Consider the following 60,948-nt stretch of genomic DNA (forward strand, 5'->3'; position numbering starts at 1 on the left):
GCTAGTAGACTGAGTGGGTGGGGAGCTAGTAGACTGAGTGGACAGGGAGCTAGTAGACTGAGTGGACAGGGAGCTAGTAGACTGAGTGGACAGGGAGCTAGTAGACTGGGTGGACAGGGAGCTAGTAGACGGATTGGACAGGGCGCTAGTAGACAGGGAGCTAGTAGACTGGGTGGACAGGGAGCTAGTAGACTGGGTGGACAGGGAGCTAGTAGACGGATTGGACAGGGCGCTAGTAGACAGGGAGCTAGTAGACTGGGTGGACAGGGAGCTAGTAGACTGGGTGGACAGGGAGCTAGTAGACTGAGTGGACAGGGAGCTAGTAGACTGAGTGGACAGGGAGCTAGTAGACTGAGTGGACAGGGAGCTAGTAGACTGAGTGGACAGGGAGCTAGTAGACTGAGTGGGCGAGGAGCTAGTAGACTGAGTGGGCGAAGAGCTAGTAGACTGAGTGGGCGAGGAGCTAGTAGACTGAGTGGGCGGGGAGCTGGTAGACTGAGTGGACAGGGAGCTAGTAGACTGAGTGGGCAGGGATCTTACCTTGATGGACAGTTCTTTGAAAACGCCTGTCGAGCAACATGGACTCAGTGAACATTGTTGCAGTCAGATTATCTCAATCAAATGTGCTGATACACAAAGCAACTCAAACAACATTGACATTGCACGCAACATCCAAACCTGTCACACATCATCACATCATGGTTTCACAAATAATTTGTTTATCCAACTGTTTGGTTACTGTCACAGTATCCATATAGACAACATGTTGGCTATATAATTTAGCTAGCTAGCCCCAATGGAATTGTCAGCACTGTTTATCAAGCTACCTATATAGTTCATCTGGGGAAAAATGTGTTGTAAAGTTCCAGGTTCTGCGAACATGCCCTCTATTTAAATTAGGTAAGAGTTTAAGACATTACCATTGGTGTCTTAAAATTTGCCTTTTTGTGATGTCACAAAAGGCCCTTAATAATCCCGCCTCCGAATCCAAGTGTTTGACATGAGGGAGGGGACCAGTCATTTTATGATTAAACTTTATCAATGTAGAAGCAACAGTCATTTTTCATACTTTGATTTGGTTTCATCCAAATATAATTTTGACTGTTCGGGACCTTTAAGTTTTAGTAAAGTGATTTTAATAACCTGCTTTTAATATCCTGCAGAGAGCAGATAATGGATGGGTAGATCTTTGTTCAGTTATATGCAGATAATGGATGGGTAGATCTTTGTTCAGTTATATGCAGATAATGAATGGGTAGATCTTTGTTCAGTTATATGCAGATAAAGGATGGGTAGATCTTTGTTCAGTTACATGCAGTTAAAGGATGGGTAGATCTTTGTTCAGTTACATGCAGTTAAAGGATGGGTAGATCTTTGTTCAGTTACATGCAGTTAAAGGATGGGTAGATCTTTTTTCAGTTACATGCAGTTAAAGGATGGGTAGATCTTTGTTCAGTTACATGCAGTTAAAGGATGGGTAGATCTTTTTTCAGTTACATGCAGTTAAAGGATGGGTAGATCTTTGTTCAGTTACATGCAGTTAAAGGATGGGTAGATCTTTGTTCAGTTACATGCAGTTAAAGGATGGGTAGATCTTTGTTCAGTTACATGCAGTTAAAGGATGGGTAGATCTTTGTTCAGTTATATGACAAATTATCTGAGAACCCAAAAACAAATTATAAGGTGTTCCTCAGGGTTCGGTACTTGGACCCCTGCAGTTCTTGTTATACATGTTGGCACTTTAATTCCTATACATGGTAGGGATGTCATGGCCATAATAATGACGTATATCTATGGTTATCAATTAACCAAGAGGAGGCTGCTGTAAAACATTTCACTGTACCTATCTGTTGTATGTGACAATACAACATGTATTTTTATTTATTTTTGGCATATAAATATTGGATGACAGCCAGTCAACTTCCTCTTCCCCTCTTCACTCAGACTAGACAGCCAGTCAACTTCCTCTTCCCCTCTTCACTCAGACTAGACAGCCAGTCAACTTCCTCTTCCCCTCTTCACTCAGACTAGACAGCCAGTCAACTTCCTCTTCCCCTCTTCACTCAGACTAGACAGCCAGTCAACTTCCTCTTCCCCTCTTCACTCAGACTAGACAGCCAGTCAACTTCCTCTTCCCCTCTTCACTCAGACTAGACAGCCAGTCAACTTCCTCTTCCCCTCTTCACTCAGACTAGACAGCCAGTCAACTTCCTCTTCCCCTCTTCACTCAGACTAGACAGCCAGTCAACTTCCTCTTCCCCTCTTCACTCAGACTAGACAGATGATGTTATCTAGCTGTGTGTTTCTGAGTTTCTGAGCTTCTGAGCTGTGTGTGTGTGTGTGTTTCAGAGCCAGCGGTGGCCAGCTGTGCCCAGCGCCCTGTGGACCTTGTGTTCATGCTGGACGGGTCAGAGAGGATGGGAGTGGAGAACCACCGCCGAGCCAAGGAGTTCATTGAGAACGTGGCGCGCCGCCTCACGCTGGCCAACGGCCAATCAGACGACAGGAACGCCCGCATCGCCCTGCTGCAGTACGGCAGCAAATCAGAACAGAAGGTTGAGTTTTCGCTCACGCACAATCTGACGGTGATCGCTGATTCGCTGGCTGGGATGAGCTACATGGACTCCGCCTCCTCTCTGGGCAGCGCCATCATACACGCTGTCAACAACCTGGTGATGTCACAGGTACACGTTACGCACACACGCTGTCAACAACCTGGACAGTTCTACCTACAGTGTACACTGAATAACTATACTGTCTCTGTTCTACAGGGCAGCCGTCTGGCTCGTTGTAATACTGTATAACTACACTGTCTCTGTTCTACAGTCGTAATACTGTATAACTACACTGTCTCTGTTCTACAGTCGTAATACTGTATAACTATACTGTCTCTGTTCTACAGTCGTAATACTGTATAACTACACTGTCTCTGTTCTACAGTCGTAATACTGTATAACTATACTGTCTCTGTTCTACAGTCGTAATACTGTATAACTATACTGTCTCTGTTCTACAGTCGTAATACTGTATAACTACACTGTCTCTGTTCTACAGTTGTAATACTGTATAACTATACTGTCTCTGTTCTACAGTCGTAATACTCTATAACTACACTGTCTCTGTTCTACAGTCGTAATACTGTATAACTACACTGTCTCTGTTCTACAGTCGTAATACTGTATAACTACACTGTCTCTGTTCTACAGTCGTAATACTGTATAACTATACTGTCTCTGTTCTACAGTCGTAATACTGTATAACTGCACTGTCTCTGTTCTACAGTCGTAATACTCTATAACTACACTGTCTCTGTTCTACCGTCGTAATACTCTATAACTATACTGTCTCTGTTCTACAGGGCAGCCGTCTGGCGCGTCGTAACGCAGAACTGTCTTTTGTCTTCATTACCGACGGAATCACTGCCAGCGAAAGCCTGGAGGAGGGCGTGTCGGCCATGCGGCGGGCTGAGGGTGTTCCCACGGTGATCGCCATGGGGACCGACACGGACCAGGACGTGCTGAGGAAGGTTGCCCTGGGAGACACGTCAGCCATCTTTAGAGGAGAGGACTACGCCACGCTGGGGAAACCCACATTCCTAGAACGCTTCATCCGCTGGGTCTGCTAACCAGCTCATTAGAGCTAACCAGCTAACCAGCTAACGAGCTCGTTAGAGCTAACCAGCTGTGTTTTAACTAACAGTTAAAGGTGCAATCCGTAAGAATCTTTTTAGTAACGAAATAAACAAACAAATCAATGTGTTCTCAGATGTGAAGGTGCTCTGTGCTTTGCAAAGTTTAAGCAAAAAGTGACAGAACTTGGAAGCTCAACTTCTAGCTCGTCCAAGAGACACAAGGCACTCCAGATTTTTTTATCTTTTAAATTAATTAAATGACAGATTTCACCTTTAACTAGCTAAGCCCAAACAACCAAAGCCTTTCTCATCAGAGAGTTACTGATACTGAAGTGTGAAAGAGGTTTGTAAGTCTTGTTTCTGTTAGTTTTTTTGTATTGTGTTTCTAGAAGAGATCCCTCACTGTGAGGTCTGTATCAGTACGTTTGTATTTTACACTAAAGGTGCTATTCTAGTGGAAGGAGTTACACACAGTCTCGTGTTGCACAAACAGTCAACTCTGTTTATCAAACAGTCTTAATTTTTAAACAGTTCAGTTTTTCAAACTTTGTAATTTCAATAGAAGTGCCGCTTTATACTTTATTATTCTAGTTCAGGGGACCATCCACTCATTTAGACACATCTCTCACACACATCTCTCACACACATCTCTCACATACACACATCTCTCACATACACACATCTCTCACACACAAACACACCAATTAGTTCAGGGTTTCAAACTCGGTCCTGTCCTCCTGCTGAGCTAGCTACTCTGAGCTAGCTACTAAACCCAACACCCCTACATCTATACCCAACACACCCACACTTTTACCCAACACACACACACACACACACACACACACACACACACACACTGAAAATGCATTTGTTGTAAACTGAGCAGTATGTAATAAAGCTAGCTGTGGTGAAACCAGACCTGTGTGTGTTTGTACACATCTGTATTGTACCTGTATTTAAAATCTTCTAGATGTGAACCATAAGTATCCTGTCTGTCCTCTGGAGTGTCTGGAAGCCACAACCTGCTGTTTGAAGGGGAATGGAAACACTTGGCCTTGACACCCCCCCTATACACATGGAATTATAGATACAGTGGGGAGAACAACTATTTGATACACTGCTGATTCTGCAGGTTTTCCTACTTACAAAGCATGTAGAGGTCTGTCATTTTTATCATAGGTACACTTCAACTGTGAGAGACGGAATCTAAAACAAAAATCCAGGAAATCACATTGTATGATTTTTAAGTAATTCATTTGCATTTTATTGCATGACATAAGTATTTGATCACCTACCAACCAGTAAGAATTCCGGCTCTCACAGACCTGTTAGTTTTTCTTTAAGAAGCCCTCCTGTTCTCCACTGTATTAACTGCACCTGTTTGAACTCGTTACCTGTATAAAAGACACCTGTCCACACACTCAATCAAACAGACTCCAACCTCTCCACAATGGCCAAGACCAGAGAGGGTGTAAGGACATCAGGGATACAATTGTAGACCTGTACAAGGCTGGGATGGGCTACAGGACAATAGGCGAGCAGCTTGGTGAGAAGGCAACAACTGTTGGCTCAATTATTAGAAAATGGAAGAAGTTCAAGATGACGGTCAATCACCCTCGGTCTGGGGCTCCATGCAAGATCTCACCGCGTGGGGCATCAATGATCATGAGGAAGGTGAGGGCCAGAACTACACGGTAGGACCTGGTCAATGACCTGAAGAGAGCTGGGACCACAGTCTCAAAGAAAACCATTAGTAACACACTACGCCGTCATGGATTAAAATCCTGCATCGTACGCAAGGTCCCCCTGCTCAAGCCAGCGCATGTCCAGGCCCGTCTGAAGTTTGCCAATGACCATCTGGATGATCCAGAGGAGGAATGGGAGAAGGTCATGTGGTCTGATGAGACAAAAATAGAGCTTTTTGGTCTAAACTCCACTCACCGTGTTTGGAGGAAGAAGAAGGATGAGTACAACCCCAAGAACACCATCCCAACCGTGAAGCATGGAGGTGGAAACACCATTCTTTGGGGTTGCTTTTCTACATAGGGGACAGGACGACTGCACTGTATTGAGGGAAGGATGGATGGGGCCATGTATCGCGAGATCTTGGCCAACAACCTCCTTCCCTCAGTAAGAGCATTGAAGATGGGTCGAGCCTGGGTCTTCCAGCATGACAAATACCCGAAACACACAGCCAGAGCAACTAAGGAGTGGCTCCGTAAGAAGCATCTCAAGGTCCTGGAGTGACCTAGCCAGTTTCCAGACCTGAACCCAATAGATAATCTTTGGAGGGAGCTGAAAGTCCGTATTGCCCAGCGACAGCCCCGAAACCTGAAGGATCTGGAGAAGGTCTGTATGGAGTAGTGGGCCAAAATCCCTGCTGCAGAGTGTGCAAACCTGGTCAAGAACTACAGGAAACGTATGATCTCTGTAATTGCTTTTCTGATGTATCAAATACTTATGTCATGCAATAAAATGCAAATGAATTACTTAAAAATCATACAATGTGATTTTCTGGATTTTTGTTTTAGATTCCGTCTCTCACAGTTGAAGTGTACCTATGATAAAAATTACAGACATGCTTTGTAAGTAGGAAAACCTGCAAAATAAGCAGTGTATCAAATACTTGTTCTCCCCACTGTATACCTCTCCTTAATGCAACCACTGGGTCAGATTTCAAATAACCTTTACGGAAAAAGCAAACCATGCAATAATCTGAGACGGCGCTCAGAACAATAGTCAAATTAGCTGCCATGTTGGAGTCAACATAAACCATAAATTACATGCTAAATATTCCCTTACCTTTGATGATCTTCATCAGAATGCACTCCCAGGAATCCCAGGTCCACAATAAATGCTTGATTTGTTCGATAATGTCCGTCATTTATGTCCAATTAGCTCCTTTTGTTAGCGCGTTTGGTACACCTATCCAAACGCTAGTGCTGGTCGACCATTTTTTCGGACAAAAACTTCAAAAAGTTATATTACAGGTCGAAGATAACATTTCAAACTAAGTACAGAATCAATCATTAGGATGTTTTTATCATAAATCTTCAAGAAAGTTCCAACCGGAGAATACCTTTGAGGAGGAACAGAACGCAGACGGTTGACATCTAGTGGAAGCGCTAGGAAGTGAATCTTCATTCATATCGCAATGGGATTTCAATAGGGAATGGTTTGAAAATATACCAACCTCAGATTTCTCACTTCCTGTTTGGATTTCTTCTCAGGTTCTTGCCTGCCATATGAGTTCTGTTATACTCACAGACATCATTCAAACAGTTTCAGAAACATCAGTGTTTTATATCCAATACTAATAATAATATGCATATATTAGCAACTGAGACTGAGGAGCAGGCCGTTTATTCTGGGCACCTTTCATCCAAGCTACTCAATAGTGCCCCTGCAGCCTTAAGACAATACCTTTAAGACAGCACTTTTAAGACAGCACCTTTAAGACAGCATCTTTAAGACAGCACCTTTAAGACAGTATCTTTAAGACAGCATCTTTAAGACAGCACCTTTAAGACAGCATCTTTAAGACAGCACCTTTAAGACAGCATCTTTAAGAGAGCATCTTTAAGACAGCATCTTTAAGAGAGCACCTTTAAGAGAGCGTCTTTAAGACAGCGCCTTTAAGACAGCATCTTTAAGACTGTTTCCAATCTGGCCCTCAAACCATCACAGTCACCTAATAATCCCCAGTTTACAATTGGCTCTTTCATCCCCCTCCTCTTCCCTGTAACTATTCCCCAGGTCGTTGCTGTAAATGAGAGCGCGTTCTCAGTCAATTTACCTGGTAAAATAATGGATAAATAAAAATACATTTTTAAAAAGACAGCGTCTTGGTTACTGTCTGCAGAACTTTGTATAAGGGATATAAAACTTTCAGTCATCTTCGTGGGTCTGAAACATAATAGGCCTAGGTCTTCTTTTGGTCTGGTCATACAAGCACCAAAACACACAATTTACTCAAGCCTGCCAATGGAACATTGGTGTCAATCTTTACTCTGGCAATTCAAGACGGCGCTACCCGTAGAGCTAATAAACTTGATTCAATATCAAAATCCTAAAAATAGAGATGTTTCTATGTTAAATGCACATGTTTAGTAGTAGTGGATTGAATACATCTATTTGCTTAACTTTAGTGTTTTCATTCCCCTTTAAAACACCTCTTACACGATAAATACTGTAATGACCTGACTAGATCATACAGGAACAATTGCCCAGACAGAGGATTGAGTTAATGAATTGACGGTTTATTAACCCAACTTTACACAGGCTACTGTTTGGCCGTAGCCCACGCCAAATAAATGGATACCCTATTTAAAAACCGTGAGCTTCTCTTGTGAAGGCCAGACGTAAGAGAAAGAACAATGGCTAAACCTGGTCTTAACCTCCAATGCTCCCTGCCCAACCCCCCTCCACCAACCACCAGGAAGCCCGGCATCAGAACATTCCAGGCATCCCCGTGATTGGCAGATAGCAGGTTGATTGGCATGTCGGGACCCCGCGAACACTTGTAAGTACAACACAACCCTATTACCAGCCTGTTCAACCTCTCTTTCATATCGTCTGAGATCCCCAAGGATTGGAAAGCTGCCGCAGTCATCCCCCTCTTCAAAGTGGGCGACACCCTGGACCCAAACTGTTACAGACCTATATCCATCCTGCCCTGCCTATCTAAGGTCTTCGAAAGCCAAGTCAACAAACAGGTCACTGACCATCTCGAATCCCCCCGTACCTTCTCCGCTGTGCAATCTGGTTTCCGAGCCGGTCACGGGTGTACCTCAGCCACGCTCAAGGTACTAAACGATATCATAACCGCCATCGATAAAAGACAGTACTGTGCAGCCGTCTTCATAGACCTTGCCAAGGCTTTCGACTCTGTCAATCACCGTATTCTTATCGGCAGACTCAGTAGCCTCGGTTTTTCGGATGACTGCCTTGCCTGGTTCACCAATTACTTTGCAGACAGAGTTCAGTGTGTCAAATCGGAGGGCATGCTGTCCGGTCCTCTGGCAGTCTCTATGGGGGTGCCACAGGGTTCAATTCTCGGGCCGACTCTTTTCTCTGTATATATCAATGATGTTGCTCATGCTGCGGGCGATTCCCTGATCCACCTCTACGCAGACGACACCATTCTATATACTTCCGGCCCGTCCTTGGACACTGTGCTATCTAACCTCCAAACGAGCTTCAATGCCATACAACACTCCTTCCGTGGCCTCCAACTGCTCTTAAACGCTAGTAAAACCAAATGCATGCTTTTCAACCGTTCGCTGCCTGCACCCGCACGCTTGACCAGCATCACCACCCTGGATGGTTCCGACCTTGAATATGTGGACATCTATAAGTACCTAGGTGTCTGGCTAGACTGTAAACTCTCCTTCCAGACCCATATCAAACATCTCCAATCGAAAATCAAATCAAGAGTCGGCTTTCTATTCCGCAACAAAGCCTCCTTCACTCACGCCGCCAAACTTACCCTAGTAAAACTGACTATCCTACCGATCCTCGACTTCGGCGATGTCATCTACAAAATTGCTTCCAACACTCTACTCAGCAAACTGGATGCAGTTTATCACAGTGCCATCCGTTTTGTCACTAAAGCACCTTATACCACCCACCACTGCGACTTGTATGCTCTAGTCGGCTGGCCCTCGCTACATATTCGTCGCCAGACCCACTGGCTCCAGGTCATCTACAAGTCCATGCTAGGTAAAGCTCCGCCTTATCTCAGTTCACTGGTCACGATGGCAACACCCATCCGTAGCACGCGCTCCAGCAGGTGTATCTCACTGATCATCCCTAAAGCCAACACCTCATTTGGACGCCTTTCGTTCCAGTTCTCTGCTGCCTGTGACTGGAACGAATTGCAAAAATTCGCTGAAGTTGGAGACTTTTATCTCCCTCACCAACTTCAAACATCTGCTATCTGAGCAGCTAACCGATCGCTGCAGCTGTACATAGTCTATTGGTAAATAGCCCACCCATTTTCACCTACCTCATCCCCATACTGTTTTTATTTATTTATTTTTCTGCTCTTTTGCACACCAATATCTCTACCTGTACATAACCATCTGATCATTTATCACTCCAGTGTTAATCTGCATAATTGTAATTATTCGCCTACCTTCTCATGCCTTTTGCACACAATGTATATAGACTCCCCTTTTTTCTACTGTGTTATTGACTTGTTAATTGTTTACTCCATGTGTAACTCTGTGTTGTCTGTTCACACTGCTATGCTTTATCTTGGCCAGGTCGCAGTTGCAAATGAGAACTTGTTCTCAACTAGCCTACCTGGTTAAATAAAAGTGAAATAAAATAAAAATTAAAATCAATAACCGAACACATAACACAGTAATAACTTGGTAAAAAATATATAGAACCTTGTAGGCAGTAAGATAACCTGACCAAGGCTCTGTTATAGAGACATGAATGTGAAGGAAAAAGTCGCGGGGCTGCCTTTTGGCAAACTACAGATTGCACCATCGTCAGAATGAGCGGATTTGTCAAAGAGGACGCGCTCTCCCTCAGCTATGTTTGGTCACACAGGGACACCATAGGATGGACCTTGACCACAGCTGATTAGGTGCTGACTAGTTCGAGTGAGTTAGTTAGTTTACATCTGGAATAAAGGTTTGTGTCTGTGCAATTCATCTCAGCCGCGCTGGACAAGAGACTGATACATCACTTTTGTGAGTATGTTTACAAAGTAATAAAACACATTGTCCGCATTTTACCCTCTTTTCACGTTCTTTCTACTTAGTAGATTGTATAGTCAACGCGTTCATTTTGAACTGTGCTCCAAGTCGTTTTGAAATCGGAGCATCTACGCCTGCAATTTAACATCACGAGCGGAACCTGTATCATTGTCCAGTCTTGCCACTGCACCGTCATTGTAAATACGAACGTGTTCTTAACTGACATGCCTAGTTAAATAAAGGTCAATTAACGTAACCGTGAACCGTGGCACTTTGAAGCATATGATTGGTCTAGTTATGTAAGGGATCAAGGGGATTGGATGCATGTTTTAAAGAAACGCCCCTCAAGATTAGACTGTGTAGAGTACGAGGATCTTCAACTAGTAGATATAGACCACCTGAATATTGATATTCAATAGCTTTTTCTTGACGGTTGGGTGATTTAGAGAAATTAGCCCTATTTTTTTTTTAAAGAGAGAGTTAAATCCAAATACAAAATCTTTGTGACCTTATCTTGAAATAAGTCTATGGACAAGGACACTGCAATCAATCTATGATTTGTTTACCCACTGCCATCAATATGACCATTTCCTGTGCAGATCCTTAGTGTATTGGTGACAATTCCTGCCGCGTATCACATACAACTTTCCACCTGAGAACAGGGATCCCTGCTTCCAACCTTCCCACTGTTTCTAGGGAACAGGGATCCCTGCTTCCAACCTTCCCACTGTTTCTAGGGAACAGGGATCCTGCTTCCAACCTTCCCACTGTTTCTAGGGAACAGGGATCCCTGCTTCCAACCTTCCCACTGTTTCTAGAGAACAGGGATCCTGCTTCCAACCTTCCCACTGTTTCTAGAGAACAGGGATCCTGCTTCCAACCTTCCCACTGTTTCTAGAGAACAGGGATCCTGCTTCCAACCTTCCCACTGTTTCTAGAGAACAGGGATCCTGCTTCCAACCTTCCCACTGTTTCTAGAGAACAGGGATCCTGCTTCCAACCGTTCTGTTTCTAGAGAACAGGGATCCTGCTTCCAACCGTTCCACTGTTTCTAGAGAACAGGGATCCTGCTTCCAACCATTCCACTGTTTCTAGAGAACAGGGATCCTGCTTCCAACCTTCCCACTGTTTATAGAGAACAGGGATCCTGCTTCCAACCTTCCCACTGTTTCTAGAGAACAGGGATCCCTGCTTCCAACCTTGACCACTGTTTGTAGAGAACAGGGATCCCTGCTTCCAACCTTCAAATCAAATCAAATTTATTTATATAGCCCTTCGTACATCAGCTGATATCTCAAAGTGCTGTACAGAAACCCAGCCTAAAACCCCAAACAGCAAGCAATGCAGGTGTAGAAGCACGGTGGCTAGGAAAAACTCCCTAGAAAGGCCAAAACCTAGGAAGAAACCTAGAGAGGAACCAGGCTATGTGGGGTGGCCAGTCCTCTTCTGGCTGTGCTGGGTGGAGATTATAACAGAACATGGCCAAGATGTTCAAATGTTCATAAATGACCAGCATGGTCAAATAATAATAATAATAAGGCAGAACAGTTGAAACTGGAGCAGCAGCACGGTCAGGTGGACTGGGGACAGCAAGGAGTCATCATGTCAGGTATTCCTGGGGCATGGTCCTAGGGCTCAGGTCCTCCGAGAGAGAGAAAGAAAGAGAGAATTAGAGAGAGCATATGTGGGATGTCCACTGTTTCTAGAGAACAGGGATCCCTGCTTCCAACCTTCCCACTGTTTCTAGAGAACAGGGATCCTGCCACCAACCGTTCCACTGTTTCTAGAGAACAGGGATCCCTGCTTCCAACCTTCCCACTGTTTCTAGAGAACAGGGATTCCTGCTTCCAACCTTCCCACTGTTTCTAGAGAACAGGGATCCTGCTTCCAACCGTTCCACTGTTTCTAGAGAACAGGGATCCTGCTTCCAACCTTCCCACTGTTTCTAGAGAACAGGGATCCTGCTTCCAACCTTCCACTGTTTCTAGAGAACAGGGATCCTGCTTCCAACCGTTCCACTGTTTCTAGAGAACAGGGATCCTGCTTCCAACCTTCCCGCTGTTTCTAGAGAACAGGGATCCTGCTTCCAACCTTCCCGCTGTTTCTAGAGAACAGGGATCCTGCTTCCAACCGTTCCACTGTTTCTAGAGAACAGGGACCCTGCTCCCAACCTTCCCACTGTTTCTAGAGAACAGGGATCCTGCTTCCAACCTTCCCACTGTTTCTAGAGAACAGGGATCCTGCTTCCAACCTTCCCACTGTTTCTAGAGAACAGGGATCCTGCTTCCAACCTTCCACTGTTTCTAGAGAACAGGGATCCTGCTTCCAACCGTTCCACTGTTTCTAGAGAACAGGGATCCTGCTCCCAACCGTTCCACTGTTTCTAGAGAACAGGGATCCTGCTTCCAACCGTTCCACTGTTTCTAGAGAACAGGGATCCTGCTCCCAACCGTTCCACTGTTTCTAGAGAACAGGGATCCTGCCACCAACCGTTCCACTGTTTCTAGAGAACAGGGATCCTGCTTCCAACCGTTCCACTGTTTCTAGAGAACAGGGATCCTGCTTTCAACCTTCCACTGTTTATAGCATTAGCCTGTCTCCCTCTCATTTCATTACTGTCTGAACAAAGTGACAACCAACTAAAAAATATATTTACAAAATATTAGCATACTTTAAATGCCCCCCCCCAAAAAAAAAAAATCTCAGTCATCAAATGGTGTGTCCATGTAATGTTTAAACCTGAACCTAAACCTGAACCTAAATCACCTGACCTGTGGGTTTTATTGTCCACCCTGGATCACCTGACCTGTGGGTTTTATTGCCCACCCTAGTCACAGGCCTAAGCCATGTCAAGATACGTAGAATGCAGGAAATGATCTATAAAAGAGTAATATGTTCCTGATGGAGCACCCCCAGTTCCCCGTCTAGGGGGTGCACCAGGGGGGCAATGAAATCCAAATGGCAAATCTCACTCTAAGCTTTCTTCAACAGTTGGCAGCCCTGCGACAGCGCAGATCTAGCAGATCTAGAGGCAGATCTAGCAGATCTAGCGGCAGATCTAGCAGATCTAGCGGCAGATCTAGCGGCGGATCTAGCGGCGGATCTAGCAGATCTAGCAGATCTAGCAGCAGATCTAGCAGCAGATCTAGCAGATCTAGCAGCAGATCTAGCAGCAGATCTAGCAGATCTAGCAGCAGATCTAGCAGCAGATCTAGCGGCGGATCTAGCGGCAGATCTAGCGGATCTAGCAGCAGATCTAGCAGCAGATCTAGCGGCGGATCTAGCAGATCTAGCAGATCTAGCAGCAGATCTAGCAGCAGATCTAGCGGCGGATCTAGCGGCGGATCTAGCAGATCTAGCAGCAGATCTAGCAGCGGATCTAGCGGATTTAGCAGCAGATCTAGCAGCAGATCTAGCAGCAGATCTAGCGGATCTAGCAGCAGATCTAGCAGCAGATCTAGCAGCAGATCTAGCAGATCTAGCAGCAGATCTAGCAGATCTAGCAGCAGATCTAGCAGCAGATCTAGCGGATCTAGCAGCAGATCTAGCAGCAGATCTAGCGGATCTAGCAGCAGATCTAGCGGATCTAGCAGCAGATCTAGCAGCAGATCTAGCAGATCTAGCAGCAGATCTAGCGGATTTAGCAGCAGATCTAGCAGCAGATCTAGCAGATCTAGCAGCAGATCTAGCAGATCTAGCAGCAGATCTAGCGGATCTAGCAGCAGATCTAGCGGATTTAGCAGCAGATCTAGCAGCAGATCTAGCAGATCTAGCAGCAGATCTAGCAGCAGATCTAGCGGATCTAGCAGCAGATCTAGCAGATCTAGCAGCAGATCTAGCGGATCTAGCAGCAGATCTAGCAGCAGATCTAGCGGATCTAGCAGCAGATCTAGCGGATTTAGCAGCAGATCTAGCAGCAGATTTAGCAGCAGATCTAGCAGCAGATCTAGCAGCAGATCTAGCGGATCTAGCAGCAGATCTAGCGGATTTAGCAGCAGATCTAGCGGATTTAGCAGCAGATCTAGCGGATTTAGCAGCAGATCTAGCGGATTTAGCAGCAGATCTAGCGGATTTAGCAGCAGATCTAGCGGATCTAGCAGCAGATCTAGCAGCAGATCTAGCGGATCTAGCAGCGGATCTAGCAGCAGATCTAGCGGATCTAGCAGCAGATCTAGCAGCAGATCTAGCAGCAGATCTAGCGGCTGCCTGGGCAACAGCGTGTTATTATGCAGTAATATGTGAATAAGTCCTCCAACAGTAAAGGGGCCCAGTAACTTAGTTAGGTTGCCTTTTATCATTGTATCTGTTAATTCCAGTGTCGTTCAGGTTGTCAAAATGTTGTCTGTATTTTTAAAGTTGCAGGTTAAGTTTAGGCTACAGGTTATATCTTTGACACTGCCCCAGGTTAGAGATAGATTTGACACGTGTGTGTGTGTGTGTGTGTGTGTGTGTGTGTGTGTGTGTGTGTAGTGTGATGGAGGGGGACCATATAACTACCCTGTCTACTCCTGTAATGGTTGTGGATGTTGATATAGTGAAGAGGAATGCTGAGAAAATGAGAGAACACTGGACCAAGCTGGGAGTCACTCTTCGACCCCACATGAAGACACACAAGACCCTGTAAGACACACACACATTTACACACACACACACATACAAACCCAATAAGAGACCTGAACTGTGTGTGTGTGTGTGTTGTGAGTGTGGTGATATAATGACAGGTGGGTCTAGGAGTTGTATCGTCGTGTCAACACTGGCAGAAGCCGGTTTCTATGCCGACCACGGATATGACGACATCCTGTATGCCTACTCTGTGCCCTTTGACAAGGTACACACCCTAACCCCTCCACACTACACCCTAAACCCTCCACACTACACCCTAACCCCTGCACACTACACCCTAACTTCCATAGTGGAGGGTAAATGCTGTTTACACATCCTAACCTCTCCACACTACACCCTAAACCCTCCACACTACACCCTAACCCCTCCACACTACACCCTAACCCCTCCACACTACACCCTAACCCCTCCACACTACACTCTAACCCCTCCACACTACACCCTAACCCCTCCACACTACACCCTAACCCCTCCACACTACACCCTAACCCCACCGCACTACACCCTAACCCCTCCACACTACACCCTAACCCCTCCACACTACACCCTAACCCCACCACACTACACCCTAACTTCCATAGTGGAGGTTAAATGTTGTTTAAACACCCTAACCCCTCCACACTACACCCTAACCCCTCCGCACTACACCCTAACCCCTCCGCACTACACCCTAACCCCTCCGCACTACACCCTAACCCCTCCGCACTACACCCTAACCCCTCCGCACTACACCCTAACCCCTCCACACTACACCCTAACTTCCATAGTGGAGGTTAAATGTTGTTTAAACACCCTAACCCCTCCGCACTACACCCTAACCCCTCCGCACTACACCCTAACCCCTCCGCACTACACCCTAACCCCTCCGCACTACACCCTAACCCCTCTGCACTACACCCTAACCCCTCCGCACTACACCCTAACCCCTCCGCACTACACCCTAACCCCTCCGCACTACACCCTAACCCCTCCGCACTACACCCTAACCCCTCCGCACTACACCCTAACCCCTCCACACTGCACCCTAACTTCCATAGTGGAGGGTAAATGCTGTTTACACATATAAACCTACCCTTTGCTGAGAAATGCATTAAAAGTTGTTACGTTACTTACTGCCAACGGCGACCAGCGTTTTGCTTCTACCTCACTAACTAACTGTACAGCTAGATGCCTCTACCTCACTGCCTGCACACTAACTGTACAGCTAGATGCCTCTACCTCACTGCCTGCACACTAACTGTACAGCTAGATGCCTCTACCTCACTGCCTGCACACTAACTGTACAGCTAGATGCCTCTACCTCACTGCCTGCACACTAACTGTACAGCTAGATGCCTCTACCTCACTGCCTGCACACTAACTGTACAGCTAGATGCCACTTGCCTACTCTGTGCCCTTCGACTATGTATCCTACACCAGACCCTTAAACTGTGTGTGTGTGTGTCTGTGTGTGTGTGTGTGTGTGTCTGTGAGCATGCGTGTTCGAGCTAGAAACACAAGCATTCCGTTGCCCCCGCAATAACATCTGCTAAACACGTGTATGACAAATAAAATGAGATGTGTCTATGTGTGGTGTGTGTGTCTGTGTGGTGTGTGTGTCTATGTGTGGTGTGTGTCTATGTGTGGTGTGTGTCTATGTGTGGTGTGTGTCTATGTGTGGTGTGTGTCTATGTGTGGTGTGTGTCTATGTGGTGTGTGTGTCTGTGTGGTGTGTGTGTCTGTGTGGTGTGTGTGTCTGTGTGGTGTGTGTGTCGGTGTGGTGTGTGTCGGTGTGGTGTGTGTGTCTGTGTGGTGTGTAAGGTTGAGCGCTGTGCGGTGCTGGCAGAGCGTCTGTCTCTGTTCCAGGTGTTGTTGGACCACAGAGATGCTCTGGAGCAGCTGAGGAAGAGACCACTGACAGACAGGCGGGTGTGGCACGTCTGGCTCAAACTGGACTGTGACAACGGAAGAGGTGAGAGGGGGTTCTAGAATGTTCTAGAATGCTATTATGGTGTTCTAGAATGCTTCGCTGTTCTGTTCCTTCAGACCTGGGCCAAAAGTATGTCAAATATGTTAATGTTTGAAATATACTATATAAATAAAGTTTGATTTGATTTTGAAAGTCAGATACTTGAAGTATTTGAGGTGCACTTGGCTTGGTGTTTACTATTCCATTGGTTTGAAATCAAGTGCACCTCAAAGTATTGGGAGAATTTGACTCTTGTACTTGACCCAGGGGCGCGTTCAGTAGGATGCAGCGTTTTGAAACGTTCAGATGCCTCTCTGACATGGTGAATAAGCAATCAGCTCCATTCATGGAATTTCTATACGCAACGTTCGACAACTTTTGGCCACTGAACGTGGCTCTGGTTTGTGTTCAGTGCAACAAAACGGGACCTTACTGAACCACCAGTTCAATAACGTTGTGATTATGATATAAAAATATATATATTTTATACCTGTTTTCTCCCCAATTTCACGGTATCCAATTTTGTCGTAGTCTTGTCTCATCTCTGCAACTCCTGTACGAACTCAGGAGAGGCGAAGGTCGAGAGCTGTGCGTCCTCCTTAACACCAACCAAGCCACACTGCATCTTGACACAATGCCCGCTTAACCCGGAGGCCAGCCGCACTAATGTGTTGGAGGAAACGCCGTACACCTGGTGACCGTGTCAGCGTGCACTGCACCCGGCCCACCACAGAAGTCGCTAGTTTTGCACTGTTGGTTAAGGGCCTGTAAGTAAGCTTTTCACCTGTTGTATTCGGCGCACGTGACAAATAAACTTGCATTTGAATTAGTGTGCGACATCCCTGCCGGCCAAACCCTCCCCTAACCCGGACAATGCTGGGCCAATTGTGCGCCGCCCCATGGGTCTCCCGGTCGCAGCCGGTTGCAACAGAGCCTGGACTCGAACCCAGAATCTCTAGTGGCATAGTGGCACAGCTAACACTGTGATGCAGTGTCTTAGACACTCTTATGGTGGGATTATAGTGGCCCAGAGGACAGTTTCCATATGGTTGGATTATAGTGGCCCAGAGGACAGTTACCATATGGTTGGATTATAGTAGCCCAGAGGACAGTTACCATATGGTGGGATTATAGTAGCCCAGAGGACAGTTACCATATGGTGGGATTATAGTAGCCCAGAGGACAGTTACCATATGGTGGGATTATAGTGGCCCAGAGGACAGTTACCATATGGTGGGATTATAGTGGCCCAGAGGACAGTTACCATATAGTGGGATTATAGTGGCCCAGAGGACAGTTACCATATAGTGGGATTATAGTGGCCCAGAGGACAGTTACCATATGGTGGGATTATAGTGGCCCAGAGTACAGTTACCATATGGTGGGATTATAGTGGCCCAGAGGACAGTTACCATATGGTGGGATTATAGTGGCCCAGAGGACAGTTACCATATGGTGGGATTATAGTGGCCCAGAGGACAGTTACCATATGGTGGGATTATAGTAGCCCAGAGGACAGTTACCATATGGTGGGATTATAGTGGCTCAGAGGACAGTTACCATATGGTTGGATTATAGTGGCCCAGAGGACAGTTACCATATGGTGGGATTATAGTGGCCCAGAGGACAGTTACCATATAGTGGGATTATAGTAGCCCAGAGGACAGTTACCATATGGTTGGATTATAGTAGCCCAGAGGACAGTTACCATATGGTGGGATTATAGTGGCCCAGAGGACAGTTACCATATGGTGGGATTATAGTGGCCCAGAGGACAGTTACCATATGGTGGGATTATAGTGGCCCAGAGGACAGTTACCATATAGTGGGATTATAGTGGCCCAGAGGACAGTTACCATATAGTGGGATTATAGTGGCCCAGAGGACAGTTACCATATGGTGGGATTATAGTGGCCCAGAGTACAGTTACCATATGGTGGGATTATAGTGGCCCAGAGGACAGTTACCATATGGTGGGATTATAGTGGCCCAGAGGACAGTTACCATATGGTGGGATTATAGTGGCCCAGAGGACAGTTACCATATGGTGGGATTATAGTACCCCAGAGGACAGTTACCATATGGTGGGATTATAGTAGCCCAGAGGACAGTTACCATATGGTGGGATTATAGTGGCCCAGAGGACAGTTACCATATAGTGGGATTATAGTAGCCCAGAGGACAGTTACCATATGGTGGGATTATAGTAGCCCAGAGGACAGTTACCATATGGTGGGATTATAGTAGCCCAGAGGACAGTTACCATATGGTGGGATTATAGTAGCCCAGAGGACAGTTACCATATGGTGGGATTATAGTAGCCCAGAGGACAGTTACCATATGGTGGGATTATAGTGGCCCAGAGGACAGTTACCATATGGTGGGATTATAGTGGCCCAGAGGACAGTTACCATATAGTGGGATTATAGTAGCCCAGAGGACAGTTACCATATGGTGGGATTATAGTGGCCCAGAGGACAGTTACCATATGGTGGGATTATAGTGGCCCAGAGGACAGTTACCATATGGTTGGATTATAGTGGCTCAGAGGACAGTTACCATATGGTTGGATTATAGTGGCCCAGAGGACAGTTACCATATGGTGGGATTATAGTGGCCCAGAGGACAGTTACCATATGGTGGGATTATAGTGGCCCAGAGGACAGTTACCATATGGTGGGATTATAGTGGCTCAGAGGACAGTTACCATATGGTTGGATTATAGTGGCTCAGAGGACAGTTACCATATGGTGGGATTATAGTGGCCCAGAGGACAGTTACCATATAGTGGGATTATAGTGGCCCAGAGGACAGTTACCATATGGTGGGATTATAGTGGCTCAGAGGACAGTTACCATATGGTTGGATTATAGTAGCCCAGAGGACAGTTACCATATGGTTGAGTGTTGTTATTTCAGATGAACACACATATCGATCAGGTCACACCCACCAATGGGGAGCAAATGTACATTTTAATGGGGGTTGAAGAACGAAGCGCACCGTTTTGGGGAAACGCATCGTTCAGTACAAACTGTAACACGACGTAGCAAACGTTGAACTGAACACACCGGGGTTCTGTTTTGTAGCGGGTGTTCTGCACTCGGAGCCAGAGGCACTGAGATTGGCCCAGGCCATCTCTGAGTCAGAGGGGGTGGAGCTGACGGGGGTGTACGCCCACTGTGGGAACACCTATGGCTGCAGAGGGGCGGAGCAAATACATGCTGTTGCCCATGAAACAACCACCCTCGTACTGCAGTTCATGGAGAAGTAAGAACACGCACACACACACACACACACACACACACGGCAGCATAGCCTAGTGGTTAGAGCGTTGGACTAGTAACCGGAAGGTTCAAACCCCCGAGCTGACAAGGTACAAATCTGTCGTTCTGCCCCTGAACAGGCAGTTAACCCACTGTTCCTAGGCCGTCATTGAAAATAAGAATTTGTTCTTAACTGACTTGCCTAGTAAAAAAAGGTAAAATCCCCCCCAAAAAAACACACACACACATACACAAAGACACACAAGTCTCTCTCTCTCTCTCCAGACTGAAGGCTGTGGGAATCAGCTGTAAGTCCAGTATAGGCTCCACCCCCTCCTGCAGCCAGCCAATCAGTGACATGGCCAAGCTCAGCGAGGTGCATCCTGGGAACTACGTCTTCTTTGGTCAGTGTGGTGTGTGTGTGTGACCTCAACAGATCTATTGTAGTAGAAAGCAGTGTTGTTTTCTGATTGGCTGCTGTGCTTTCTGTAGACGTGCAGCAGTCTGTGATTGGTTCGTGCGGTCTGGAGGACGTGGCTGTCAGGGTTCTGAGCAGGGTTATAGGTCACTCTCCTCACAGAAACCAGCTGCTCCTCGACTGTGGCTGGTCTGCTCTCAGGTACAGAAGCTGTATTAAATGCTGTCGTTATTACTATTATACTACTGTCATAGTACTGTTATTATTATTATTATTATTATTATTATTATTATACTACTGTCATAGTACTGCTATTATTATACTACTGTCATAGTACTGTTATTATTATTATTATTATTATTATTATTATTATTATACTACTGTCATAGTACTGCTATTATTATACTACTGCCATAGTACTGTTACTATTATACTACTGCCATAGTACTGTTATTACTATTATACTACTGCCATAGTACTGTTATTACTATTATACTACTGTCATAGTACTGTATTATTATACTACTGTCATAGTACTGTTGTTATTATTATTATACTACTGCCATAGTACTGTTATTACTATTATACTACTGCCATAGTACTGTTATTACTATTATACTACCGTCATAGTACTGTTATAGTACTTATTATTATACTACTGTCATAGTACTGTATTATTATACCACTGTCATAGTACTGTTACTATTACTATACTACTGTCATAGTACTGTTATTATTATTATTATTATTATTATTATACTACTGTCATAGTACTGTTATTATTATTATACTACTGTCATAGTACTGTTATTATTATTATACTACTGTCATAGTACTGTTATTATTATTATACTACTGTCATAGTACTGTTATTATTATTATACTACTGTCATAGTACTGTTATTATTATTATACTACTGTCATAGTACTGTTATTATTATTATACTACTGTCATAGTACTGTTACTATTATTATACTACTGTCATAGTACTGTTATTATTAGTATACTACTGTCATAGTACTGTTATTATTATTATTATACTACTGTCATAGTACTGTTATTATTATTATACTACTGTCATAGTACTGTTATTATTATTATACTACTGTCATAGTACTGTTACTATTATTATACTACTGTCATAGTACTGTTATTATTATACTACTGTCATAGTACTGTTATTATTATACTACTGTCATAGTACTGTTATTATTATTATTATACTACTGTCATAGTACTGTTATTATTATTATACTACTGTCATAGTACTGTTATTATTATACTACTGTCATAGTACTGTTATTATTATTATTATTATTATTATACTATTGTCATAGTACTGTTATTATTATTATACTACTGTCATAGTACTGGTATTATTATTATACTACTGTCATAGTACTGTTATTATTATACTACTGTCATAGTACTGTTATTATTATACTACTGTCATAGTACTGTTATTATTATTATTATACTACTGTCATAGTACTGTTATTATTATTATTATACTACTGTCATAGTACTGTTATTATTATACTACTGTCATAGTACTGTTATTATTATTATACTACTGTCATAGTACTGTTATTATTATTATACTACTGTCATAGTACTGTTATTATTATTATACTACTGTCATAGTACTGTTATTATTATTATACTACTGTCATAGTACTGTTATTATTATTATACTACTGTCATAGTACTGTTATTATTATTATACTACTGTCATAGTACTGTTATTATTATTATACTACTGTCATAGTACTGTTATTATTATTATTATTATTATACTACTGTCATAGTACTGTTATTATTATACTACTGTCATAGTACTGTTATTATTATTATACTACTGTCATAGTACTGTTATTATTATTATACTACTGTCATAGTACTGTTATTATTATTATACTACTGTCATAGTACTGTTATTATTATTATTATTATACTACTGTCATAGTACTGTTATTATTATTATACTACTGTCATAGTACTGTTATTATTATTATACTACTGTCATAGTACTGTTATTATTATTATACTACTGTCATAGTACTGTTATTATTATTATACTACTGTCATAGTACTGTTATTATTATACTACTGTCATAGTACTGTTATTATTATACTACTGTCATAGTACTGTTATTATTATACTACTGTCATAGTACTGTATTATTATTATTATACTACTGTCATAGTACTGTTATTATTATTATTATTATACTACTGTCATAGTACTGTTATTATTATTATACTACTGTCATAGTACTGTTATTATTATACTACTGTCATAGTACTGTTATTATTATACTACTGTCATAGTACTGTATTATTATACTACTGTCATAGTACTGTTATTATTATTATTATACTACTGTCATAGTACTGTTATTATTATTATACTACTGTCATAGTACTGTTATTATTATACTACTGTCATAGTACTGTATTATTATTATTATACTACTGTCATAGTACTGTATTATTATACTACTGTCATAGTACTGTTATTATTATTATTATACTACTGTCATAGTACTGTATTATTATTATACTACTGTCATAGTACTGTTATTATTATACTACTGTCATAGTACTGTTATTATTATTATTATTATTATTATACTACTGTCATAGTACTGTTATTATTATTATTATACCACAGTCATAGTACTGTATTATTATTATTATACTACTGTCATAGTACTGTATTATTATTATACTACTGTCATAGTACTGTTATTACTATTATACTACTGTCATAGTACTGTTATTACTATTATACTACTGTCATAGTACTGTTTTTATTATTATACTACTGTCATAGTACTGTTATTATTATTATACTACTGTCATAGTACTGTTATTATTATTATACCACAGTCATAGTACTGTATTATTATTATTATACTACTGTCATAGTACTGTATTATTATTATACTACTGTCATAGTACTGTATTATTATTATACTACTGTCATAGTACTGTTATTACTATACTACTGTCATAGTACTGTTATTATTATACTACTGTCATAGTACTGTTATTACTATTATACTACTGTCATAGTACTGTTATTACTATTATACTACTGTCATAGTACTGTTATTACTATTATACTACTGTCATAGTACTGTTATTACTATTATACTACTGTCATAGTACTGTTTTTATTATTATACTACTGTCATAGTACTGTTATTATTATTATACTACTGTCATAGTACTGTTATTATTATTATACCACAGTCATAGTACTGTATTATTATTATTATACTACTGTCATAGTACTGTATTATTATTATACTACTGTCATAGTACTGTATTATTATTATACTACTGTCATAGTACTGGTATTACTATACTACTGTCATAGTACTGTTATTATTATACTACTGTCATAGTACTGTTATTACTATTATACTACTGTCATAGTACTGTTATTACTATTATACTACTGTCATAGTACTGTTATTACTATTATACTACTGTCATAGTACTGTTTTTATTATTATACTACTGTCATAGTACTGTTATTATTATTATACTACTGTCATAGTACTGTTATTATTATTATACTACTGTCATAGTACTGTTATTATTATTATACTACTGTCATAGTACTGTTATTATTATTATACTACTGTCATAGTATTGTTATTATTATTATACTACTGTCAGTACTGTTATAGTAGTTATTATTATTATTATACTACTGTCATAGTGCTGTTATTATTATTATACTACTGTCAGTACTGTTATAGTACTGTTATTATTATTATACTACTGTCATAGTACTGTTATTATTATTATACTACTGTCATAGTACTGTTATAGTACTGTTATTATTATTATACTACTGTCATGGTACTGTTATTACTATTATACTGTCATAGTACTGTTATTATTATTATTATACTACTGTCATAGTACTGTTATTATTATTATACTATTGTCATAGTACTGTTGTTATTATTAAACTCAGCAAAAAAAGAACCGTCCTCTCATTACCAACTGTTTATTTTCACCAAACTTATCATGTGTGAATATTTGTATGAACATAACAAGATTCAACAATACACTGAACAAGTTCCACAGACATGTGACTAACAGAAATGGAAAAATGTGTCCCTGAACAAAGGGGGTGAATATCAAAAGTAACAGTCAGTATCTGGTGTGGCCACCAGCTGCATTAAGTACTGCAGTGCATCTGCTCCTCATGGACTGCACCAGATTTGCCCGTTCTTGCTGTGAGATGTTACCCCACTCTTCTACCAAGGCACCTGCAAGTTCCCGGACATTTCAGGGGGATATGGCCCCAGTCCTCACTCTCCGATCCAGCATGCTCAATGGGATTGAGATCCGGGCTCTTCGCTGGCCATGGCAGAACACTGACATTCCTGTCTAGCAGGAAATCACACACAGAACGTGCAGTATGGTGGCATTGTCATGCTGGAGGGTCATGTCAGGATGAGCCTGCAGGAAGGGTACCACATGAGGGAGGAGGATGTCTTCCCTGTAATGCACAGCGTTGAGATTGCCTTCAATGACAACAAGCTCAGTCCGATGATGCTGTGACACACCGTCCCAGACCATGACGGACCCTCCACCTCCAAATCAATCCCGCTCCAGAGTACAGGCCTCGCTGTAACACTCATTCCTTCAACGATGAATGGAAATCTGACCATCATCCCTGGTGAGACAAAACCGCGACTTGTCAGTGAAGAGCACTTTTTGCCAGTCCTGTCTGGTCCACGGACATTGCAATTTATTGTCCTGGCCACATCTGCAGTCCTCATGCCTCCTTGCAGCATGCCTAAGGCACATTCACGCAGATGAGCAGGGACCCTGGGCATCTTTCTTTTGGTGTTTTTCAGAGTCAGTAGAAAGGCCTCTTAGTGTCCTAAGTTTTCATAACTGTGACCTTAATTGCCTACCGTCTGTAAGCTGTTAGTGTCTTAACGACCGTTCCACAGGTGCATGTTCATTAATTGTTTATGGTTCATTGAACAAGCATGGAAAACAGTGTTTAAACCCTTTACAACGTGTGAAGTAATTTGGGATTTTTACAAATTATCTTTGAAAGACAGGGTCCTGAAAAAGGGACATTTATTTTCTGCTGAGTTTATATTACTACTGTCATACTATTATTATTTCTACTGTAATAATTATTACGACTGTCATAGTACTGTTATTACGACTGTCATAGTACTGTTATTACGACTGTCATAGTACTGTTATTACGACTGTCATAGTACTGTTATTACGACTGTCATAGTACTGTTATTACGACTGTCCTGTCATAGTACTGTTATTACTACTGTCATAGTACTGTTATTACTACTGTCATAGCACTTATTACTACTGTCATAGTACTGTTATTACTACTGTCATAGTACTGTTATTACTGTCATAGTACTGTTATTACTACTGCCATAGTACTGTTATTTCTGTTACTGTCAGTATTGTTATTACTACTGCCATAGTACTGTTATTACTACTGTCATAGTACTATTACTACTGTCATAGTACTGTTATTACTACTGCCATAGTACTGTTATTACTACTGCCATAGTACTGTTATTACTACTGCCATAGTACTGTTATTACTACTGTCAGTACTGTTACTGTCATAGTACTGTTATTACTACTGTCAGTACTGTTATTACTACTGTCATAGTACTGTTATTATTACTGGCAGTACTGTTATTGTTACTGTCATAGTACTGTTATTACTACTGTCTGTACTGTTATTACTGTCATAGTACTGTTATTACTACTGCCATAGTACTGTTATTACTACTGTCAGTACTGTTATTACTACTGTCAGTACTGTTATTATTACTGTCATAGTACTGTTATTACTGTCAGTACTGTTACTACTGCCCTAGTACTGTTATTACTACTGTCATAGTACTGTTATTACTACTGTCATAGTACTGTATTATTATCACATTTCAGTCTCGATGGAGCTGGGAAACTGCCCACTGGATACGCTGTTATAGAGGGACATCCTGACCTCAGGTACTACTACAGTACTACTATGGTAATACTAGGACTGATATTACTGTTAGAGGGACATCCTGACCTCAGGTAGTACTACTATGGTAATATTACGACTGTTATAGAGGGACATCCTGACCTCAGGTACTACTACAGTACTACTATGGTAATACTACGACTGATATTACTGTTATAGAGGGACATCCTGACCTACTACAATGTCACTACTGTACTGCTACTACTCCTATACTTCTGCAGTACCACTAGTCTGACCCCTGTCCTCCCTGTGTCTGTCCGTCCCCCTCCAGGTTGTTGTCTATGACCCAGGAGCATGGCAGAGTGGAGCCTCTCTCAGGACAACTGGACTACAGCAGATACCCCCTGGGAACACTACTGACTATTATACCTTACCATGTGAGTACTCATCCCTGACTCCTCCCCTATTCAGTCACCCCCTACTGCATTAGTACTCATCCCTTACCCACTCTCATCCCCTACCACGTTAGTATCTTTAAGTTGTCATTGTACACTACTGACTATTATACCTTACCATGTGAGTACTCATCCCTGACTCATCCCCTATTCAGTCATCCCCTACTGCATTAGTACTCATCGCTTACTCCTCCCCTATTCAGTCACCCCCTACTGCATTAGTACTCATCCCTTACCCACTCTCATCCCCTACCACGTTAGTATCTTTAAGTTGTCATTGTACACTACTTGTACTGCATGTCAGAGGTCTAATATAGGTGTGTTCATCCAGGCTTGTGCAACAGCCATGATGCATTCTGTGTACTACGTCCACTCTGGAGGTCGGCTGGTGGGAAAGTGGACACCCACACGTGGCTGGTGATCAAAGGAGCATCATGGGAAATGTAGTAATGTGTGGGTGTGTAGTCCTGGAGGGAATCAGCCTGAGCAAAGCTGGACAGAATCACTAATCACCTTGAAGCTCAAATGACTTATTATGTGATGTTGGGAAATGTCCTTCCTGATGTCATCGTTTCTATTGTTGTCCGTCCTGCATTGGGGCGGTACTATACAGCCGTCACTGACACTAAACCATGTTTTACACTAATAAATGAACCACTTTCCTTAAACCTTTTTTATTCTCCCAAACTGGATGGTCATTGTTAGTAATAGCAAATATACACTGTACAAAACATTAGGAACACCTACTCCTTCCATGACAGACTAACCAGGTGAAAGATATGATCCCTTATTGATGTCACTTGTTAAATCCACTTCAATCAGTGTAGATGAAGGGGAGGAGACGGGTTAAATAAGGATTTAAGTCTTGAGATGATTGTATGTGTGCCATTGAGGGAGAAGTGCCTTTGAACCACAGGAGGCTGGTGATTGGAGGACGCCTCATAATGGCTGGAACGGCATGGAAACCATGTGTTTGATACCTTTCCCCTCTAGCCATTACCACGAGCCTCCCAGTTCTAGGCGCACCAGTTTGAGTCAAGAACTGCAATGCTGCTGGGTTAACGCTCAACAGTTTCCGGTGTGTATCAAGAATGGTCCTCCACCCAAAGGACATCCAGCCAACTGGACACTACTGTGGGGAAGCATTGGAGTCGACATGGACCAGCATCCCTGTGGAAGCATTGGAGTCGACATGGACCAGCATCCCTGTGGAAGCAATGGAGTCGACATGGACCAGCATCCCTGTGGAAGCATTGGAGTCGACATGGACCAGCATCCCTGTGGAAGCATTGGAGTCGACATGGACCAGCATCCCTGTGGAAGCGTTGGAGTCGACATGGACCAGCATCCCTATGGAAGCATTGGAGTCGACATGGACCAGCATCCTTGTGGAGTCCATGTCCTGATGAATGGAGGTGTCATGAGGACAAAAGTTAGTGCAACTCAATATTAGGAAGGTGTTCTTAATGTTTTGTACCCTCCGTGTAGGTTTTCCCCTAATTTGTTATGTTAGTTTTGGGCTCCCAAGTGGCACAGCAGTCTAAGGCACTGTAATTTCAGTGCTAGAGGCATCACTACAGACACCCTGGTTCGATTCCAGGCTGTATCACAACCGGCTGTGATTGGGAGTCCCATAAGGCGGCGCACAATTGGCCCAGCATCGTAAATATGAATTTGTTCTTAATGGACTTGCCTAGTTAAATTTAAATAGTTGATTAATTTGTTTGGTATTCAGTCTGCATGTTCTTGGTTGGTCCGCCATGATTGACAGTCGAAAGCCTTGGCCAGATCGATGAAGACGGCTGCACAGAACTGTCTTTTATCGATGGTGGTTATGATATCGTTTAGGACCTTGAACGTGGCTGAGGTGCACCCATGACCAGCTCTGAAACCAGATTGCATAGCGGAGAAGGTACGGTGGGATTCTAAATGGTCAGTGATATGTTTATTAACTTGGCTTTCGAAGACTTTAGAAAGGCAGGGCAGGATAGATATAAGTCTGTAACAGTTTGGGTCTAGAGGCAGGGTAGAATGGATATAGGTCTGTAACAGTTTGGGTCTAGAGGCAGGGCAGGATGGATATAGGTCTGTAACAGTTTGGGTCTAGAGTGTCTCCCCCTTTGAAGAGGGATGACCGCGGCAGCTTCCCAATCTTTAGGGATCTCAGACGATACGAAAGAGATGTTGAACAGACTAGCGGCGGATCATTTTAGAAAGTGTCCAGACAAGAGTGCATTAAAGCCTCAAGATTATTATACCTTTATTTAACGAGGCAAGTCAGTGAAGAACAAATTCTTATTTTCAATGACGGCCTAGGAACAGTGGGTTAACTGCCTGTTCAGGGGCAGAACGACAGATTTGTACCTTGTCAGCTCGGGGATTTGAACTTGCAACCTTCCGGTTACTAGTCCAACGCTCTAACCACTAGGCTACGCTGCCGCCCCAAGATGGTCAAATATTAATCACAGAGGACGCAACAGGTCAGCACCAACTGTCAGTTGGCTTTTCATAGCCGAGTATTCAGATGCAGGAAGGAGATGGTCGAAAACAGCAGGTCCAGGACAAGGCAGCACATCTGGTGAACAGGTCAGGGAAACAGCAGGTCCAGGAAAAGGCAGCACATCTGGTGAACAGGTCAGGGAAACAGCAGGTCCAGGACAAGGCAGCACATCTGGTGAACAGGTCAGGGTTCAAGAGCCAGAAACTGGATCAGCAAATTAAAACGTGTCATGGAGGTTGGAGCAACAACGTTCAGCTACTTCAGACATTGGCTCCCATCTAGATTGTGCCTTTTCGATGTCGAGAAAAGTTAACTAAGGACATTTTTTTTCACTAATCTCATTGACTTCTGAAACCCCAAACCTGGTCTGTTGGGTCCGTTTCACAGAGAGATCCTGGAAGTCTCACGCTGTTGATCCTCTGGGTTGAGAAACTCTCTGGTCTGAAGCTGTAAAACCAGTACGTATTCAGTCTGCCTTTTTGATAACTGCTGTGTAAATAAAGATACTGAAATACATTTTTTAGATTTATTTTTTTACTGAATGTGAAGAGTTGACAATACAGACAACAGTGCTACATATTTTCATAGAGATAAGACTAAACAAATGTCATCAAAAACACGAACAGGGAATGTGTACATCCTCTGCACTGAAAAGGCCAGGTCAAAGCAACATAGTGGAAATTGACTTTGGCCTAAAGAGCAGATGACGCTAACTACAGGCAGTGTTTCTTAACCCACACTGGGCCCTCTGGTAATTAGTTAACACCAATGTGATCACGGCCCGTATTCTTAAAGTGTCTCAGAGCTGATCTAGGATCAGGTCGTCCCTGTAATCATTATGATCTAAAAGGAAAAACGACTCCGATGAGACCTGTTATCAATACCACCCAGTTGTCTGACCCAGTGAGGCCCAGTTCTCTTGGGTTGGAGAGAAAGACGGAACATGATGTCTGCTCCTCTCCTCACTCTATTTCTTTCTCCAGGAAGTCAGTCAGCGTGCTGGTCTCCACAGCAACCAGCAGGTACTCCACTCCATCAGCACCCTGAGGGATCATTGGAAAAATTAGTCAATTTCAGGTTGAAGCTGTGTGTGTGTGTGTGTGTGTGTGTGTGTGTGTGTGTGTGTGCGCGTGAGTGTACCTTGCGTGTGCGGATGAGTTTGTGGTCTCTGAACTCTGTGAGCTGGGTACGCAGGGTGAGGTCAGAGTTCACCAGGAAGGCTTCCCGACAACGCTGGTAGAAGTCCTGGAATGACAAGCCTACACACACATACACTTTAAAACAATCACTGTGAAAGGGTTTTAGGAGGGGTAGTGTGTGTGTACCTGTGTAGGAGGGGTAGTGGGTGTGTGTGTGTGTGTGTGAAGGGTTGTAGGAGGGGTAGTGTGTGTGTACCTGTGTATGAAGGGTTGTCTTTGTTCTCCAGTTGAAACTCCACCAGCAGTTTAAAGATGCCCCTGTAGACCAATCACACACCACCATTACACAACCAAATCAAACCTTATCCAAACAGGTGTGTACCTGGCGTTAGCTGTAAGGTGTTAGCCGTAGCGTGTGTACCTGCCGTTAGCTATAAGGTGTTAGCCGTAGCGTGTGTACCTGGTGTTAGCTGTAAGGCGTTAGCCGTAGTGTGTGTACCTGGCGTTAGCTGTAGTGTGTGTACCTGGCGTTACCTGTAAGGTGTTAGCCGTAGCGTGTGTACCTGGCGTTAGCTGTACTGTGTGTACCTGGCGTTACCTGTACTGTGTGTACCTGGCGTTACCTGTAAGGTGTTAGCCGTAGCGTGTGTACCTGGCGTTACCTGTAAGGTGTTAGCCGTAGCGTGTGTACCTGGCGTTACCTGTAAGGTGTTAGCCGTAGAGTGTGTACCTGGTGTTAGCCGTAGCGTGTGTACCTGGCGTTAGCTGTAGCGTGTGTACCTGGCGTTACCTGTAAGGTGTTAGCCGTAGCGTGTGTACCTGGCGTTACCTGTAAGGTGTTAGCCGTAGCGTGTGTACCTGGCGTTACCTGTAAGGTGTTAGCCGTAGAGTGTGTACCTGGTGTTAGCCGTAGCGTGTGTACCTGGCGTTAGCTGTAGCGTGTGTACCTGGTGTTACCTGTAAGGTGTTAGCCGTAGCGTGTGTACCTGGCGTTAGCTGTTAGCCGTAGCGTGTGTACCTGGCGTTAGCTGTTAGCCGTAGCGTGTGTACCTGGCGTTAGCTGTTAGCCGTAGCGTGTGTACCTGGCGTTAGCTGTTAGCCGTAGCGTGTGTACCTGGCGTTAGCTGTTAGCCGTAGCGTGTGTACCTGGCGTTAGCTGTTAGCCGTAGCGTGTGTACCTGGCGTTAGCTGTTAGCCGTAGCGTGTGTACCTGGCGTTAGCTGTTAGCCGTAGCGTGTGTACCTGGCGTTAGCTGTTAGCCGTAGCGTGTGTACCTGGCGTTAGCTGTAAGGTGTTAGCCGTAGCGTGTGTACCTGGCGTTAGCTGTTAGCCGTAGCGTGTGTACCTGGCGTTAGCTGTAAGGTGTTAGCCGTAGCGTGTGTACCTGGCGTTAGCTGTAAGGTGTTAGCCGTAGCGTGCGTACCTGGCGTTAGCCGTAAGGCTGCGCAGGACGTGTGTCAGGGAGGAGAGGGCGAGGGCTCCAGTCTGTTGAACTAGTAGAGAGTTCTCATAGGACGTCTCCTCCACATAACGCTGGAAACACACGCACTCCCACCACAACCAGTTAAACTGACTCAGTTTACACTGGTCCCACACTGCAGGGAGACACACACCTTCATAAACATCTGTGGTAAGACCAAGTAATACAGGACGAATAGACAAACTGCCGTACCGAGCGGTGCGTTGATGTGGTCGATGGAGGCGACAAGGTGCAGGTTGGGTAGTGAGGCCAGTTGGCCCAGTGCATTCTGGGTCTTCCCTCCACGGAGCATGGGACCGTCAATGTTGTGGATCAACAGGTACACATGGAGGTCCGGCTCTGATAAGATACAAACACAGGTCCGTGTATGTTATGGGTCAAGGTCACTGAATGCTACGGGTCAAGGTCACTGAATGCTACGGGTCAAGGTCACTGAATGCTACGGGTCAAGGTCACTGTATGCTACGGGTCAAGGTCACACTGGTCACTGAATGCTACAGGTCAAGGTCACTGAATGCTACGGGTCAAGGTCACTGAATGCTACGGGTCAAGGCCACACTGGTCCCTGTATGCTAGGGGTCAAGGTCTACCCACGTTCTCTGAGGGTGGTGGTGATGTACTGTAGTTGGTCAGCAGGGTTCCGGAACGTTCCTTGGTGTTCTAGAATCTCTGCAGACAGAGCAGTCAGGATCTACAGGACAGGAGGAGAACATCAGAGGGTTGTGTACAGGTGTGTGTGTACAGGTGTGTGTGTTACAGGTGAGTGTGCGTGTACAGGTGTGTGTTATACTGACTGATTTGAGAGAGATGGAAGGGAAGAATCCGTTGACAACCAGGTGTATCTCCTGACAGAGCAGAGACACTCGGAACTCCTCGAGTAAGGCCTTCTTACTGCCCAGTCCGTACAGCAACACACTGTAACCCAGCCTACACACACACACACACATTTAGAACTCCATTCGTAGAGGGGTTATGATACGGTCTAGTGACCTCACTGTGACCTCCACTCGTAGAGGGGTTATGATACGGTCTAGTGACCTCACTGTGACCTCCACTCGTAGAGGGGTTATGATACGGTCTAGTGACCTCACTGTGACCTCCACTTGTAGAGAGGGTTTATGATACGGTCTAGTGACCTCACTGTGACCTCCACTCGTAGAGGGGTTATGATACGGTCTAGTGACCTCACTGTGATCTCCACTCAGAGAGGGGTTATGATACAGTCTAGTAACCTCACTGTGACCTCCACTCGTAGAGAGGGGTTATGATACGGTCTAGTGACCTCACTGTGACCTCCACTTGTAGAGAGGGTTTATGATACGGTCTAGTGACCTCACTGTGACCTCCACTCAGAGGGGTTATGATACGGTCTAGTGACCTCACTGTGACCTCCACTCAGAGGGGTTATGATACGGTCTAGTAACCTCACTGACCTCCACTCGTAGAGAGGGGTTATGATACGGTCTAGTGACCTCACTGTGACCTCCACTCGTAGAGAGGGGTTATGATACGGTCTAGTAACCTCACTGTGACCTCCACTCCGTAGAGAGGGGTCATGATACGGTCTAGTGACCTCACTGTGACCTCCACTCAGAGGGGTTATGATACGGTCTAGTAACCTCCACTCAGAGAGGGGTTATGATACGGTCTAGTAACCTCACTGACCTCCACTCGTAGAGAGGGGTTATGATACGGTCTAGTAACTCACTGACCTCCACTCGTAGAGAGGGGTTATGATACGGTCTAGTAACCTCACTAGTGAGAGAGGTCCTGTATAGTGAGAGGTCCCGCATAGTGAGAGGTCCTGTATAGTGAGAGGTCCTGCATAGTGAGAGGTCCTGCATAGTGAGAGGTCCTGCATAGTGAGAGAGGTCCTGCATAGTGAGAGAGGTCCCGTATAGTGAGAGAGGTCCCGTATAGTGAGAGAGGTCCCGTATAGTGAGAGAGGTCCCGTATAGTGAGAGGTCCCGTATAGTGAGAGGTCCTGCATAGTGAGAGAGGTCCTGCATAGTGAGAGGTCCCGTATAGTGAGAGGTCCTGCATAGTGAGAGAGGTCCTTACTGTAGCTGCAGCATCCACTTGTTGAAGTGTTCATGGTGACTGGAGTGGAGCTTCTCAATCTCTGAAGAATAACATGCCGGTTTCCCTTCTAACAGACGGAACAATGTCTCCTACACACAACAAACATGAATCACGTGGTTTACTTCCATACATCTCCTAGGAGTGTACTCACCCGGTCTAGTTTAGGTGTGTGTACTCACCCGGTCTAGTTTAGGTGTGTGTGTGTACTCACCCGGTCTAGTTTAGGTGTGTGTACTCAACCGGTCTAGTTTAGGTGTGTGTACTCAACCGGTCTAGTTTAGGTGTGTGTGTGTGTGTGTGTACTCACCCGGTCTAGTTTAGGTGTGTGTACTCACCCGGTCTAGTTTAGGTGTGTGTGTGTGTGTACTCACCCGGTCTAGTTTAGGTGTGTGTGTGTACTCACCCGGTCTAGTTTAGGTGTGTGTAGGCGCTGCAGGGTCCGGTCTGATGTCAGGAATTTAGAACTGCCGTGAGCCTCAAAGTATTCCTCGACCAGACTGGCCTAAAACAGAAAGAACTAAGTCATACCAAGACATGCCACCAGAGGTCTCTTCACGGTCCCCATGTCCAGAACAGACTGAGGCACACGGTACTACACAGAGTCAGTACTACACAGAGCCAGTACTACAGAGCCAGTACTACACAGAGCCAGTACTACACAGAGCCAGTACTACACAGAGCCAGTACTACACAGAGCCAGTACTACACAGAGCCAGTACTACACAGAGCCAGTACTACACAGAACAAAGATTTTTGGTCTCATGTTGCATGAACTGAAATTAAAGATTGTAGAAATTTTCCACCAACACAAACAGCTTATTTCCCTCACATGTTGGGCACACACGTGTTTACATCCCTGTTAGTGAGCGTTTCTCCTTCGCCAAGATAATCCAGCCACCTGACAGGGCTGGCATATCAAGAAGCTGATTAAACAGCATGATCATTACACAGCTGCACCTTGTGCTGGGGACAATAAAAGGCCACTCTAAAATGTGCAGTTTTGTCAGACAACACAATGCCACAGACTTGCTGACTGCAGGAATATCCAACAGAGCTGTTGCCAGAGAACTTAATGTTAATTTCGAGAATTTGGTAGTACGTCCAACCGACCTCACAACCGCAGAACACGTGCATGGCGTCGTGTGAGTGAGCAGTTTGCTGATGTCAACGTTGGGAACAGAGTGCCCCAACGTATGGCCAGGCATAAATTACAGACAAACACAATTGCATTTTATCAATGGCAATTTGAATGCACAGAGATACCGTGATGAGATCCTGAGGTCCAATGTTGTGCCATTCATCCGCCGCCATCACCTCATATTTCAGACCCTTTGCTGTGAGACTGTAAATGGAGCTCAGGTGCATCATGTTTCCATGGATCATCCTTGAGATGTTTCTACAACTTGGGGTCCACCGGTGGCCTCCATCATTCTTAAATGGAAGAAGTTTGGAACCACCAAGACTCTTCCTGGAGCTGGCCGCCCGGCCAAACTGAGCAATCAGGGGAGAAGGGCCTTGGTCAAGGAGGTGACCAAGAACCCGATGGTCACTGGCAGAGCTCTAAAGATCCTCTGTGGAGATGGGAGAACCTTCCAGAAGGACAACCATCTCTGCAGCCCTCCACCAATCAGGCCTTTATGGTAGAGTGGCCAGACAGAAGCCACTCCTCAGTAAAAGGCACATGACAGCCCACTTGGAGTTTGCCAAAAGGCACCTAAAAGACTCTGACCATGATCTGGAAGGAACAAGATTCTCTAGTCTGATGAAACCAAGATTGAACTCTTTGGCCTGAATGCCAAGTGTCACGTCTGGAGGAAACCTGGCACCATCTCTATGGTGAAGCAGCATCATGCTGTGGGGATGTTTTTCAGAGGCAGGGACTGGGAGACTAGTCAGGATAGAGGGAAAGATGAGGAGGAAAGTAGAGAGAGATCCTTGAGATCATTGATGAAAATCTGCTCTAGAGCGCTCAGGAGCTCAGACTGGGGTCAAGGTTCCCCTTCCAACAGGACAACGATCCTAAGCACACAGCCAAAACAATGCAGGAGTGGTTGCGGGACAAGTCTCTGAATGTCCTTGAGTGGCCCAGCCAGAGCCTGGACTTGAACCCGATCGAACATCTCTGGAGAGACCTGAGAATAGCTGTGCAGCGAAGCTCCCCATCAAACCTGACAGAGCTTGAGAGGATCTGCAGAGAAGAGAGGGAAACTCCACAAATACAGGTGTGCCAAGCTTGTAGCGTCGTACCCAAGAAGACTCGAGGCTGTAATCACTGCCAAAGGTGCTTCAACAAAGTACTGAGTAAAGGGTCTGAATATGTATATGAATGTGATATTATTGTTTGTGTGTAGATTTATGAGGGAAAAAAACAATTGAATCAATTTTAGAACAAGGTTGTAACTTAATGTGGAAAAAGTCAAGGGGTCTGAATCCTTTCCGAATGCACTGTAAGTGCCTTAATGTCTTTGGACCCCAGGAAGAGTAGCTGCTGCCTTGGCAGGAACTAATGGGGATCCATAATAAACCCCAGGAAGAGTAGCTGCTGCCTTGGCAGGAACTAATGGGGATCCATAATAAACCCCAGGAAGAGTAGCTGCTGCCTTGGCAGGAACTAATGGGGATCCATAATAAACCCCAGGAAGAGTAGCTGCTGCCTTGACAGGAACTAATGGGGATCCATAATAAACCCCAGGAAGAGTAGCTGCTGCCTTGGCAGGAACTAATGGGGATCCATAATAAACCCCAGGAAGAGTAGCTGCTGCCTTGGCAGGAACTAATGGGGATCCATAATAAAAACAAATCTTGCTGACTGACTAACCTGGCTGGGTGGATCTGGGTGACTAACCCGGCAGGGTGGATCTGGGTGACTAACCCGGCTGGGTGGATCTGGGTGACTAACCCGGCAGGGTGGTTCTGGGTGACTAACCCGGCAGGGTGGATCTGGGTGACTAACCTGGCTGGGTGGATCTGGGTGACTAACCTGGCTGGGTGGATCTGGGTGACTAACCCGGCTGGGTGGATCTGGGTGACTAACCCGGCTGGGTGGATCTGGGTGACTAACCCGGCTGGGTGGATCTGGGTGACTAACCCGGCTGGGTGGATCTGGGTGACTAACCTGGCTGGGTGGATCTGGGTGACTAACCCGGCAGGGTGGATCTGGGTGACTAACCCAGCTGGGTGGATCTGGGTGACTAACCCGGCAGGGTGGTTCTGGGTGACTAACCCGGCAGGGTGGTTCTGGCTGAGCAACCCGGCAGGGTGGTTCTGGCTGAGCAACCCGGCAGGGTGGTTCTGGCTGAGCAACCCGGCAGGGTGGTTCTGGCTGAGCAACCCGGCAGGGTGGTTCTGGCTGAGCAACCCGGCAGGGTGGGTCTGGGTGATTAACCTGGCAGGGTGGATCTGGGTGACTAACCTGGCAGGGTGGTTCTGGGTGACTAACCTGGCAGGGTGGTTGTGGGTGATTAACCTGGCAGGGTGGATCTGGGTGACTAACCTGGCAGGGTGGATCTGGGTGATTAACCTGGCAGGGTGGATCTGGGTGATTAACCTGGCAGGGTGGTTGTGGGTGACTAACCTGGCAGGGTGGATCTGGGTGATTAACCTGGCAGGGTGGATCTGGGTGACTAACCTGGCAGGGTGGTTCTGGGGCGGTCTTGCTCTTCTTAGCAGGTGTCTTATAGAGAGCTGTGGCTGAAGGCTTACTGGGTGTGCTGGACTGATTCACTCTGTCCTCCTCTCTCTTCCCCTTATCATCTTCATCATCCTCCTCCTCTCCAGAGTCAGAGGGAGAGAGCTCGCTGTCGCTGTCGGACCTCAGGCTGGGAGCTAACAGACAGACAGACCTTAGTTTAATACACTAAACAAAGACAGAAACGCAACATGCAACAATTTCAGAGAGCTACAGTTCATATGAGGAAAGTCAATTTAAATTCATGAGGCCCTAATCTATGGATTTCACATGACTGGGAATACAGATCTGCATCTGTTGGTCACAGATACCTTAATAAAGAGGTAGGGTGTGGATCAGAACCAGTCAGTATCTGGTGTGACCATTTTCCTAATGCAGCACGACATCTCCTTCACATAGAGTTGATCAGGCTGTTGATTGTGGCCTGTGGAATGTTGTCCCATTCCTCTTCAATGGCTGAGCGAAGTTGCTGGATATTGGCGGGAACTGGAACACGCTGTCGTACACGTTGATCCAGAGCATCCCAAACATGCTCAATATGTGACATGTCTGGTGAGTATGCAGACCATGGAAGAACTAGGACATTTACAGCTTCCAGGAATTGTGTACAGATCCTTGTGACATGGGGCTGTACATTATCATGCTGAAACATGAGGTGATGGTGGCGGATGAATGGCACGACAATGGGATCTCATCACAGTATCTCTAACATTCAAATTGCCATCAATAAAATGCAGTTGTGTTAGTTGTCCGTAGCTTATGCCTGCCCATACTATAATCCCATAGTGGGGCACTCTGTTCACAGTGTTGACATCAGTAAACATACGGTTGTGTGGCCGGTTGGATGTACTGCCAAATTCTCTAAAACGATGATGGAGGCGGTTTATAGTAGAGATATTTATATAAAATTCTCTGGCAACAGCTCTGGTGGACATTTCTGCAGTCAGCATGCCAATTGCACGCTCCCTCAACTTGAGACATCTGCGGCATTGTTTTATGGGACGTTGTTTTACTGTCCCCAGCACAAGGTGCACCTGTGTAATGATCGTGTTTAATCAGCTTCTTGATATGCCAAACCTGTGAGGTAGATGGATTATCTTGGCAAAGGAGAAATGCTAACTAACAGGGATGTAAACAAATTTGTGCACAAAATGTGAGAGTAATAAGGTTTGGAAAATTTCTGGGATCTTTTATTTCAGCTCATGAAACATGGGACCAACACTTTATATGTTGTGTTTATATTTTTGTTCTGTGTAGTCACGGTTAAAAGAGTTTATTGAATGTCCCAAACATTTAGTTACAACGTCAGTAGCCGATTGTTTGTTTCCCACCTGAGAGTCTCTTCCTCAGTCTGTGGGGCGTTGTGGAAACAAACTGCACCTTCCTGCCCTGAGAGGAAACAGGAAGTAACACAGGTCACACCTCAGCACTGGGCACCAATATAGTCTATGAAAGGTCAGGTGACAACTGGCTACATCTGTTCTCTCCAATACTCACCTTCTGAGGAGTCCTGTTCTCACTCACATCTAGAGATGGGGAGAACACAGAGAAAATGGACAGCATCCACCTGATCACACATTAGTTATCACACCTACTCATTCAAGCATTTCTTTTCTACATTGTAGAATAATAGTGAAGACATCAAAACTATGAAATAACACATATGGAATCATGTAGTAAGCAACAACAACAAAGAGTTAAATCAAAATATTGTATAAATAAGATATTTGAGGTTCTTCAAAGTAGACACCCTTTGCCTTTGACAACTTTGCACACTCTTGCCATTCTCTCAACCAGCTTCATGAGGTAGTCACCTGGAATGCATTTCAATTAAAGGTGTGCCTTGTTACAAGTTTATTTGTGGAATTTCTTTCCTTCTTAATGTGTTTGAGCCAATCAGTTGTGTTGTGACAAGGAAGGGGTGGTATATAGAAGATGGTATTTTACCAAACAGGGACAATATTATGGCAAGAACAGCTCAAATAAGCAAAGAAAAACGACAGTTCATAAGTCAGTCAAGAAGGAAAGTTTCTCCAAGTGCAGTCGCAAAAACCACCAAGCGCTATGATAAAACTGGCTCTCATGAGGACCACCACAGGAAAGACCCAGAGTTACCTCTGCTGCAGAGGATAAGTTCAGAAATTACAGCCCAAATAAATTCTTCAGAGTTCAAGTAACAGACACATCTCAGCATCAACTGTTTAGAGGAGACTGCGTGAATCAGGCCTTCATGGTTGAATTGCTGCAAAGAAACCACTACTACAGGACACAAATAATAAGAAGAGACTTTCTTGGGACGAGCAATGGACTAATTAGACCGGTGGAAATCTGTCCTTTGGTCTGATGAGTCCAAATTGGAGATTTCTGGTTCCAACCGCTGTGTCTTTGTGAGACGCAGAGTAGGTGAATGGATGGTCTCCGTATGTGTGGTTCCCACCATGAAGCATGGAGTAGGAGGTGTGATGGTGCTTTGCTAGTGACACGGTCTAGTTTAATTCAGAATTCAAGGAACACAACTTCTTATGGCTGCAGGGGCAGTATTGAGTAGCTTGGATGAAAGGTGCCCAGAATAAACGGCCTGCTCCTTAGTCCCAGTTGCTAATATATGCATATTATTATTAGTATTGGATAGAAAACACTCTGAAATTTCTAAAACTGTTTGAATGATGTCTGTGAGTATAACAGAACTCATATGGCAGGCAAAAATCTGAGAAGAAATCCAAACAGGAAGTGGGAAATCTGATGTTGGTCGATTTTCAACCCAGCCCCTATTGAATACACTAGATGTCAACCGTCTTTAGAAACTTGAATGAGGCTTCTACTGTGATGTGGGGCTGAATGAGAGCTGAATGAGTCAGGTGTCTGGCAGAGAGCCAGGTCCTGGTCATGCGCAATTCACATGATAGCGACCTGCGTTCCATTGCTTCTCTACAGACAAAGGAACATTATTGAAGATTTATGATAAAAACATCCTAAAGATTGATTCTATACTTAGTTTGAAAATGTTTCTACGACCTGTAATATAACTACGTTTTTGTCCGACGTAAACCTGCACGAGCGTTTGGATTTGTGTACCTAACGCCCTAACAAAAGTAGCTACTTGGACATAAATAATGGACATTATCGAACAAATCAAACATTTGTTGTGGAACTAGGATTCCTGGGAGTGCATTCTGATGAAGATCATCAAAGGGAATATTTAATGTGATTTCTGATTTCTGTTGACTCCAACATGGCGGATAATTGTATTTGTTTTCTGAGCGCTGTTTTACGATTATTAGTCTCAGATTATTGCATGGTTTTCTTTTTCCGGTAAGCTTTTTTTTAATCTGACACAGCGGTTGCATTAAGGAGAGGTATATCTACTTTTCCATGTCTAACAATTGTATTTTCATCGACATTTATAATGAGTATTTCTGTAAAATGATGTGGCTCTCTGCAATATCATCGGATGTTTTTGGAACTAGTGAACGCAACTCGCCAATGTATACTGAGATGTTTTTATATAAATATTAACTTTATCAAACAAAACATACATGTATTGTGTAACATGAAGTCCTATGAGTGTCATCTGATGAAGATCATCAAACGTTAGCGATTCATTTTCTCTCTATTTGTGCTTTTTGTGACTCCTCTCTTTGGCTGGAAAAATGGCTGTGTTTTTCTGTGGCATGGTGGTGACCTAACATAATCGTTTGTGGTGCTTTCGCTGTAAAGCCTATTTGAAATCGGACACTGTGGTGGGATTAACAACAAGATTACCTTTAAAACGGTATAAGATACATGTATGTTTGAGGAATTTTAATTAGAAGAGTTCTGTTTTGAATTTGGCGCCCTGCACTTTCACTGGCTGTTGTCATATCATCCCGTTAACGGGATTGCAGCCATAAGACCCAGTATGGCTACCACAGCATTCAGCAGCGATACGCCATCCCATCTAGTTTGGGCTTAGTGGGTCTATCATTTGTTTTTCAACAGGACTATGACCCAACACACCTCCAGGCTGTCTAAGGACTATTTGACCAAGAAGGAGAGTGATGAGTGCTGCATCAGATGACCTGGCCTCCACAATCACCAGACCTCACCAGACCTCAACCCAATTGAAGAAGTTTTAAGGAGCCTTTTGGTCCTTGCCAGCAAGTCCCTCTCATGGCAAGAACAGCTCAAATAAACTACTTTACTTTACTAACTAACTAACTAACTACTTTACTTTACGACGTGAAGGTCAATCAATCTGGAAAAAGTCCAGAACTTTGAAGGTTTCTTCAAGTGCAGTCGCAAAAACCATCAAGCACTATGATGAAACTGGCTCTCATGAGGACCGCCACAGGAAAGGAAGACCCAGCGTTACCTCTGCTGCAGAGGACACGTTCATCAGCGTTACCAACCTCAGAAATTGCAGCCCAAATAAATGCTTCACAGAGTTCAAGTAACAGACACATCTCAACATCAACTGTTCAAAGGAGACTACGTGAATCAGGCCTTCATGGTGAAATTGCTGATTTTTGGTTCCTACCGCTGTCTTTGTGAGACGCAGAGTAGGTGAATGGATGATCTTCACATCTGTGGTTCCCACCGTGAAGCATGGAGGAGGTGGTGTGATGGTGAGCGGGTGCTTTGCTGGTGACACAGTCAGTGATTTATTTAGAATTCAAGGCACACTTAACCATGACTACCACAGCATTCTGCAGCGATACACCATCCCATCTAGTTTGCGCTTAGTGGAACCATCATTTGTTTTTCAACAGGACAGTGACCCAACAGACCTCCAGACTGTGTAAGGACTATTTGACCAAGAAGGAGAGTGATGAGTGCTGCATCAGATGACCTGGCCTCCACAATCACCTGACCTCAACCCAATTGAGATGGTTTGGGATGAGTTGGACCGCAGTGAAGGAAAAGCAGCCAACAAGTGCTCAGCATATGTGGGAACTACTTGAAGACTGTTGAAATAGCATTCCTCATGAAGCTGGTTGAGAGAATGCCAAGAGTGTGCAAAGCTGCAATCAAGGCTACTTTGAAGAATCTCAAATATAAAATATATTTTGATTTGTTAACACTTTTTTGGTTACTACATGATTCCATGTGTTATTTCATAGTTTTGATGTCTTCATCATTAGTCTACAATGTAGAAAATAATACAAAATAAAGGAAAACCCTGGAATGAGTAGGTGTGTCCAAACTTTTGACTAGTACTGTATATCAAATTCAATTGTGTTGGTCACATCCAGAGATATAGAGATGGGCGAGGATGAGAGAATGGGAAGGAAGAGATGGGCGAGGATGAGAGAACGGGAAGGAAGAGATGGACAGGAACGAGGATGAGAGAACGGGAAGGAAGAGATGGATGAGAGAACGGGAAGGAATAGATGGACAGGAACGAGGATGAGAGAACGGGAAGTAAGAGATGGACGAGGATGAGAGAACGGGAAGGAAGAGATGGACGAGGATGAGAGAACGGGAAGGAAGAGATGGACGAGGATGAGAGAACGGGAAGGAAGAGATGGACGAGGATGAGAGAACGGGAAGGAAGAGATGGACGAGGATGAGAGAACGGGAAGGAAGAGATGAACGAGGATGAGAGAACGGGAAGGAAGAGATGGACGAGAACGAGGATGAGAGAACGGGAAGGAAGAGATGGACAGGAACGAGGATGAGAGAACGGGAAGGAAGAGATGGACGAGGACGAGAGAACGGGAAGGAAGAGATGGACGAGGACGAGAGAACGGGAAGGAAGAGATGGACGAGGACGAGAGAACGGGAAGGAAGAGATGAACAAGGACGAGAGAACGGGAAGGAAGAGATGAACGAGGACGAGAGCACGGGAAGGAAGAGATGAACGAGGACGAGAGAACGGGAAGGAAGAGATGGATGAGAACGAGGATGAGAGAACGGGAAGGAAGAGATGGATGAGAACGAGGATGAGAGAACGGGAAGGAAGAGATGGATGAGAACGAGGATGAGAGAACGGGAAGGAAGAGATGGACGAGAACGAGGATGAGAGAACGGGAAGGAAGAGATGGACGAGGATGAGAGAACGGTAAGGAAGAGATGGACGAGGATGAGAGAACGGGAAGGAAGAGATGGATGAGAACGAGGATGAGAGAATGGGAAGGAAGAGATGGATGAGGATGAGAGAACGGGAAGGAAGAGATGGACGAGAACGAGGATGAGAGAACGGGAAGGAAGAGATGGATGAAAGAGGGACTCACTGCAGCCATTGTGGGCGGGGCCAGAAGGGTCAGGTGTTGTTCTGAAGGTCACACTCCTCGTTGGGGTCCGAGCCAGCTCAGACGCTACACACACACACACACACACACACAGAGAGTGATTACTCTACGAGCCAGAGAGACCAGACAAGAAGAGGCGAAGCGAGCGGCTTCACACTGCCCAAAATCTGCCCACGAAAATAAGATAACTATGAGTGTTGAATTTGATGAACAAAAAATGTGCTGCGTGAGGCTTATCTGACCTCATAGAGTTTGGTAATGGGTAGGTTGTTACCAGTGTACTGATATCTGACCTCATAGAGTTTGGTAATGGGTAGGTTGTTACCAGTGTACTGATATCTGACCTCATAGAGTTTGGTAATGGGTAGGTTGTTACCAGTGTACTGATATCTGACCTCATAGAGTTTGGTAATGGGTAGGTTGTTACCAGTGTACTGATATCTGACCTCATAGAGGCTTCCATCTCTGAGGTCATGTATTTCCTGTTAAAGCAGTGACTCAACTATGTTGTCAATATGATAAGGTTTGGAGAGACTTACCCATCTGGGCCATCCTGTTGGAGCGTTTGACCGTCTGAAAGCTGAACACTGATGCCCCTCCTCCTGCTGCTGCTGTTACACACTCCTCCCCCTCTTCAGACAGGACACAGTCAGACAGGACACAGTCAGAGACTCCCCACACACAGTCAGAGACTCCCCACACACAGTCAGAGACTCCCCACACACAGTCAGAGACTCCCCACACAGTCAGAGACTCCCCACACAGTCAGACAGGACACAGACAGTCAGACAGGACACAGACAGACAGGACACAGCCAGGCAGGACACACACACACAGCCAGGCAGGACACACACACACAGCCAGGCAGGACACACACACACAGCCAGGCAGGACACACACACACAGCCAGGCAGGACACACACACACAGCCAGGCAGGACACACACACACAGCCAGGCAGGACACACACACACAGCCAGGCAGGACACACACACACAGCCAGGCAGGACACACACACACAGCCAGGCAGGACACACACACACAGCCAGGCAGGACACACACACACAGCCAGGCAGGACACACACACACAGCCAGGCAGGACACACACACACAGCCAGGCAGGACACACACACACACAGCCAGGCAGGACACACACACAGCCAGGCAGGACACACACACACAGCCAGGCAGGACACACACACACAGCCAGGCAGGACAACACACACAGCCAGGCAGGACAACACACACAGCCAGGCAGGACACATATGCACAGTCAGTAGGGCTGTTCGTCATGTCCGACCGACACACACCGTCTGTTCCGAGGACCTGGACATAGTGCAGCTCACTAAGGCCTGCCTCATCCTCTCTACCGCTCCTCTCTGCTTCACTCCTCAGAGTCACCAGCCTCTGCACACTGCTGCCCTGCACATCTACACACACAGCAAAACCAACAAATTAGTCAGCAGTAGTGTGTGTCTTTGTGATGGTGTGTGTGTGTGGGTGTCTTTGTGATTGTGTGTGTGTGGGTCTTTGTGATGGTGTGTGTGGGTCTTTGTGATGGTGTGTGTGGGTCTTTGTGATGGTGTGTGTGAGTCTGATTCTTACCTTGTTGTTTGTCCACCATGTGTTCCAGTGCATCTCCGTCACCCACAAACCTCACCTCCAATATACTCATACTGCACAGAAACACACGTTCATCACCACACCACTTCCAACACACTGTCATGCTGATCATCATCACTACTACCTACAACACTCATATGGAGATCGGAGCTCTTATGATGCCGAGGTCAAAACAACTGGAAACTCGGAAATGGGAACTTGAAAATCTCCAACTTCCGTGCATTCCAGACAACTGGGAAAACAAGCTCCGACAGAGAAAAGTCATTTTGAACGGTCATCCAACTCGGAATCTCGGGCCTCTTTCTAGAGCTCCGAACCTGAAGATCACTGACGTAATGATTTGACCTCGTATTTTTCCGAGTTCCCAGATGTTTTGAACGAGGAAATATTACACAGAATCAAACACGCGCTATCGTTAGCTAGCTAATGAAGAAATATACCACGAAAAGCAGGGACTTGCCTGGCTGCTGTTTTTAACCACCCGTTATCGCGCACGTTTGTAGAAGACACAATTATATATATATATTTTTTTTTTAAATGACAAATATTAACTACTACACTGAGTCAAGTTAGAAACGTCTACAAAGTGCGCGCAGCTTGAAAGATCTTTGACAGATTTCCGCGGGCCAGCCTGCAAGTTTTTAAACCACGTGTTGAGTCAAAGGTCGTCGGTTTAGTTTAAACCAATCAGAAGGCATAATTCTGTAAAACATCACTTCCCAAGATGCTTGGCGCGCAGCTACGCCAGAGATGCATTAGAAAGGAGGAGAAGGTGCTCTTTGAGGCACGGCGTTAAGATGGCGGAAGCCGATGTGTTGTTTTTGAAGATGAAAAAAGTAAATCGAATACAGTTTTATTGACAACGATGAGTGGACAACAGTGAAGTCCAAGAAAGAAACCAAAAAGGCTAAAATTGTTGTGGCAAATCAAATGTCATTAGTCACATGCGCAGAATACAACAGGGCTTAAATGGCTTTAAGACTTAAATTTGAAAACAAAGTATTGCCTATTTAAGAAAAAGTATTGCCTATTTAGCTTATTTAATGAAACCCTGGCTGGCTTTTGATGTCCTAGGTCAGGGCTCTCCAACCCTGTTCCTGGAGAGCTACCTACCTTCCTGTATGTTTCTGCACCAACCCCAGTTGTAACTAACCTGATTCAGTTGATCAACTGGCTAATTATTTAATCAGATGAGCTAGATCAGGGTTGGAGTGAAAACCTACAGGAGGGTATCACTCCAGGAACAGGGTTGGAGTTAAAACCTACAGAAGGGTCTCTCTCCAGGAACAGGGTTGGAGTTAACCTACAGGAGGGTCTCTCTCCAGGAACAGGGTTGGAGTGAAAACCTACAGGAGGGTATCTCTCCAGGAACAGGGTTGGAGTGAAAACCTACAGAAGGGTGTCTCTCCAGGAACAGGGTTAGAGTGAAAACCTACAGACGGGTGTCTCTCCAGGAACAGGGTTAGAGAGCCCTGTCCGAGGCAATAGATCACAAAGCAGCATCCCTTCTGTAGGTTTTCACTCCAACCCTGTTCCTGGAGAGACATCATCCCCGCTAAACTTTTTGGAAATGTCAAGTTCCCTTTCTCATCCATAAACACAGTCAAGTGAAAATACGATTCAGCAGCTGAAATCAGCAGGATGTGGGACAATGTTATCAGGAAGGACATCTACCATTGATGGATCACTAAAATAATGATTATGCTCACCAGTGGTGATTTTAGCATGTAAATCTTGGGGGGGAAAACTCAACCTTTTGTTGTTGTTGAAGCATGCCAGCAAAGCCACTCCACAACACAATACTAAATAATACATTAATTGCAATATAAGGGTGACAAACAGTTCCCACACACAGTCCCAACACCAGAGCTTTCTTTTCAGCCCCATTGTCACGTCCTGACCTTAGTTCCTTTTTTATGTCTCTGTTTTAGTTTGTTCAGGGCGTGAGTTGGGGTGGGCATTCTATGTTTTTGTTCTATGTTTTGTATTTCTGCTTTTGGCCTGGTGTGGTTCCCAATCAGAGGCAGCTGTCAATTGTTGTCTCTGATTGAGAACCATATTTAGGTAGCCTGTGTTCCCACTATGATTGGTGGGTAGTTGTTTTCTGTCTATGTCCCAGACAGGACTGTTTAGTTTTGTTATTTTTGTTCTAGTGTTCAGTGTCATTAAAAGATCATGAACACGTACCACCACGCTGCATCTTGGTCCTCTCCTTCTTCACCTATGACGATCGTTACACCCATGGAGTGAATTCTTACCACTGCTACACCTGGCTGTCAGTGGAGCCTTGTCTGGCAGCGAAACAGTTCATTCAGCCTCATTTACTGCCTTTAAAAAAAACCATAGCTGATATTTATTTTTTTATTTTACCTTTATTTAACCAGGTAGGCAAGTTGAGAACAAGTTCTCATTTACAATTGCGACCTGGCCAAGATAAAGCAAAGCAGTTTGACAGATACAACGACACAGAGTTACACATGGAGTAAAACAAACATACAGTCAATAATAAAGTATAAACAAGTCTATATACAATGTGAGCAAATGAGGTGAGAAGGGAGGTAAAGGCAAAAAAAGGCCTTGGTGGCAAGGTAAATACAATATAGCAAGTAAAACACTGGAATTGTAGTTTTGCAATGGAAGAATGTGCAAAGTAGAAATAAAAATAATGGGGTGCAAAGGAGCAAAATAAATAAATAAATTAAATACAGTTGGGAAAGAGGTAGTTGATAGGGCTAAATTATAGGTGGGCTATGTACAGGTGCAGTAATCTGTGAGCTGCTCTGACAGTTGGTGCTTAAAGCTAGTGAGGGAGATAAGTGTTTCCAGTTTCAGAGATTTTTGTAGTTCATTCCAGTCATTGGCAGCAGAGAACTGGAAAGAGAGACGGCCAAAGAAAGAATTGGTTTTGGGGGTGACCAGAGAGATATACCTGCTGGAGCGTGTGCTACAGGTGGGAGATGCTATGGTGACCAGCGAGCTGAGATAAGGGGGGACTTTACCTAGCAGGGTCTTGTAGATGACATGGAGCCAGTGGGTTTGGCGACGAGTATGAAGCGAGGGCCAGCCAACGAGAGCGTACAGGTCGCAATGGTGGGTAGTATATGGGGCTTTGGTGACAAAACGGATTGCACTGTGATAGACTGCATCCAATTTGTTGAGTAGGGTATTGGAGGCTATTTTGTAAATTACATCGCCAAAGTCGAGGATTGGTAGGATGGTCAGTTTTACAAGGGTATGTTTGGCAGCATGAGTGAAGGATGCTTTGTTGCGAAATAGGAAGCCAATTCTAGATTTAACTTTGGATTGGAGATGTTTGATATGGGTCTGGAAGGAGAGTTTACAGTCTAACCAGACACCTAAGTATTTGTAGTTGTCCACGTATTCTAAGTCAGAGCCGTCCAGAGTAGTGATGTTGGACAGGCGGGTAGGTGCAGGTAGTGATCGGTTGAAGAGCATGCATTTAGTTTTACTTGTATTTAAGAGCAATTGGAGGCCACGGAAGGAGAGTTGTATGGCATTGAAGCTTGCCTGGAGGGTTGTTAACACAGTGTCCAAAGAAGGGCCGGAAGTATACAGAATGGTGTCGTCTGCGTAGAGGTGGATCAGAGACTCACCAGCAGCAAGAGCGACCTCATTGATGTATACAGAGAAGAGAGTCGGTCCAAGAATTGAACCCTGTGGCACCCCCATATAGACTGCCAGAGGTCCGGACAACAGACCCTCAGATTTGACACACTGAACTCTATCAGAGAAGTAGTTGGTGAACCAGGCGAGGCAATCATTTGAGAAACCAAGGCTGTTGAGTCTGCCGATGAGGATGTGGTGATTGACAGAGTCGAAAGCCTTGGCCAGATCAATGAATACGGCTGCACAGTAATGTTTCTTATCGATGGCGGTTAAGATATCGTTTAGGACCTTGAGCGTGGCTGAGGTGCACCCATGACCAGCTCTGAAACCAGATTGCATAGCAGAGAAGGTATGGTGAGATTCAAAATGGTCGGTAATCTGTTTGTTGACTTGGCTTTCGAAGACCTTAGAAAGGCATGGTAGGATAGATATAGGTCTGTAGCAGTTTGGGTCAAGAGTGTCCCCCCCTTTGAAGAGGGGGATGACCGCAGCTGCTTTCCAATCTTTGGGAATCTCAGAGGACACGAAAGAGAGGTTGAACAGGCTAGTAATAGGGGTGGCAACAATTTCGGCAGATAATTTTAGAAAGAAAGGGTCCAGATTGTCTAGCCCGGCTGATTTGTAGGGGTCCAGATTTTGCAGCTCTTTCAGAACATCAGCTGAATGGATTTGGGAGAAGGAGAAATGGGGAAGGCTTGGGCGAGTTGCTGTTGGGGGTGCAGTGCTGTTGACAGGGGTAGGAGTAGCCAGGTGGAAAGCATGGCCAGCAGTAGAAAAATGCTTATTGAAATTTTCAATTATGGTGGATTTATCAGTGGTGACAGTGTTTCCTATCTTCAGTGCAGTGGGCACATGGACTTTACAGTGTCTGTGTTTGACTTGCTTAGATAAATGTGGTTTCTACTGACAATTGAGATGTACAAACTATGGCATAAAGGGACAACAAGCAGATAAGAGGCAATCCAATGATAATGAGTGAGCTAAGACGGATGTAGGCAATATAATTATTTGTTCAGCACTCTTGAAATGTACAGCGACAGAATTCATAACATGGGCCGTTTTCATAGTATTCTCCCTGTACACTGATTCAGAACCATAGGATAAATAAAGGGGGCATATAAGCAGACAATGAAAGCTCTTACAATATTCAATGATTACATTTCTTTAAAACAGGCTATATGCTACGTGTGCACCACCAAGTCAGAACAGTAGGCGGAATTATGAGGGGGTAAGGGACCAAATTGTTAGGGTGAGGCACATGGGCTACTAACAGCTTACTACACAACATAAATGTAGTGTTACTTTCCTAGCGACAGTATATATCTCCCTGGCATATTAAATAATTTATGCAGCAGCATACAATACATTTTCGGACTCATCGTTGTTGTGCTGTGCTCACTTGAACAGGAAGGTGGCTCAGCGATCCTTCTTGTGGGAACATTTAGTATTTTTTGCAGTGTTTAAAACATTGTTTGAAAACTGATATGTGACACCTATTAATGCAAAAATAACATGCTAAACAGGTGGGGCTCTGCCCCTCCTGCCCTGAATGACTGGTCGCCACTGAGGATCACGGTTCATCGGTTTAAATATTATGGGGGGGACCTATAGCCTACATTTAGCAGCATGAGTTTTCAGTGTTGTGTACTATCATCTAGACAGGAAGTTGAAATTAATTAAATATCGTCACGCCTACAATAAAAACCTACAGGCTTCCATCATGAGTCAAAAAAATAATTACAGGGGGCAGTTTGGAAAAACGAATCCTGTGTGAATCTTCCTCTGGAATAATGCACATGCTTGGATAATAATGACATAACCAACATCTCTAGTAGTCCAAATAAGGCTATAACATGGCAAATAGGTTTATCAGAATAGAGTGCACAGCATTTATTTTATTTCACCTTTATTTAACCAGGTCGGCTAGTTGAGAACAAGTTCTCATTCACAACTGCGACCTGGCCCAGATAAAGCGTAGTAATTCGACACATACAACAACACAGAGTTACACATGGAGTAAAACAAACATACAGTCAATAATACAGTAGAACAAAAGAAAACAAAAAGTCTATATACAGTGAGTGCAAATGAGGTAAGTTAAGGAAATAAATAGGCCATGGTGGCGAAGTAATTACACTATAGCAATTAAACACTGGAATGGTAGATCGGCAGAAGATGAATGTGCAGGTAGAGATACTGGGGTGCAAAGGAGCAAAATAAATAAATAAATACCAGTATGGGGATGAGGTAGGTAGATAGATGGGCTGTTTACAGATAGGCTACGTACAGGTGCAGTGATCTGTAAACTGCTCTGATAGCTGGTGCTTAAAGCTAGTGAGGGAGATGTGAGTCTCCAGCTTCAGAGATTTTTGCAATTACAAGCATCATCCAGTATCTCTACCTGTACATGACCATCTGATCATGTATCACTCCAGTGTTAATCTACAAAATTTTAATTATTCGCCCACCTCCTCATGCCTTTTGCACACAATGTATATAGACTCTTTTTTCTCTTTTTTTTCTACTGTGTTATTGACTTGTTAATTGTTTACTCCATGTGTAACTCTGTGTTGTTGTCTGTTCACACTGCTATGTTTTATCTTGGCCAGGTCACAGTTGTAAATGAGAACTTGTTCTCAACTAGCCTACCTGGTTAAATAAAGGTGAAATAAATTAAAAATCAAATTAAAAAATCCCATGGGATCCGTCAAGGCTGCACACAGCAGAAATATCACAGAAATATTCTAGTTCCTACACATCAACTTCCATATTCAAACAAAATAGTCATTTTATAGAACGCAACCTCTTGCAGTGGAAGCGTTGCTGAGGGGGGAAGAGGCAACAGCGCCAACATCCCACAATGCAATACATTCCACAGGGGTAAATTGCGCCTGCGTACTGTGCGCTTCCTTTTTGGACCTACGTCTCCAGAACTACAATGGTGAGACGAAAATGTCCCCTTCCTAATCCACACCCATCTAACTAATCCAAAGCGGTTGATGGAATAACAATTTATCTAATGGGCCGTTAATATAATTCGCCATTAGCTCCAAAAGTTATTGCAGATATTTTTGAGAGCGAATGGCCAAAATACATGTTTTTACTGTTCGCATAACTGGTAGTTATAGAAATGGACGCCCGGTATGTGCATGTCACTCGGGTTTGCGCACCCAGTGCTTAAAATTGGGTTCCGTTACCAAGCTAGTTAAAATTGGGTTCCGTTACCAAGCTAGTTACAGATATGTGTTTGTGGTTTTTGTAACAACCATAAACAGCGCTTAGTTATGTCAATAGCTACTGTAGTTGCCTTAACTATCTGTTAAAGACTGGTTACTTGTCACAGTGTGTCCTCGCCGCTGTAGACTGCAGTCATCGTTGCCAGCCAAGCTAATACTAACTTATTAAAGTTCTCTTAATGTTTTACAAATGTAACTAACTGTATTCTCGAGTGTGGTTGTAGAGCAGACGTTAGTTACATCCGCCATGTTTATATGCCAAGAAATAAAAGGCGTAGTAAGTTGGCTGGTGCATGTTTAACTAGATTTGGGTAGTTTGCTTGCCCAAGGTTGACCGTGTGATGTTTGAGAAAATGCTAGGTGAGGTCATTGCCTTGCTAGTTATTGAGGGGGTTCTATTAAGTTGGCCTGGGTAAAAGTAGTTTGGCCTGGGTGGAAAGGGATTGCATTCGTTTAGGAACCGAGCTGTCCCCTTTCGGGCAGATGAGGAAGTCTGCTCAAAACAAGTCATGTAGGTTGTCACGTGGCGTAATGAGTACAATTCAGTATTTTCACATGCAAAATCGATGATGGATCATGTTGCCTTGTTGACGACAACCGAGCAGTGCAGTTTGTTAGATTTGAGTGTTGTGCTCAGGCTTGGCCCGGTCACGTGACAGGTCATATACATAACAATGTTAGCTAAATGTTTGTTTGCAGTGCCCCTGTTGAGGTTTTTGTCTATGTAATGGGAGGAGTGGTATTTCCTGCCATAAAGGCTAACAGTAAGATGGGAGATGCTAGTTAGACGAGGTTATTGTGTGTTAATTTGGTGTCTCCCTCTTCCTCAGGCCAAGCGCACCAAGAAGGTGGGGATTGTGGGTAAATACGGCACGCGTTACGGCGCGTCGCTCAGGAAGATGGTGAAAAAGATTGAGATCAGCCAGCACGCCAAGTACACCTGCTCCTTCTGTGGCAAGGTACGGTACACACCTCTAACATATACAGCCAGGTACACCGAGGTACGGTACACACACCCACAGTCGGCATGTCAAACACACGATTCACACATGGACGGCAGAAATGTTTTGTTCCTGCAGAACGGTTACTGATGTCTTCATCCTTAAGTCTATTGATGCACTGGTGTGTCAGTCTAAGTAACATAATACTCTGTCAGTTTAAACTGGAGATGTAGTTGTTTCTGCCTCTGTCGGCCTTCCACATCTGTGGTGACAGCTAGAGCGCTGTTAGACGGAGACAACCCAAATGTATTTATTTCCCATAAATGTTTGTAGCGCCGACCGGTATGGCTTACATACTAATATGACCACTATGGAAAGACGACTCTCACCAACACAATTCTCTATTTTGCTCCAAGGCCTCACAAGGGTCCCAGGACTCGTCTGAAGGTAACCCATACAAGTTAATGGAAGTATGGAGGTAGATTTGGGCCCCAAAAGTAAGAGCTTAAATATGTGTAAAAAATATTTTTAAAAAGAAGGAAAAAAACAATTTCCTGAGCTTTCTTATCTCTCTTAGGTATAGGACACACTTCAAAACCTTACTCAATATTAATCAAATCGTTTATTGTGATACCTAAAGGGGTCCTACATTTGATCAAACAGCTAAATGATCCTTTGTATGACCGGTGTTGGATTCTGGGGTAAACTTTGGACGTGGTTATACTCAGAAGTATAGGAACATTAATAACATGAGAGGTGCCATAATGAAGCTTGGGAGGGGGACTGTTAAGAGGTTAATAACAGTATTGAACTGACGTTACTAACAGTACTTGTGTTTAATCATCAGACTAAGATGAAGAGGAGGGCAGTTGGTATCTGGCACTGTGGATCCTGCATGAAGACTGTTGCTGGAGGCGCCTGGACATACAAGTAAGTAGCACTGTGAGCCTGTGGACATAGAACTGTGTTTCTGGACTGTGAGTGGGTGCCTTCTCCATCTATCCCCTGCTCGAATCTCCCCCTCAGATTAGACTAGGCGTCTGTAACCACATTTCTATCCACCGTTTTTATCTGAGTAAAAAAATAACATCTCGACAGCTGTAATGGAAACAGGAAGATCCAGTACAATTTGATAAATGTGACAATTTGTTCGTTTGACATGGTATCTTTTTATGTCGGTAAAATGAATTATGCGAGAAAAGGCATTGATATGATGATCGTCATATCGAAGTAAACTTGGAGTCCCGCGATGATATGGTGTGTGGTCCTCCCACTACGACACAGGAAAGCAAGCAGTTTATTACGCTACAGATTAAATAAGTTATGAACTTCACAGGCTGATGGAAGGTCATGAACTTAACGCTCCTTTTCCTTATTCTGTTGAAATAATCCATGCTTGACTGCCATTTGACAAATAATCTGTCTGTAATAATCTCATGTAGACTAGTCTACCTGCACTCTATCTGCCTGCTGTTGGCCGGAATAGGCTATTTTAACACAAGTTTTAGCTATAAAAAAAAAGTGATGGAAACACTTAGATATTTATTCGGTCCATCAAAATGAAACTGTAAATGTTGTGCACTGTGTCACCACCTGCTGATTTTGCTCCACAACAAGTCTGATTGGTTCTTTATGTGGATTCTAGAATATGAGCATGTGAGGTGATTTTCCCCTCCAGACTGGAATTAGCAGGTAGCATCTCAGGTATAGTGGTGATTTGTCCCTCCAGACTGGAATTAGCAGGTAGCATCTCTGGTATAGTGGTGATTTGTCCCTCCAGACTGGAATTAGCAGGTAGCATCTCTGGTATAGTGGTGATTTGTCCCTCCAGACTGGAATTAGCAGGTAGCATCTCTGCTATAGTGGTGATTTGTCCCTCCAGACTGGAATTAGCAGGTAGCATCTCTGGTATAGTGGTGATTTGTCCCTCCAGACTGGGATTAGCAGGTAGCATCTCTGGTATAGTGGTGATTTGTCCCTCCAGACTGGAATTAGTAGGTAGCATCTCTGGTATAGTGGTGATTTGTCCCTCCAGACTGGGATTAGCAGGTAGCATCTCTGGTATAGTGGTGATTTGTCCCTCCAGACTGGAATTAGCAGGTAGCATCTCTGGTATAGTGGTGATTTGTCCCTCCAGACTGGAATTAGCAGGTAGCATCTCTGGTATAGTGGTGATTTGTCCCTCCAGACTGGAATTAACAGGTAGCATCTCTGGTATAGTGGTGATTTGTCCCTCCAGACTGGAATTAGCAGGTAGCATCTCTGGTATAGTGGTGATTTGTCCCTCCAGACTGGGATTAGCAGGTAGCATCTCTGGTATAGTGGTGATTTGTCCCTCCAGACTGGGATTAGCAGGTAGCATCTCTGGTATAGTGGTGATTTGTCCCTCCAGACTGGAATTAGCAGGTAGCATCTCTGGTATAGTGGTGATTTGTCCCTCCAGACTGGAATTAGCAGGTAGTATTTCTGGTATAGTGGTGATTTGTCCCTCCAGACTGGAATTAGCAGGTAGCATCTCTGGTATAGTGGTGATTTGTCCCTCCAGACTGGGATTAGCAGGTAGCATCTCTGGTATAGTGGTGATTTGTCCCTCCAGACTGGGATTAGCAGGTAGCATCTCTGGTATAGTGGTGATTTGTCCCTCCAGACTGGGATTAGCAGGTAGCATCTCTGGTATAGTGGTGATTTGTCCGTCCAGACTGGGATTAGCAGGTAGCATCTCTGGTATAGTGGTGATTTGTCCCTCCAGACTGGAATTAGCAGGTAGCATCTCTGGTATAGTGGTGATTTGTCCCTCCAGACTGGAATTAGCAGGTAGCATCTCTGGTATAGTGGTGATTTGTCCGTCCAGACTGGGATTAGCAGGTAGCATCTCTGGTATAGTGGTGATTTATCCCTCCAGACTGGGATTAGCAGGTAGCATCTCTGCTATAGTGGTGATTTATCCCTCCAGACTGGAATTAGCAGGTAGCATCTCTGGTATAGTGGTGATTTGTCCCTCCAGACTGGAATTAGCAGGTAGCATCTCTGGTATAGTGGTGATTTGTCCCTCCAGACTGGGATTAGCAGGTAGCATCTCTGGTATAGTGGTGATTTGTCCCTCCAGACTGGAATTAGCAGGTAGCATCTCTGGTATAGTGGTGATTTGTCCCTCCAGACTGGGATTAGCAGGTAGCATCTCTGCTATAGTGGTGATTTGTCCGTCCAGACTGGGATTAGCAGGTAGCATCTCTGGTATAGTGGTGATTTATCCCTCCAGACTGGGATTAGCAGGTAGCATCTCTGCTATAGTGGTGATTTATCCCTCCAGACTGGAATTAGCAGGTAGCATCTCTGGTATAGTGGTGATTTGTCCCTCCAGACTGGGATTAGCAGGTAGCATCTCTGGTATAGTGGTGATTTGTCCCTCCAGACTGGGATTAGCAGGTAGCATCTCTGGTATAGTGGTGATTTATCCCTCCAGACTGGGATTAGCAGGTAGCATCTCTGGTATAGTGGTGATTTATCCCTCCAGACTGGAATTAGCAGGTAGCATCTCTGGTATAGTGGTGATTTGTCCCTCCAGACTGGGATTAGCAGGTAGCATCTCTGGTATAGTGGTGATTTGTCCCTCCAGACTGGGATTAGCAGGTAGCATCTCTGGTATAGTGGTGATTTATCCCTCCAGACTGGGATTAGCAGGTAGCATCTCTGGTATAGTGGTGATTTGTCCCTCCAGACTGGGATTAGCAGGTAGCATCTCTGGTATAGTGGTGATTTGTCCCTCCAGACTGGAATTAGCAGGTAGCATCTCTGCTATAGTGGTGATTTGTCCGTCCAGACTGGAATTAGCAGGTAGCATCTCTGGTATAGTGGTGATTTGTCCGTCCAGACTGGAATTAGCAGGTAGCATCTCTGGTATAGTGGTGATTTGTCCCTCCAGACTGGGATTAGCAGGTAGCATCTCTGCTATAGTGGTGATTTGTCCCTCCAGACTGGAATTAGCAGGTAGCATCTCTGGTATAGTGGTGATTTGTCCCTCCAGACTGGAATTAGCAGGTAGCATCTCTGGTATAGTGGTGATTTGTCCCTCCAGACTGGGATTAGCAGGTAGCATCTCTGGTATAGTGGTGATTTGTCCCTCCAGACTGGGATTAGCAGGTAGCATCTCTGGTATAGTGGTGATTAGTCCCTCCAGACTGGGATTAGCAGGTAGCATCTCTGGTATAGTGGTGATTTGTCCCTCCAGACTGGAATTAGCAGGTAGCATCTCTGGTATAGTGGTGATTTGTCCCTCCAGACTGGGATTAGCAGGTAGCATCTCTGGTATAGTGGTGATTTGTCCCTCCAGACTGGAATTAGCAGGTAGCATCTCTGGTATAGTGGTGATTTGTTTTGTACCTTGACTTTTCTTTGTTCAGAGGGTTGAAACATTCGTCCTGTTTGCAAAAAGGGCAATGAAGTAATACTGCAAAGAATTCAAGTTTTTGCCCAGAATACAAAGTGCTCTGGGGCACTGAGTACCACTCTCCAATTTACAACCATAGTAGTGGCTGCATCATGTTATGACTATCCTTGTAATTTAGTTTTAGGTTACAAACTAAGCACAGGCAAAATCCTAGAGGAAGAAGTCACCTTTCAGCGGGACAATGGCCTAAAAGACAAGGTCAAATCAACACCAGTTGCTATTGGCAACTGATTTACCAGACACAGGTTAAGCCTAGTCCAGGACTGGAGCAGTTTAATGGGGATTCTTCATGGAAAGGGCTTCTTAGTTCAGGACTAGACTTAACCTGTGTGTAGGGAAACTGCCTGGCCCTTGGTGTCTTGTGAGTTCAGTTTGTTTCCACTGTATGTGCTAAACCACCGTTCTCCTCTGTGTTCGCTCTCTGTTCCAGCACGACGTCTGCAGTCACCGTGAAGTCGGCCATCAGGAGACTGAAGGAGCTGAAAGACCAGTAGACTGTTACCGGAGAATCAAGACTGTCACTTTTGTGTACAGTTTGACCTGGACGCTGTGTTGAACATCTACCACAATAAAAAGCACTCTGGAGCACCAGAGTCTACTTGTACTACTTGTGTTGCTGTTAGTACAGCCCTGTGTGTTGCCTGCCACCTGAGTGTCTGAATGTTACTTGGCGCTGATGTTAACTCCTACAGTCCCACTTCTAGCCCCTTTAAAAAAAGAATATTGTTTGAGCTCCAGACTTCTGGTTTGTTCCATTTGTTTTCTGATTAATTAACAAGCTCTTAAAAGCAATGACAAGCTCATCCAAAACGTATGCAGTGGAAACATTACAGAAGATAACATGGTAAAACACTTAATTGTGAATATAGGGGCTGGACATGCAGATACGAGTGATTCATTGATGGGTTACAGTGCATTTGGAAAGTATTCACACATTTTGTTTCGTTAAAGACTTATTTTAAAATGGATTTAATAGTTTTTTTCCCCCCTCAATTGACACACTACCCCATAACGACAAAGCAAAGAAAGGCTTTTGGAGAAAAAAAGAAACAAAACTAATCACATTTACATAAGTATTCAGACCCTTTACTCAAATCCCCAAGCTTTGTTGAAGCACCTTCAGTAGCGATTACAGCCTTGAGTCTTGGGTATGATGCTACAAGCTTGTACCTGTATTTGGGGAGTAAAAAATAAAATGTTATTGGTCACATGTGTTTAGCAGATGTTCCTTCAATCCTGCAGTCATATAACAATTTCACAGCACTGGAATTAAGAACACTCCCAGAGTTCTCCCTGTAGGCTGTCTCATCATTTTTGGAAATCAAGCCTACTACTGTTTGCAAACTTGATGATTGAGTTGGAGGCGTGCATGGCCACAGTCATGGTCAACAGGAGGGGACTGAGCACACACCCTTGTGGGGCCCCAGTGTTGAAGATCAGCGAAGTGGAGATGTTGTTTCCTACCTCCACTGCCTGTCAGGAAGTCCAGGACCCAGTTGCACAGGGGGGGTTCAGACCCAGGGCCTCCAGCTTAATGATGAGCTTGGAGGGTACTATGATGTTGAATGCTGAGCTATAGTCAATGAACAGCATTCTTACATTTATTTTAACTAGGAAAGTACGTTAACAAATTCTTATTTACAATTACAGCCTAGGAACAGTGGATTAACTGCCTTGTTCAGGGGACAGAAGGACAGATTTGCACCTTTTATTTTGCAACTTTTCGCTCTGACCACTAGGCTACCTCCGCCGCAAACAGGTATTCATCTAGTCCACATGGGATAGGGCCGTGTGATGGCGATTGAAGTGGGTCTAGGGTGTAAGGTAGAGGTGATATGACCCATGACTCTCAAAGCACTTCATGATGACGGAAGTGAGTGCTACTTTATTTATCCATCTGTTATTTTACCAGGTAAGTTGACTGAGAACACGTTCTCATTTGCAGCAAAGACCTGGGGAACAGTTACAGGGGAGAGGAGCGTGTATGAATGAGCCAATTGTAACCATGATGGTTTGAGGGCCAGATTGGGAATTTAGCCAGGACACCGAGGTTAACACCCCTACTCTTACGATAAGTGCCATGGGATCTTTAATGACCTCAGAGAGTCAGGACACCCGTTTAACGTCCCATCCGAAAGACAGCACCCTACACAGGGCAGTGTCCCCAATCACTGCCCTGGGGCATTGGGATATTTTTTAGACCAGAGGAAAGAGTGCCTCCTACTGGCCCTCCAACACCACTTCCAGCAGCATCTGGTGTCCCATCCAGGAACTGACCAGGACCAACCCTGCTTAGCTTCAGAAGCAAGCCAGCAGTGGTATGCTCAGTTACCTTTGCTTTCTTGGGAACAGGAACAATGGTGGCCCTATTGAAGCATGTGGGGACAGCAGACTGGGATAGGGATTGATTGAATATGTCCGTAAACTACACTGTTTATATTCCCAGTAACCTTGCCATGGTTAAATGCGGTGGTTTGTGCTTTCAGTTTTGTGCAAAATGCTGCCATCTATCCACGGTTTCTGGTTCGGGAAGGTTTTAGTGGGTACAACATCTCCTATGCACTTCCTGATGAACTCAGTCTCCCTATCAGTGTATTCGTCTGTGTTATTCTCGGAGGCTACCCAGAACATATCTCAGTCCGCGTGATCAAAACAATCTTGAAGCATGGATTCCGATTGGTCATACAAGCATTGTATAGTCTTTAGCACAGGTACTTCCTGTTTGAGTTTCTGCCTATATGAATGGAAGAGAGGAGCAAAATGGAGTCGTGATCAGATTTGCCAAAGGAGGGCAGGGGAGGGCCTTGTAGGCATCCTGGAAGTTGGGGTGGCAGCGGTCCAGTGTTTTAGCAGCTCGAGTGCTACAGTCAATGTGTTGATAGAACTTCGGTAGCATTTTCCTCAAATGTTTTTAAAAT

At 44.4% G+C, this 60,948-nt stretch overlaps 4 protein-coding genes and 1 long non-coding RNA gene across 11 annotated transcripts in view; 4 read left to right on the forward strand and 1 right to left on the reverse strand.

Moving 5' to 3' along the window:
- LOC110531056 (collagen alpha-2(VI) chain) overlaps positions 1-4,549 on the forward strand; it is a 65,039-nt gene extending 60,490 nt beyond the window's left edge. For 3 of the 5 annotated variants that reach the window (XM_036986772.2, XM_036986773.2, XM_090183011.1), the window contains 2 exons: positions 2,350-2,684; positions 3,359-4,549. In XM_036986772.2, the coding sequence (XP_036842667.2) occupies positions 2,350-2,684; positions 3,359-3,625 (602 nt within the window). In that variant the 3' untranslated portion in view covers positions 3,626-4,549. Of the gene's footprint in view, positions 1-2,349; positions 2,685-2,771; positions 2,820-3,358 lie in introns of those variants that run through there. The other 2 variants (XM_036986775.2, XM_090183009.1) reach the window with 1 other exon arrangement.
- A 5,522-nt stretch (positions 4,550-10,071) lies between these two features.
- zgc:162816 (D-serine dehydratase) lies at positions 10,072-27,710 on the forward strand. Of its 3 annotated transcripts, none has more exons than XM_036986777.2 (10): positions 10,072-10,335; positions 14,812-14,961; positions 15,040-15,169; positions 16,765-16,915; positions 19,999-20,179; positions 20,461-20,579; positions 20,668-20,794; positions 26,565-26,627; positions 26,915-27,020; positions 27,370-27,710. In XM_036986777.2, the coding sequence occupies exons 2-10, from the start codon at positions 14,816-14,818 to the stop codon at positions 27,457-27,459; spliced, it is 1,113 nt and encodes a 370-aa protein (XP_036842672.1). In that variant the 5' UTR covers positions 10,072-10,335; positions 14,812-14,815; the 3' UTR covers positions 27,460-27,710. The 3 variants fall into 3 exon arrangements, with proteins under 3 accessions (XP_036842672.1, XP_036842674.1, XP_090039138.1); XM_036986779.2 differs by having other exon boundaries at positions 16,810-16,915; XM_090183012.1 differs by lacking the exons at positions 19,999-20,179; positions 20,461-20,579.
- Positions 27,711-30,447: 2,737 nt separating this feature from the next.
- orc2 (origin recognition complex, subunit 2) lies at positions 30,448-46,444 on the reverse strand. The gene is made up of 17 exons (XM_036986782.2): positions 46,240-46,444; positions 45,762-45,832; positions 45,467-45,586; positions 44,697-44,789; positions 44,140-44,223; positions 39,425-39,453; positions 39,259-39,316; positions 37,868-38,064; positions 34,643-34,741; positions 34,219-34,328; positions 32,952-33,084; positions 32,752-32,848; positions 32,350-32,496; positions 32,101-32,272; positions 30,934-30,995; positions 30,679-30,797; positions 30,448-30,581 (listed from the first exon to the last, which is right to left on the reverse strand). The coding sequence occupies exons 2-17, from the start codon at positions 45,829-45,831 to the stop codon at positions 30,501-30,503; spliced, it is 1,671 nt and encodes a 556-aa protein (XP_036842677.1). The 5' UTR covers position 45,832; positions 46,240-46,444; the 3' UTR covers positions 30,448-30,500.
- LOC149982187 (uncharacterized) lies at positions 33,986-34,636 on the forward strand. Its single transcript, XR_016482721.1, has 3 exons — positions 33,986-34,047; positions 34,139-34,530; positions 34,561-34,636. It is a non-coding gene; the product is annotated as an uncharacterized LOC149982187 (long non-coding RNA).
- Positions 46,445-52,225: 5,781 nt separating the features above from the next.
- LOC110530875 (large ribosomal subunit protein eL43) lies at positions 52,226-59,240 on the forward strand. The gene is made up of 4 exons (XM_021614166.3): positions 52,226-52,347; positions 53,473-53,601; positions 54,431-54,513; positions 58,461-59,240. Exons 1-4 carry the CDS (start codon positions 52,345-52,347, stop codon positions 58,522-58,524), a joined length of 279 nt encoding a protein of 92 aa, XP_021469841.1. The 5' UTR covers positions 52,226-52,344; the 3' UTR covers positions 58,525-59,240.
- Positions 59,241-60,948: the final 1,708 nt, after the last annotated feature.

This window comes from Oncorhynchus mykiss, chromosome 8, assembly GCF_057628025.1.
Source record: "Oncorhynchus mykiss isolate SJ-2025 chromosome 8, ASM5762802v1, whole genome shotgun sequence".
Taxonomy (NCBI): Eukaryota; Metazoa; Chordata; class Actinopteri; order Salmoniformes; family Salmonidae; genus Oncorhynchus; species Oncorhynchus mykiss.

Coding starts and splice junctions, on each gene's coding strand:
- zgc:162816 (XM_036986777.2), top strand. CDS start 14,816: ATGGAGGGGGACCATATAACTACCCTGTCTACTCCTGTAATGGTTGTG. Junction 16,916..19,998: donor GGACTGTGACAACGGAAGAG/GTGAGAGGGGGT, acceptor TCTGTTTTGTAG/CGGGTGTTCTGCACTCGGAG. Junction 26,628..26,914: donor GAGGGACATCCTGACCTCAG/GTACTACTACAG, acceptor GTCCCCCTCCAG/GTTGTTGTCTATGACCCAGG.
- orc2 (XM_036986782.2), bottom strand. CDS start 45,831: ATGAGTATATTGGAGGTGAGGTTTGTGGGTGACGGAGATGCACTGGAA. Junction 44,790..45,466: donor CCAGGTCCTCGGAACAGACG/GTGTGTGTCGGT, acceptor TCCTGTCTGAAG/AGGGGGAGGAGTGTGTAACA. Junction 32,497..32,751: donor CACCACCACCCTCAGAGAAC/GTGGGTAGACCT, acceptor GTATCTTATCAG/AGCCGGACCTCCATGTGTAC.
- LOC110530875 (XM_021614166.3), top strand. Junction 53,602..54,430: donor CCTGCTCCTTCTGTGGCAAG/GTACGGTACACA, acceptor TTTAATCATCAG/ACTAAGATGAAGAGGAGGGC. Junction 54,514..58,460: donor GGAGGCGCCTGGACATACAA/GTAAGTAGCACT, acceptor TCTCTGTTCCAG/CACGACGTCTGCAGTCACCG.